The sequence below is a fragment of the Myxocyprinus asiaticus genome, chromosome 35, assembly GCF_019703515.2.
Source record: "Myxocyprinus asiaticus isolate MX2 ecotype Aquarium Trade chromosome 35, UBuf_Myxa_2, whole genome shotgun sequence".
NCBI classification, from domain to species: domain Eukaryota; kingdom Metazoa; phylum Chordata; class Actinopteri; order Cypriniformes; family Catostomidae; genus Myxocyprinus; species Myxocyprinus asiaticus.
Window position 1 is genome coordinate 29,620,867 of NC_059378.1, and position 72,089 is coordinate 29,692,955.

A 72,089-nucleotide genomic window follows, 5' to 3' on the forward strand; every position below is an offset into this window, starting at 1 on the left:
CTATGACTCAAGGCCTTATAACATTATTACCAAAATCTAACAAAGTTCTATTATTATTGGAGAATTGGTGACCAATAAGGTTGATCAACAATGATGCAAAATTATTAGCATTGATTTTTGCAGAAAGGTTAAAAAAATGCCTTGACCCAGTTATAGATTACTTTATTTTTTTTTAATACTTCATTTTGTTTATTACAGAGGTTTTATAAAAGAAAAAAGTTATTTTATTTGTTGATTTCTATAAAGCATTTGACACTGTCAATCATGACACATCACACATTTGTATTTAAAACACTTGATTTCTTTGGGTTTGGGAAATACTTTATACAAGTCATTCATAATTTATATAGTGGCTGTAACAGTTCAATTAAACTCACATTTGGCACTACTTCAAGGTTTTAAATAGATAAAGGAATTAAGCAATGTTGCCCAATTTCCCCTTTTTTGTTTTTATTGGTCACCTGGCTCTTCATATTAATAAGCATCCCTTCAGAATGATACAAATAGCAGATAAACAAATTAAATGTTTCCAACTAGCAGATGACACTACTCTTTTTATGCAAGACTGTTCATAGATTAAGAGTGTTTGAAAACATTCTCTTTGGTATCTCAGGGTTGAATGTGAATGTAAAAAAATGTGAGTTATTCCCTATAAAAGATACACACAGTATGTATTAGAAATCGCAGGTATCCCAGTAAAACATGTGGTAACATATTTAGGCATAGAGGTATGTAAGGACCAAACAGAGAGCTAGGTTGAACTCTGAACCAATACTGGAAAAAAAATTAAGAAGAGATTTGATAGTTGGCTGTTAAGAGATCTTTCTCTTAATGGGCGCATACTGCTTTCCAAAAGCGAAGGTGTTTCCAGTTTGGTATATGTTGCTATGGCACTTGATGCAGGTGATTAAAGAGGTGAACAAAATTATTTACAATTTTATTTGGTGGAACAAACCCCATTATTTAAAGAAGAATATATTATGTAATACACAAGAGAATACAAAAGAGAAGTTTGAGTTTGAAACTTAATTACATGGTTGTAGCATTAAAGACAAATGTTGTAATAACCGTTATATTAGGAGTTTGTGCACAGAAATTTAAATCCTTGCTGCTAAAATGTTTTGAAATTCTACATAGGACCATATTGATTGGAAAGCAGTATGGAATGTCACCCAAAAGTATTGTATTATAATAAACATTAAGGAAAAAAGGTGTAATTTAGTGTCAATTAAACAAGCTGCAACAGCAGTCTGTTTCTATAAGCAAAAACATGTGACATCCTTCATCTCCATAGTCTATAAAAGCTTTTAATTTTTATAATGAACTTTTGGAAATTATTTTAAACCCCTGGCTTTTTGTTTAAAACTGGTTAATGCTTGTGTTATTTTAATGTAAATTCGCTGGATCAGTCATTCTAAAGGCATTTAAATAAAATAATAATACAAAGTGGCATTTTATTTAAGTAATAAATGCACTGTAGCCTACATTTGTTTATTGGTTTCTTTTTGATTAAAATAAATAAAACACATTTAAACACACATTTTAAACATGAAGCTTAAATTTAGTCATAATATTTAAATAGATTTAAATCATTTCTTTTCAGTTTCTATTCTGAAAGCTGTGAAGCAAAATCATGTGTAAATATTTCTGATTAGGTGCAGGTAATGTTCATTATCGTCAGCCTTTGTGCGACAGCGTCTCTGGCTTGGATTGATGACGCTTAAGTGAGTTACCAATTACTGATATTTTTTAGCCCTACACCCTTTAACCTTCCAAAGCTCTCACTCTGGAGGGTAAACCCTTTGAAGGGATTAGGGCATAGGGATGAGCCCTTCGGAATGGAACGCACACTTGGTTTCTCTGGGCGGGGTTAATATGAATATTCATAAGTTTCCTTAACATGCGCCTGGAACTGAAAATGTCAGTCCACGCTCGACTAATCTCAACGTAAACACCTCTAATGGATTAGTTTGAAACGGTAAGCAAGTTTCAGCATCGAAGTTAAGCCTAAACTACTATTTTTCTCATTTTCACGACAGTTTGTAATATGTGTTTTTGATTAGTCAGTGTGTTTTGTGCAGTCTTGCGAGACGTTTTGCGTTCTCTTTCGTTAGGAGGCAGCAGAGCAAAGTTATCAATTAGTCTACACAAATATTGAAAGTATTTGTGCTCTTCTTACCTTGTGAGGGTTTCTTTATTGGTTGTTATCAGTGCCTTTACATAACTGCTGACTGAAATAAATCTGTAGGAATGTATTGTTGGCCTAATAATTTTTTTTTTTTTTTTTTAACATACCCATGTCTGATTCTGGCACCCTTAATTTCTTTTTTCTTTTTTCCCCCTCATTTTGTAAATACTTATTAACTTTAGGCCAAGTGTCAGACCCTGATATCAGTTCTTTCACCACATGTTGCTATATGAAAATCACTGATACTCCACTTCCATCTCATTTTATTGTCTAATGGTCTTCAAAGAGATAATTAGTGTGAAAACATCTTTAAATCTAATGATCCATGAGTTAACTATTTAACATTCGAAAGTCTCGTTCATAGGTAACCCCACTCCGATTCTGGTCTTCTTATTCTTATATTTGCCTGAGTCCCACACTGTCAGTGGTACCAGCCACTGCTGCTCTAATATATAAACTGAAAGACACACTGAAATAGACATCACATGAGTAGAAATCAGTGTCAGAAATTCACTTTTTATCAAGAGTCAATATTTTTCCCCCTGGAACTGGCTTCCAAATGCCTTTGTGAGAGCATTTTTTTTTCTATGCATATGACATATATATATATATATATATATATAAACAAAGCATTTGTCAAAAACGTATACTAACCACAGGCCTAGGATAGTGCATTTTTGTCACTTTCTGTGAAAAAAAAATTCATTAGAATATTTGTCTCCAAACATCCTTACACAAAAACAGGTATCACTTATGTCTTCTGTGGAAACAATGGCAAATCAATGTGTATTTAATATGTTATTGGTAATGATGACATTCTTTCAACCCCAATTAAAACAGTGATTTTTGTGGTAGCTGATGTTCTGTCTTCCTCTATCATTTCAAGATTTGCCTATTAGAACAACTTCTGCACACTACAAAATAATAATGTGTCATTAGAGCAATGGATATCAACATTTATGGTTACAGTTTTGATTATAACAACTACATATTTTGCACACAAATGCCTTACATGAATTGCTATCTGATTGTATATTATGTGAAAGTCATACACTGAAGAAGTGCATTGCCTCTCATTGCAGAAAACAATTGTCTTGTCTCCAGATTACAGAAAACATCATTACAACCAAGGATAGACTTACATTTACAGAGTAAAATTGCCATAAGGTGTTAAGACTTGTTTTCACAAGATTATATTGAAAGAATGTATTTCACTTTAGTTTAATTTATTCTTTTTCTAACAGGAATTTTTGCTGTGCATATTTTCTGTTAATAAACACATTTTTGAGGAAAACATTATACAACATATTAAATATTGCAATAATTACATAACAAGATACAACAGAAGAACACGAGGAACAAAATAGCTGTAGTTTAGTTTAGATGGCTAATCTGAGTTAACATGGCTGTAATCATTCAGGCAAAGCTGCTTAAAACGCAAAGACTAATCATAACCACACATTACAAACTATAAAACTGTTGCGAAAATGAAAATAGTTGTTTAGGCTTAACTTCGACCCTGAAACTTGCTTACCGTTTCAAAATAATCTAACAGAGGTATTTATGTTGAGATTTGAATAGCGTGGACTCACATTTTCAGTTCCACGCGCATGTTGAGGAAGCTCATGAATATTCATGTTAGCACCGCCCAGAGAAAACAAATATCTAGGAAACCGAAAATCTCGTAACACCTGCAAATCCAGAACCCATGGTGCAGGCGCATGGTCGAATGGGGTATGGATAGTTAATTATTTTCCAAGATGATACTTTCACAAGTCATTTATGAGGGATCTCTTTAGGTATTAATTTGAGTCGTATCACACAGTAAGTGTTTTATAAGACATCGGAGACATTGCGACTTTTGAAGACCTTAGGAATTGACGCGATTGTATTGTTAGATTTATAGGCCCAATGGGTGCTGTACTGGGGCCCCTGTCTAGTTGGGTAAGTTTGTGTGATTTTCATAAAATATTTTTTATGTATATTCCCCCCACAAATTTAAAGGGACAATGAACTGAAATGTAATGGTGCTGCGAGGACTTGCTCGTGTTTAACGGGATTAATCGTATTGTTTCCTTGTTTCCAGTCAGCACTGAGAGAGTTACGTGTACAAAAGGGCTTATGTAAAAGGTTTTGTTTTTATGTATATATAATTATTATAATTTTTTTTTTTTCTTATAGTGGGAATTTTTTGTTGGTTATTCTGTAGGGTCAAGTGTTTTTAATCCGCTGAGTGACGCGCATGACTCACGCTGTTACAGAACGCAAGACGTCATAATGCGCCTGCATTAACACAACAATAGACCATTTCAAGAATGCAAACAAAAACAAAGGAATTAGAACGCTCCAAACGTATGATCCTTTAAACAAAGTCTTTTGTTCAAGGTAAGTCAGTCCACTCAGCGGTCTTCTTTGAAACGCTCTTGGGCAGTTTGGTCTGATTTTTCTATGTAAACAAGCGTCATGAAAGTGCAGCTGCTATCTACTTCAATGGGGAAAGACCGAAATCTCCAAAACGGTTGGTCAAATAATTTCAAATAAGATGTAAAATCTTACAATACTGTGTGGCATGGTGAGCAAGAGTCGGACACAGTGGGTGTGACGTCAGGCCGCGGAGAGGTATCAATTTAAAATGTCCAAACAAAGGGGAATCTGGGGTAGTGATGGGCATTTCGGCTCTTTTCATTGAGCCGGCTCGTTCGGCTCAGCTCACCAAAAAGAGCCGGCTCTTTTGGCTCCCAAACGGCTCTTTAAAAACAAAAAACGTTTTGTATTTTTTCAAGTCAAACAGTTTGCAATAGTTTGACTATGATTGGTGTTAAAACAATTCTAATTAAATTATTAAATGAAATCATATTCTACCTTAACCACAATGTATTTAAAAAGGCATTGGTTTGCATTTGCATTTAAAGTATAACTTTTTAATATATATATACAAAGTGCATATAAATCTAACCATTCAAAACGAATACAATCTGAACAGCATAATAGAATATTGCACCATATCAAAGAAAAATAATTAATTTGCAAAACTGCAGCATCCCACAAATTGAAATAAATGTAAAAAAGGATGCTATTACATATGTGCATTGAATATATAACTTTTTTAATGTATATAAACAAAGTGCATATAAATGTAACAATTCAAAACGAATACAATCTGAACAACATAATAAGTTGGCTCCGCCCTCCCACACGCATCTTTGGTTCATTGGTCGACACTGCGTGTCTGACTGACAGGAACAACAGGTGAGGGTGTTAGTCTGAGCAGACAGTCAGAACGAATGTGTGCGCTTGAGCATTTAGGCCTATGTTATTTTATTTATTTTTGCGTTCTTTGAATTGGTTAATTCTATTCATTTAAATCTTTTGATTATTCATATCTTAATTTTTAAAATATTTTTATAAATAGATTCGGCTCTTCTGATATACGGGCCGGCTCCCAACGTTCCCCTACAAGAGCCGGCTCTTAGAGCCGACTCGTTCGCGAATGACCCATCACTAATCTGGGGCCTTCGTGGTGGAAAGCGCTATGTGAAGGAAGAGTAGTGAAGATGGGAAGGTCCAGGTGATAGTGGGCGGGATCCCGGCAGCCACGATGCGCTCCCCTTCTTGGTCCAAGGCGCATGGGGCGGCGGCTTCATTCGCGCATCCCGGCTTCCCTGGGTCTTGGCACTTGGGGGGAATAGCGGCCTGGCATCCTGGCCCATTGGCCGCAATGCGTGCTACAAACCCCGGCATCACATTTAACTCACACCAGGGTTCCGGGGTCCGGGTCCCGCGACCATCTAACTCTCACCGGACCCTGCCCGCTCCGTTCCTGGAGCCAGCAGGTAGAGACCGGTCTCCCGAGGAGAATCACGCTCAGTGTTTAAAGGGAAAGGTGATGAGGCTCTTCATTGGGTTCAGGTCAGCCCCGTCGCGTGCCGCCAAACGGTGGGCGACGATGATCCACGGGAGGGGCGTGTTGTTCCGTCACAATTGGAATAATAAATTCTGCATCTTTAACTTAGATTACGCTAAAAAACGCATTTTTAATGTCTTGTATAGCTAATGCCCATGCACGTTCTCGCGTTGATTGACAGGCGATTTCTGTATCTAAAAAGTGATTTGCTATCAAGGTTATTTTCGTAAACTAAAACTAACGATAATGAAAATTTATAAAAAAATGTTTTCGTAAACTGAAATAAAATAAATACTTCAAAAATAAATGAAAAACTAAAACGAAACAAAACTAACAGCAGTTATTTAAAAACTAACCTAAATAAAATAATAATTATTAAAAATAAATTATTGCTTTTGTGATCACTAATCAACGAGCTCTCATCATGGCAGAAAAATTTGACCTGTGTGTGTGTTTGTTTATAGGTTTAGATCAGAATGAGGAAGTCCGGTCATGTCTGATGTAGTACACTTTTTTTTATTCATGTTCACATTTGGATCATTTCTGCGCTGCAGAGGCCTCTGGCTTCGCGGTTGAATAAATAACATACTATATTTAACAGACGGCCACAGATTTCAAGATTATACGAGACACTGTATGCAGTGTATGTAAACATTATGTATATATATATATATATATATATATATATATATATATATATATATATATATATATAACAAAGTGACAGAGCGTCCGCCATCAGTACAGTGAGCCTCAACAATTTAAAAAGATTTCATGTTTAACATGAATTTAAGTTCATTTGAACTTTTCATACATTTAACTTTTATACTTTTGATTTGCTTTTGTTTGGTTCTTTGTGACTTGGTTGAATCTCAAACCATTATGTTATTGTTATTATGCACAAGTATGCTGAGTCTAAGTAAACTCAAGACACTATCTAGCAGAGATGTATCACTTCTATTTAAATGAACGGGAGAAATTGGAACACCCAATTGCCAACAGATGTTGAAAGGAAGTCCCACCTCACATGTAAAAGAGCCAATCAGCTTTTTTTTTTTTGCGTGATTGAGCAAAAGAAGCAAAATTAATGATACAATTGGTGACCGATTTTAATGCAGATTTAAAATATGTTCTTTAATAGCAAAGTTGACCAACCATCTTGGAGATTTCGGTGTTCCCCCATTCAAGTAGATAGAAGCTGCACTGTCTAAGACTGGAAATAGCCTCCCGAGAGCATTTCAAAAATGGTGGAGAGTGAACTGACTTGCTAGAAAGACTTTAGTAAACTCTGCAAATATTCAGCAGTTTCGGTTTGCTTTAAGTGAATTGTGTAATTTTGCCAAGCTTAAATTCAAATGTCTTGCTTTGGTCTACACTCTGGAAGTGTTCTGTTAACTCTGCAAAACAATAAATTACTAAAACTGATACTAAAATATTAAAACAAAATAGAAATGTGTTTACAAAATAAAAATGAAACTAAAACTAACAAAATCATTAATGAAACTAACTAAAACTAAACTGAAATTTATAGCAAATTGGAAAATGATATACAATAAAAACTAATTGAAAATGCAAAAATATAATAACCTTGTTGGCTATTTTATGTGTAAGGCGGGATTTCCTTTCTAAATCCGTTGACCCTTGGCTGCCGTTGGGTGTTCCAATTTCTCCCATTCATTTTAATAGAAGTGGCCTGTCTCTGCTAAATAGTCTCTGTTTTGACAAGCAGGAAATGTTCATGGAACAATGACGTCACTTGATGTCACCAACGATCAGTCCTTGAAATGGTCTATAGTTGAATTCCTGGGAATATTATTAAACACCAGTGTATTCTAGACAAAATTTTTAAAACAGATGTATTCTAGACAGTTATTAGTAAACACGTGTATTTTAGAAAATATAAAAAAGGTGAGTTGTATGAAATATTTTTTTATTTTATTGTTTTTAGAGAATATAATTAAACAGGTATAGAATATTATTAAACAAGTGTATTCTAGACAACACTACCAAACAAATTTGTATTTTAGAGAATATTTTTAAACAGGTGTAGAGAATATTTTAAACAGGTGTTTTCTAGAGAATATTTAAAACACATGTGTTTTCTAGAGAAATACAGTTGTCTTTTGGAGTAGAGTACAACGGGACAAAAGACCACTAGTAAAAGGCACTTTTGATTTTATTTTCTCCCAAAACACTAAACGGCAACAAAAAACACCACAGTACTTGCCTTAACACCTGTTTGTCTCTATACACTGCAAAATATTCCTGACCCATAAGATAATTGCATGCATTGTCTAAAGTTTGAATTTGAGGTAATTTGATCTAATATTTAATTATTTTTAAAAGACTGCAAATTTATGTAGCTAATGAGAATCCCTGAAATTATTACATTTATTTTAAGACAGAATACTTACATGTCATTTTCAGTTTTGTTCAAAGTGATTAAAAGTTTTTTTAAATAATTGTTCATTAAGTGAAAGGATAGTATTTGGGGTAAAAAGACCCTATGTTGCAGGGGCCCCCATAAAGCACACTGTGCGAATAGATTTGAAATTTGAACTTTGAAATTTGAATTTTCAAATTGGGCTCACATTGACGGATCCAATCACAACGGAGATTCATTTATTTATAGAATACCTGAGATGTTATGAAATTCCAAATGTGATTGAAATTAAAAGAATGTGGTTAACCGTTTTTCGAGGCCTGTTGCACAAAACAGGTGTTGTGTCGAAATCGGTGACCTATAGAAATTTGTGACTAGAGGCTGTTTTTCCTCAAGTTCCCTATCTGTCACTCAGTCGACGTTGTGTTGATGTAGTGACACTAGGGGTCACTCTTGGGAGCCGGAGACACCTCTGGTCTTTGATAAAAGGCCAAAGAAAATTGGCGAGTGTTTTTTGCATACCACTCCCCCGGACATACGGGTATAAAAGGAGCTGGTATGCAACATTCAGATTTTCTCTTCGGAGCCGAACGGTCGATGTTTACTGAGCTGACTGTTCATATACCTCTGCTGGATCTGACGGCGCATTTCAGTGGCTTCTCCCTCCTCTGCACTGGTGCACTGCAGAGAATGCCCCTGGGCACTTTGGCAGAAAAAAGAGTATATTTTTCTAAAAGAGCGGCACACACGGAATGTCTTTGTAAAGATGCCTTTCCGATTGTGTGTTATTCCTGGTTGCGGTCGTTACCTCTCAACTTCTGACGGTCACGATCGCTGTCTTTCGTGTCTGGGCATGACACACGCGGAGACAGCGTTTGTGGATGGATCATGTTCTCACTGCGAGAACATGACCATGGCAACGATGCGGTCGCGGCTTGCTTTCGTAAGGAAGCAAGCCACCCCAGCGGCTCCCCGCCTCGGTCCTTCTACCTATGGGTTTGAGGCCAGCACGGCTAGCACTAGGGGCGATTTGGGGACCCCAATGGGACCACCTCCGCCGGGTATCCCCCCACGGACCTCCCATTCCCCAGCACACTCGTCTGTCCCGATCGGGCTTCTGGATGAGTCCGCCAGCTCGTCTCTCACGGTGAGTTCGACCTCTTGTTCGGAGCCTGCGAAGCTGATGAGCTCTCGACCGCAGCATCGGAGAGCGGGCTCGTCCAGTCGGATGCAGAAGCCTCAGCTGGGCTCCTCCCCTCGGGTGCGGTTGCCCAGTCACAGGCTGATGCGGAAATGATGGACATGCTTTCTCGGGCAGCTGCGAGCATTTGTAGAGCAGCGGGCTGGGCAACACCCAACACCTTTGCGAGGTTCTACAACATCCGGGTGGAACCGGTTTCATCCCGTGTAGTGGCACACACAAGCAGGTAAGTCCGGGACAGCCGGCTATCGTTTGCACATAGCGCCTTTCACCTTCCCTGAGCTGAAGACGTGTGCCGTTAACTCCCAGTAGTGTTCACTAACTGTGTTCCCTGGTTGATTTCCTCTGAGCCCTGTGGCAGTCGAGTGTTCGGAGAGACTTGCTGCCGGCCCAGTACACGTGCTAACTAAAGCCCTGAACTGGGGTAGGTGTTCCACATGTGGCGGTTCCCCGTAGGTAACCCCATGCGACGTATATCTTCCGCTAATTCGTTTCCCTGTTGGCAAACGGTGTCTTCCTTGGGCAAAGGCCCCTCTGCCCCAGCCTCCATGCTTGTAGTAACTCCTCCCCTGTAGGGTAGGACCTACCATGGGACTTCTCCCGACATAGCTTATGTGATGTATTTCCACTTAAATATCCCCCCCTCTCTCTGGGCAAGGTGTGGTCTCTGCGGTGTCCACCCCTTGGGAGACACCCCCCCGACTAGACCTGGTTGGCCCAGTCGGATAATCCCCTCTTTTTTAGGGAGTGGGGAAAAAAAGGGGATAAGAGGCCACGACTGGGCTAGCCCGTCTCTATCTTTTGGGTAGTCGAATTGTCCCAAAGGGCTGTTCGACACTCATAACAGTGTTGGGGGAGGTTACATGTCGGCCTGGTGCGCTGGCTACGAGGCACACAGTGATCTGCCTGTCACACACCGCCAGTTCACGTAACACAGTTCAGCCAGTTGTGGCGTTTTTGTATGGGGACCCCTTGTGTCACTACATCGACACAATGTTGAGTGAGTGACAGACAGGAAACATCCTGGTTACTTGCGTAACCTCCGTTCCCTGATGGAGGGAACGAGATGTTGTGTCCATCCTGCCACAACGCTGAACTATCCGCTGAAATGGCCGGGACCTTGTCTCAGCTCCTCAGCATAAAACCTGAATGAGTGGTTGCATACCAGCTCCTTTTATACCTGTATGTCCGGGGGAGTGGTATGCAGATACCACTCGCCAATTTTCATTGACCATTTATCAAAGACCAGAGGTGCCTCGGGCTCCCAAGAGTGACCCTTAGTGTCACTACATCGACACAACGTCTTGTTCCCTCCATCAGGGAACGGAGGTTATGCAAGTAACCAGGACATTTTTGAGTGAAAGAATGCATCTTCTTTCACACAAGTGATGTGAGAAACAGTCATGTCGAGGGGGCAGGGCTATTTAATGTGAAGAGTTCTCTTAAAAACGTATGCTACGATGTGCCTTTTAATTTCGTTGTTAATTACTTGCATTATTCAGTTTTTTATCATTTATTTGTGCACGAAATACATATATTTGTATTATATGAATTATTGTCTTGTCTTTCAGGTTTATTCCTGTGGTATATGAAAAAGTATCGAGAAACAAGATCACGAAATCATACAGTACTTTAGATGTTACCAAAATCTGTTACCTCCATTATTCTTAACTAAATGTCTATAACCAAACTCATTCAGGTGATGACTAATTTCTTCAGTGTTATCCTCTAAAAGGTTTATTCCTGTGGTTTATGACAAAGTATAGAGAAAAAAACAGGGTCACCAAATCTGTATCTGTACAGTACATTAGAGGTTACCGAAATGTGTTACCTCCCTTTATTCTCAACTAAGTGTCTACCAAATCTGATATTTACATTGACAGCCCTCCTCAAGTTACAGCTGACATCGGCGGGAGATGCCCTGCTAAATTAGCTTGAGTAATATAAAACGGGTCCGAAATGTGCACAACTCTTGAGTAGTGTTGGGGGTAATGCAATTACTTTTTCGAGTAATGAGTAAAGTAACGCAATATTTTTTAAAAACATTTTAGACCCTAATATCAGAGTTGCTTTTGTACACCTCTACTTTCCCTGTATTGTGAGAAATCAGGAGTAAAAACTTTCGGGAGGAGATGTAGTGCATGATGGGCATTGTAGTTCTATAGAGTGTGAGGCCAGAGACTGCTTAGCAGAGATGAGTCACTTCTATTTAAATGAATGGGAGACATTGGAATGCTCAACCAAGAAGCTCTAGCACCCAACAGTCAATGGATGTAGAAAGGAAGTCCCACCTTGCAGGTAATAGAGCCAATCACCTTTTAGATACAGTCATTGTCTGTCAATCAACTCAAATCTTCTGGAAACAAAAGACAAGGAAATCACAAGGCCCAGACAGTGTTTCACCCACTTGTCTAAAATCCTGTGCTGACCAGCTGGCCCCCATCTTCACACAAATTTTCAACAGATCACTGGAGCAGTGTGAAGTTCCCTGCTGCTTCAAATGCTTTACCATAATCCCTATCCCAAAGAAACCCAAAATCACAGGACTTAATGACTACAGACCTGTCGCTCTGATGTCTGTGGTCATGAAGTCATTTGAGAGACTGGTGATGGCCCACCTGAAGGACGATCAGCACTGGTGCCCCCCAGGGATGTGTGCTCTCCCCACTACTCTTCTTACTGTACACAAATTACTGCACCGCCAAGTACCCCTCTGTCAAGCTCCTGAAGTTTGCAGACGAAACTACTGTCATTGGCCTCATCCAGGATGACGATGAGTCTGCATACAGAAGAGAGACTGTCTGGTGCAGTCAAAACAACCTGGAGCTGAACATGCTCAGAACAGTGGAGAAGACATTAGGAGGAACACCCCAACATTGACCCCGCTCACCATTCTGAACAGCACTGTGGCAGCAGTGGAGTCATTCAGGTTCGTAGGCTCTGCCATCTCACAGGACCTGAAGTGGGAGACCCACATTGACTCCATTGTGAAGACGCCCAGCAGAGGTTGTACTTCCCTCGCCAGTTGAGGAAGTTCAGCCTGCCACAGGCACTGATACAGTGATACAGTTCTATTCAGCAGTCATTGAGTCTGTCCTCTGCACTTCAATAACTGTCTGGTTTGATTCAGCTACAAAATCGGACATCAGAAGACACAAAGGACAGTTTGGAATGCTGAGCAGATTATTATGTAACACAGTTTATTATTTATTTCCTAAGTGCTTATGCCTCAAAAGTATAGAAAATGGCTATTATTCCCCATAAACTTTGCTTTTGTAATCAGGACAGACATTTACCTATTTCCAATGAGAAAATGGGCGAATTTGTGTCTTTTCGTTCACATAAAGTCAGAAAAAAACAACATATGAATCCAAAATCCTTCTTTATCTGTGGTCCGACAAAAACACCGGCTTTGAACTTTGCCTCAGACAGCTTAGGGAAGAAGTCTTGAAGGTACTTGAAGGCTGCTGACTCCTTATCTAGAGCTCTGACAAATTGTTTCATAAGGCCCAATTTGATGTGCAGTGGTGGCATCAACATCTTCCGGGGGTCCACCAGTGGCTCCCACTTGATGTTGTTCCTCCCCAAAGAGAAATCAGTCCGCTGTGGCCAGTCCTGCCTGTGATAAATACATGTTCGTTTGGATTCATAAGTTGTTTTTTTTTCTGACTTTATGTGAACGAAAAGACACATTCGCCCGTTTTCTCATTGGAAATAGGTACATTTCAAAATATCACTGTCCTGGTCACAGTAGCAAAGTTTGTGGGGAATAATAGCCATTTTCTATACTTTTGAGGCATAAGCAATTAGGAAATAACACTTACTACCCAGAAAAAAAAAAAAATAAAACAAAATTATTACACAGTGATATTGGTTACCCCTGCCCTCCCTTCAAGAACTGAACACTTCCAGAATGAGGAAAAGGGCTGGAAAAATCACTCTGGACCCCACTCAACCAGCCCACTACCTCTTTGGACTGTTGCTTTCTGGCCGGCACTACAAAGCACTGAGCACTAGAACCGTCAGGCACAAGAAAAATTTTTCCCTCAGGCTATCCATGTCATGAACAGTTAAAACTGCCCTACTGAGCAATAATGATGTGCAATACACAGCTTAGGCTATTTATATTTATCCAACATATCCTACCTCTTCTGCCATTACACTCCTTTGCACTATCTGTATATAACAGATTTGTATATATTATAATTTTTGTCTTATTGTGTATTTCTATATTATATATATAAGTATACTAATATTTTCTATTTGGTTTTTATTTTTATTCTATTTTTGTATTATCTCTGTCTTGTTATATTGTTTGTGCACTGGAAGCTTCTGTCAGCAAGAAAAATTCCTTGTATGTGTAAGCATACTTGTTTAGGCAGAGGGATTATAAGACTAGTCTTCCACTGGCCACGACATGATACACAGGGTGAAATACTCGCTCAATTCACTAACTAATGCAGCTGAACTGCTCTGTGTTACAGTTCAGTGGCTCCGAGCAAAATTCTACATTGAGTGTGTACGCAGAGAAAATTTCTTCATTTCTAAAAAGATTCTACATTTTTGTTTTATAATAAACAAGTAGTTTGATTCATGAAACAAACAGTTTTTATGACATTTTGGTAGCATTAAAAATTATTCCATTCAAGTTTTATCAACATGCGCCTTTGAAGTTGTATGCACTCAACGAGTGGCGTCTGTACGCACCAGGTGGATCTATTCAAAACAAGTGTGCACTGAGATGACTTAAGTGAAAAATATTCTTTTACTATCAGACACATTTCTTGAACATGTTAGGCTGGCATTCCCCATTTACATTTACATTTAGTCATTAACATACCCTTTTATCCATAGTGATTTAAAATGAGACACATAGCAAGCAATTTGTCATACAAAGTTTAACAACATCTGCAGTATAAGACTGCCAAGTTCTCACAGTGGCTGGAGTAGTTAAGATGCTAGCACAGAAGAAACAGACAGACAAGGATTTTTTTTCTTTCTTTTTTTCTATACAGTAAGTGCAGTGGTAAGTGCAATTAGTGTGGGTTGGTTAAGTGCTCATGGAAAAGATGAGTTTTCAGCTGGTTCTTGAATGTTGAGAAGGTAACAGGTTGGAGGTTGGAAATTCATTCCACCACAGAGGAGCAGAGAAAGTGAACGATCGTGAAATAGACTTTGAGCCTCTTTGTGATGGGACTATCTGGCGTCGCTCATTCACAGACTGCAGAGAGCGAGTTGTAGCATAGACCTAAAGAAGTGAATTGAAGAAAGAGGGTGTGGTTCCATTGGCAGTACTGAAAGCCAGAGTCAAAGCATTGAATTTGATGTGGGCAGCTACAGTTAGCCAGTGGAGTGAAATCAAGTGTAGTGTGACGAGCCATTTTTTTTGCTGATTGAAGACCAGACACGCTGCTGCATTCTGGATCATCTGCAGTGGCTTAATTGTGTTAGCTGGAAGGCCAGCCAAAAGAGCATTGCAGTACACCAATAGTCCAGTCTTGAAATTACCAGAGCTTGGACCAGGAGCTGTGTAGCGTATTCAGTCAGGAAATGTCTGATTTTCCTGATGTTGTAAAGCATGAATCTGCAAGACTGGCTGGTTGATGAGATGTGAGCAGTGAAATTAAGCTGGTCATCTACCACCACTCCCAGGTTCCTGGCTGTTCTGGTTGGTGTTAGTTTAGTTGAACCAAGATGAATAGTGAGGTTGTGGTCAACAGATGGGTTGGCTGGGATCACGAGGAGTTCTGTCATGGCAGGGTTGAGCTGAAGGTGTCGTTCCTTCATCCAGGCCGAAATGTACCTAGGCAGAGATATGAGCCTAGACAGTAGGGTCATCAGGCTGGAATGACAGGTAGAGCTGCGTATCATCTGAGTAGCAGTATTAGGAAAAGCCATGTGCCTTAATGACCGGTCCAAGTGATTCCCCACTGAATTTTATCCTTTTTTGAAAAACATCTTAAGTTGATTCTGACATTGTCGATGGGCACAGCACATGATGACATATTATAGTATGATGCAGGTTCAAGTGTTGGACTTTGCTGCTTTAGGTAAGATATTTGTTATACTTCAATATTCATATTGGCTGCCATGTTGATGGAAAAACAAATCATGCATATTCATGTTATTGATTCTTTATTATAAATATGATGTGAAGACCTACTTTCTAAATATAAATTTTTACTATGTTGTTTTGACATGAGTGTTTTACAGTAGCTAGCATGACCTGTCTCTTGTATGCAGTGCATGGCTTATTTGTATGGAATGCATAGCATAGCAGAAGAGAAAGTGGCTGTGAGAAAAAAGTAATGCAAAAGTAACATAACGCTTTACTTTCCATAAAAATTTACTTTTTTAATGAAGTTACTTTTTTAAGGAGTAAACCAATATTCTAATGTGTTACTTTTAGGGGGCTTTCACACTGGGCACGTTTGCTGTGGTCCGATTCCGAGTGCGATTGTTCCCGGTGCCCCCCACAGCTTTGGTCTGGTTTCACACTCACTTGATTCTATCGAACCCTGGTGCATTTGCATTCATCTTACGTCATCACAAACACGCATGGAGAACACAATGCAACTCATCATACTTTTTGTTTTTTTGTTATTTTGGTGCCATTATGCACAGCAGAGTGAACGACAACTGCATATATGTGCGCTTCATGGTGTAACTCATCAGATGTCCAGGGGAAGGCGGCTTGCTGCTGCTCGCAAACTGCGTTTTTTGAGGAGACAGCTGATTGCAAGGAATTCATTTGCATCTTTGTTTACACTGCACGCTTACGCTCGTGTCCAAGGTGAAGTTATCGCCACTGTCATCTCCTATTATACCCTATATTTATAACCTATAATAGTATTTATATATAGTATTTATAAGGTGTATAGACTAAAACACATGTGCAGGTTACTTTACTTCCTGAACAAGTGCACACCTGAGTCCAGGTTGCTTTCACATTCACACGAATCGCGCTACAGTTCCATTGCAACCAAACTCGGACCACCTCCTACAGGTAGTCTTGGGTTCAGTACCGCGGTGCGCTCCCCGGTCCGCATGACAGCTTTCACATTACCAATTTTTAATGCGAATCGTGCTGTGTTTTGAACTAAACTGCCAGTGTGAAAGCACCCTTAAAAGTAAAGTTACCCAACACTGCTCTTCAGATGCTGCCTCGTTGCCAGTGTCATTAAGCATACACGAAAACTTGGTACCCTAATAGGGTGCGCCTACGGCATCTCCAGCACTGCTGAAATTTCTCAGCAGGTTTTAATTTTACATTTATATTGTACCTTTGTATATACCTGCTAATAATTTTTAACCAATAAAATAAGCTTTTATTGTTGAGATTCCCTCAGGAGGCTTAATTTACTGACTTTGAGTTCTTGCGCAAGAACAGAGGAGTCTTCAGTTTAATTTCATAAGTAAAGTTGAGTTGCATCTGCTGCAATTGTCACATTGAATTTGTTCAAAAAAATCAGAAAGACTAAATGAAAGGTGCAAGACAGACATACAAATGCTACGTTTATTTTTTTATTTTCTTGATCCCTAATACCACGTAATACCTTCACTTAATATCAAATAATTTTATAAAGTTTTATAAAGTGCAGATTCTGCAATGGCTATTTCTATTAAACAGCTTGAGTGGCTCAATAGTCCAGCAAACAGCACCTAATAAACACACTATATGCTCAAAATTATTTTAAATTTTTACAGTACTGACCTTGAAGGTGAAACAAATACTTTAAAGTCTTCAAACAATTACTGTTTTGCATTTAAATAAACACTGGAAACAAACATAATATATAGTTAATATTACTTTTAGGTAATGAATAAACAAATTAATGTTAGGTATACATGCCAGGCATCTTTGTAAAATCTAACACGTGAAAGGGAAAAATAATTCCATACACTCTTCCATGTTATAAACCTCTTATGTACTGTCAGATTTGGTGACCCTGCTGTTTCTCTATATTTTGTCATATACCACAGGAATAAACATTTTAGAGGATAACACTGAAGAGATTAGCCATCACCTGAATGAGTTTGGTGAATATTAGACACACTTAGTTAAGAATAATGGGAGGTAACAGATTTTGGTAACATCTAATGTACTGTCAGATTTGGTGATGCTGTTTCTCTGTACTTTGTCGTATACCACAGGAATAAATCTTTTAGAGGATAACACTGAAGAGATTAGACATCACCTGAATGAGAGACAATTAGGGCGTACTCACACTAGGCCCGGTTGCATTGTATCGTGCCCAAGCACGATTGTTCCCCCTCCCCACTCCCCTTCTGCCCTGCACTCACATTGCACTTAACATTCCGGGCCTGAGCATGCATATGTCATTACGATGCGAATTTTTGTTTTGAAGAAAACATGAAGAAAAGTGCTCTCGCAGAGCATGAGTCCATCATTGTAACATTACTTACTTTGTGGCTTATTTTGAGTCGTTTAGGGTGTAGTGACACATGGCCCTCTCACATGCCTAATTGTTGACAGCATCGTACCACTGGAATTTATCCTTTTCGTCTGACGAGCTGCTAGATTTACGGAGTGCATTCCATACCTTCAGATACTGAACCCGCATTTTTTTCAGCTTGTCACGTCATTGCTTTGGTATCCACGAGCACGAAGATAGTCGCGAATTTTACCAAATATCTCGTAGTTCTTGTGTGTTCTTTTGTGTTGTATCCAGTTGTTCCTGTATACTCTCGTCTGCCCAAATTTCCAGTAAACACTGCACCTATGCTGTAGACCAAAGTGATCCCTTTGCCCAGTTGCATCATTGACGTCGTTCCAAGTTCCATGCTCTGTTAGCGACCACACTAGATGTGTACCGTGCCTGAGCCAACTGAACCATGCCTGAACCCACCTCTTCAGCATACCGTGCTCGGGCACGGTATGGACCGATCACACTAGTCAAACGAACTGGACTTTGGTGGTCAAATGTGCTCGGGCACGATACAGATTGCCTTGTGTGAGTACACCCTTAGTTAAGAATAAAGGAGGGGTAATGGATTTTAGCAGCCTTTAATATCAATATAATTTAATATTCCACTGTCAGCATTGGTGTACCTGCTTTTCATAGACCAATGAAGGGGACACTGAAGGGATATGTCACCAGAGTACGTGTGGTTAATAGATGTAAGACGAAGAACAAAGACAATAATACAAAGAATACAAATATATGTATTTTGTGCACAAATAAACTAAAAAAATGGAATAATACAAGTAATTAACAACAACAATATTAAATGTAAAACATACAAAGGTACCTGTATATGGATCGCTTGTCGTAGCATACGTTTTTAAGAGAACTCTTTGCTACCCATAAGTTTAAGTTAAGTTTGAGTAAACTCTGGTTTTTCGGGCTTAAGAAGGTGGGCCGGTTTTTACCGGTGTTCATCGCCATAGCAACTTACGCCACACCCTGCACTGGAGCAGGTTTCATTCTGGGATACAGATCACAAACCGATGCTGAACCAATCAGCTGTGAGTAAAGTGACATCTCTGACGCAATAAAGTCACTCCCCATCTCTCACTCCAAATTAAAGTGCCCTTCGCTGAGAAATGCATATATTTAATGTATTTAGATTAAAAAATTACGATTTTATATATTATACCTACATATTATGATATTATAAGATGGTTTATTTGAGAGATCGGGGAACCTTTTATCTTTTGAGCAGCACATTAAAATGTATTATTGAGTTTCTTTGCATTTCTTTACAGACTGTACCTGTACACAGTGTGTAATGCTGAGAACTTAGAAGAAAAAAAATGCTTGTAGAAGTGTTCGTAAGGTGATTCTCACACTTTAAAGACAAATTTATTGTGTGAATTTATTGTATTGTTTGTTCATGAGTCTTTGCACATGAACAAAATACTGGTAAATTTATATTTTAGACTATCACACAAAGCAAGGGCAAAGGTTTGGTTTGAAAGTTGGTAGGAACATATAGCAAGGATAATATTCAAAAAGTTAGTATTAAGAAAATGTCTTATAGGTAAAATAACATTATTACCTCATAAAACAAGTCTAATTTCTTATTTCTCTGCCCCACCATAATAATTATTAGCCTTTTTGAAAAAATAATTTCTGAAGATTAAATAAATTAAGAACTGACCACTAGGGCTGCACAGTTAGGAGGGAAAATGTGATGTGCTGTGCGATAAACCTATATTAATGGGTCAAAATAAAATGAATAAATAATAATAATAATAATAATAATAATAATAAAAGGATTTACCTTCAGAAAATAATATCCAAGGGACGTAAAATGTATTATCCAACATTAAACCAACTGAAATCTAAACAAAGGGTAGGGTAAATGAACAATTTACATGTGCAAAATTACATCATAAACAAATTATGAGGTGAATGGAACATTTACATTTTTCCACACTTTCTGCTTTCCACTCCCCTCACTCCCACATAATCTTCATAATCTTTTCTCATATTGCTTATTTATATGTACTTACATTTTTATCTGAAAAAGTAGGCCTCCTGAACAAAGTAGTTATTTTCTAATCCCGCTGCTCTTCTCCAATGTGTGAAATAAAACATTTTTTGGGATTTATACCAGCATCTTAAAATCCTGCACCTCTGACACAATCGTTCAAATGTTAAGGTGTCTTCCTAAAGAAGGCGCTTACCGGCTGAAAATGCTCCATAGTACTGCATTCAAAACTCAGAAGCTTTTTTGACTTTTTGACAGGAAACATTTTGTATACGAAAAGTATGCTTGTTTAAATCTAAATATCAATAAATATCAATGGATATCTACCAGCGTAATCTCCAGATATTTTTTTTTTTTTTTTAATATATAGCAAACGACTATGATTACTGCATCCTGAACAGCGCTGAGAAAAGCAACAGGTGCCATGTGACAACATCGTTTTTTTCTGGCTGCTTCAGAAGAGGTTGGACAATATTTTACACATTAATAATTATACTATGGACATTTAATAGCTGTTAAAATGAACATAAAAACATAGTATAAAGTATTTTTTTGTGTGGTAAATTGCCCAATTTTTGGTCGGGACATTTCTGATTTTCTGAAAGTTGATAGGGACATGTCTGTGGCTGTGTCTCGTTTAAAAGGCTGCATCCTGCGGAGGTCGCATTTGTCGGCCGCATACGTCATCGAGGCTGTCTTGTTTCAGAAAAGTGAGTTGGACACTTCGAATGCAGCCTTCGAATGCGACCTTCTTTCACGGGAATTCGGAGGATGCATGAGGTGTATCCTTCATGGGCACTCACAACCCACAATTCTTTGCTTCAACAGAAATGTCTAAAAAAAATAACGCCAATTTGCCCATAAATATGATGTTCAAACGCAAGGAATATTAATTCCCAAGTTGAAGTACCTTAGTAGATGGGTGCAGAGTATATAATATGTATAATTATATTAATATATAATTAAAATAAAGTATTAGACTAAAAGTCCACCTGTAAAATCTATTTGCTTTTCTCTTTACATCATTATAAATCTCCTAGAATGTACCTCATACATTCCCTTCCAGAGGGACTTTGTTAACGTCTCACTCAAAGTGCTCGCGCTTGTTATAGAGTGGCGTGCTGTCATAGCAACCATGATACGTTCTGTTTCCGTTTGTCCTACGAAGGCCATCTCGTTTAAACGAGGCTTGTTTGGAAGGCTGCATGCTAGGTAGGACGCATCCTTTGAAGGCTGCAGTAACCGAATGTCCTCCTTTAAACAAGCCTCGTTTAAACGAGACTTCGTTGGACAAATGGAAACAGAATGTAACATGGTTGCTCTGCAAGTGCTTTGAGTGAGAAGGGAGTGTATGAGGTACATTTTAGGAGAGTATTACGTAAAGAGAAAAGAAAATTTTACAGGTGTACTTTTAGTCTAATATTTTATTTTAATTATATATTAGTGTAATTATACATATTATATACTCTGCACCCATCTACTGAGGCAGTTCAATTTGGGAATTAATATTACTTGCGTTTGAACATCATATTTACGGGCGAATTGGTGTTTTGTTTTTTTTTTTGTGACATTTTAGTTGAAGCAAAGAATTGTGGGTTGTGAGTGCCCATGAAGGATACACCTCATTAAAGTCCGTGATGATATTAATTCCCTGCCACATGCTTCTAGATTTGGTGGTGTTAAACTGTCCTTCAGTCTTGTCCCTGTACTGGCGTTTGGCTGCTCTGATAGTTTTGCGGAGGGCATAACTGGCTTGTTTATGCTCCTCTGCGTTCCCGGAATTAAAAGCGGAGGTCCGTGCATCAAGTACAGCACGAACATTGCTATTTGTCCTTGGCTTCTGGTTGGGGTAGATCCGTATTGTTTTGGTCGGAACAACATCCTCTACGCACTTTCTGATGAAAAACGTTACGCTATCAGCATTAAGCTTGATGTCGCCATCAGAGGCGGACCGGAACATCTCCCAGTCTGCGTGATCAAAACTTGCTTGCTTATACTCCCATACAGTTCCTTGAGTGCCTGGTCTGTGTCGGCTTGTAGCAGGATGTACACAGCAGTGATAATGACCGCTGTGAATTCCCTCGGTAGCCAGAATGGTCAACACAGAAGCATAAGAAATTCCAGATCAGGAGAGCAGAAAGACTTGATAGAATGTACATTTCTCTGATCACACCAGGATTTGTTGACCATAAAACATACACCATCACCTCTGCTTTTACCTGAGAGGTCTTTCGCTCTGTCCGCTCGGTGCACGGAGAACCCTGAGAGTCTGAAATCTCAGCAGACATCCAAGTTTCTGTAAGGCAGATAATGCAGCAGTCCCTCATCTCTCGTTGGAAAGATATCCGTGCTCTTAGCTCGCAGAGCTTGTTGTCCAGAGACTGAACATTTGCCAGTAGAATACTGGGTAGCGGGGGTCGATTTGTGCTGTGTCTTACTCTGATGAGAACGGTGGCTCTATTTCCCCTTTTCCCTCTGCGTTTCCGTGGCCGGGCTGACAAAGAGCTCCATTAGCGTGTTTGTAAACAGCGGGTCGGCATTGAGGTATTTAAAGTCCAGTTTTCGGTGTGCTGAAAACCAATGTCCAAAAGTGTTTGTCTGTCGTAGACAATAAGGCAGACAACATCCAAGACAAAAAACATAGAATTGTAAACAAAACAAACAAAAAACTGCAGTGTTGTGTCGGAGCTCACAACGCAGCAGCCATACTCGGCACCATCTTGAGTCCAGAAGCCATGGATAAATAGCGATGTTCGCGCTGCACTTGATGCGCGGACCTCTGCTTTTAATTCCGGGAACGCAGAGGAGCATAAACAAGCCAGTTATGCCCTCCGCAAAACTATCAGAGCAGCCAAACACCAGTACAGGGACAAGATTGAAGGACAGTTTAACACCACCAACTCTAGAAGCATGTGGCAGGGAATTAATATCATCACGGACTTTAAAAGGAATAAAAACTCCGCTGTGAACACCGCTGCCTCTCTCCCAGATGAGCTAAATACTTTTTATGCTCATTTCGAGGGAAATAACACCGCCCTCGCGGAGAGAGCTCTCACGGCCGAAGCTACAGAGGTTAGTTCACTCTCCGTCTCTGTAACGGATGTAACCCGATCCTTCCGACAGGTGAATATCCGTAAAGCCGTGGGTTCAGACAGCATTCCGGGCAATGTCATCAGAGCGTGCGCGAACCAACTGGCTGGTGTTTTTACAGACATTTTCAACCTTTCCCTCTCCTTGTCTGTGGTCCCCACATGCTTTAAAACGTCCACCATTGTGCCTGTACCAAAGCAATCCAAAATCAGTTGCTTAAATGACTGGCGTCCTGTTGATCTGACCCCCATCATCAGTAAATGCTTTGAGAGACTAATCAGAGATTACATCTGCTCTGTGCTGCCTCCATCACTGGACCCATTGCAGTTTGCTTACCGCAACAACCGCTTCACTGATGATGCCATTGTATCTACACTACACACTGCTCTCTCCAACCTGGAAAAAAGGAACACTTATGTGAGAATGCTGTTTGTAGACTACAGCTCAGCATTCAACACCATAGTGCCCTCCAAGCTTTATGTGACACTCCGGGCTCTGGGCTTAAACAGCTCGCTGTGCAGCTGGATCCTGGACTTCCTGTCAAGCAGATGCCAGGTGGTTAGAATGGGCAGCAACATCTCCTCATCACTGACCCTCAACACTGGAGCCCCGCAGGGCTGTGTTCTCAGCCCACTCCTGTATTCCCTGTACACACATGACTGTGTGGAAACACATAGCTCCAATGCCATCATTAAGTTTGCTGTTGATACAACGGTGGTAGGTCTGATCACTGACAACTATGAAACGGCCTACAGAGAGGAGGTGCCCACTCTAACACGCTGGTGTCAGGAGCACAACCTCTCCCTCAACGTCAGAAAGACAAAGGAGCTTGTGGTGGACTTCAGGAGAAAAGACAGAGAACACAGTCCCATCACCATCAATGGAGCACCAGTGGAGAGAGTCAGCAGCTTCAAGTTCCTCTGTGTCCACATCACTGAGGTACTCACATGGTCCATCCACACTGAGGCCGTTGTGAAGAAGGCTCATCAGCGCCTCTTCTTCCTGAGATGGCTGAGGAAGTTTGGAATGAACCGCCACATCCTCACATGGTTCTACACCAGTACTGTAGAGAGCACCCTGACTGACTGCATCACTGCCTGGTACGGCAATAGCACCACCCACAACCGCAAAGCCCTGCAAAGTGTGGTGCGAACTGCCAGACACTTGATCGGAAGTGAGCTTCCCTCCCTCCAGGACATATATACCAGGCAGTGTGAAAAAAGCTCGGAGAATCATCAGAGACTCCAGCCACCCAAGCCATGGGCTGCTCTCACTGCTACCATCAGGCAGGCGGTATCGCAGCATCAGGACCCGCACCAGCCAACTTCATGTCAGCTTCTTCCACCAAGCAATCAGACTTCTGAACTCTTGATCTTTCACGATCAATATACATCAGCACTGCACTTTATTAATCTTATTATCTCACACTGGACTGTCATAAATTATATTCTCTTTTAACAACACACTGGCAACTGACTATCAACTGACAGCCTGAATGTCAATACAGTACAATACAACCTACTGTATATTTTATATATACTATATATACTATTTTTATTGTATAATGTGTATTCTATATTGTGTATTGTATACTGTACAATATTCTCTATTGTGTGTATTGTAAACTGTACATTGTATAGTATTATTTGTATATTGTGTTGTGTGTAATAATGTGTATATTAGATATGTAAATTGTGATGTGTAAATCTGTTTACTGTAAATTGGTATATGTCTCATCACTGTCATGACTGCTATGTTGCTCGGAACTGCACCCAAGACTTTCATCCACTATTGCACTTGTGTATGTTGTTGTGTGACAATAAAAGTGATTTGATTTGATTTGATTCATGCATCCTCCAAATTCCCGTGAAAGAAGGTCACATTCGAAGGCTGCATTTGAAGTGTCTTACTCGCTTTTATGGAATGAGACAGCCTTGATGACGTATGCGGCCGACAAATGCACCCTCCGGAGGACGCAGCCTTCCAAATGAGACACAGCCTATATATTAATATAATTATACATATTATATACTCTGCACCCATCTACTGAGGTACTTCAACTTGGGAATTAACATTACTTGTGTTTGAACATCATATTTACGAGCAAATTGGCGTAATTTTTTGTTGTTGTTTTTTTCTACATTTCCGTTGAAACAAAAAATTGTGGGTTGTGAGTGCCCACGAAGGATACACCTCATGCATCCTCCGAATTTACGGAGACATAAATCACGCTGAATGTCTCGCGAGAAGTAAATCGTGCCGACTCTCTCCAAACTTCACCCATTGGTTGTTCGTGGCAAACGTCACTCATTCATGTGCACGAGCTTCAGGGTTAACAACGAACTCGGGATCAAACTCTGAGTTGACAGAGAACGTTTGTACTGAGCTTCTTGAGATCGCTAAACCCTATCTAAACCGGTTTGGCTCTGTCTGGTTTTGTCAACCTGAAGCTTACTCTGAAACTCAGTTTGTTTAACTAGCTTCGTGCAACAGGCAAATTTTGACAAATTTAAATTTAACTAAAACTATTGTCCCTATATTTACATTATACCACTATAAGCCTTTTGGGGTAGAAGACTCCCTCACCAACTTGGAAAAAAAATTATAATAATTTTAATCAAAACAACCTTCAGTTATTATTTATTTTCACACAATTATATTGCTCCATCAATTTTTAATAAAAGGACATTTTTTTTTTCAATCTTGACTGACAAAAAAAGAAAAAAGTACATTTACCTTAAGGTGTGCCTTTAGCCCCGTTGTACTCTATATTATCAAATACAGGTGTATATTAGAGCAGTGTTTCCTAACCTTTTTTGCTATAAGTATCCCCACAGAACCATCAGTAAGGCTGAATTGCCCCTTCATTGATACAAAACTAAAGATGTGTACCAAAGACTAAATATAATTTAGCATTATCATTACTCTTGATTATTATTGATCAATCAGTATTGGTTTGATCTATTGACCCTTTATCAATTGTCCCTTTATCAGTACCATAGGGCTGGATATTGATAAAGATTTCCTGATTTTATTTGATTCCAATTAATTTGGGTATATTTCAGTTATATATCCATATGAAAGACATTCTCTCTAAGCTAATGCTTTTAATTATACAGGGGACCTTCTAAGCTGTTACATTACAAAATGTAAATATTATTTTACATTAGTTTTTTATAATTGTTCACATTTTAGCTTTTATTTATTTATTTTTTTTTTTTTATGTACAAATGCTATGTACTCCACCAATAAAAACTACATTTTGAAATTGGATATATTATATTGCATACCTATGTTTTATAACATGTTTATTATTTACATGCATTATTTGTACTAATTACAAGTATTTACATTGATATGTAGAACAAAAGCTAAAATGATACTGTCACCAGAATTTAATGCTTTGGTGCTGTTTTTGCAAAATATTTTATTATTATTGTATTTTTTTTTATCACTAAATGACTGTAAAGAACAGAGAGTAAAAATGAGACATTATTCAATGACAAATGGATTGTTTGGATCGATCTTTGGACACATGACACAAGATGAGTCAAACCAAACTTTTACCCTCAACACACAGTAAAAAGATCTCAGTGCCTAACTTTGCATTGAGTAAAAGATTGATATCGGAATTGTTTAAATGAAGATCGTGATTAATTGGAAAATCGCTATTTTTACCCATCCCTAATCATATTATTTAAATTTTAAGCCATACATTTTGTAAGGTTGAACATAGCAAAATCGAATTATTTTGCGTACCCCCTAAAACCTGCTTACATACCCCCATACAATATGGTCCTAATAAAGTGCCCAACGTGGTCTTTTGCTGTTGTAGACCATGCGCCTCAAGGTTCGATATTTTGTGCATTCTGAGATGCTATTCTGCTCACTACAATTGTACAGAGTGGTTATCTAAATTACCTTAGCCTTTCTGTCAGCTTGAACCAGTCTGGCCATTCTCCGTTTACCTGTCTTCATCAACAAGGCATTTTCGTCTGCAGAACTGCTGCTCACTGGATTTTTTTTGTTTTGTTTCTGGAACAATTCTGAGTAAACTCTAGAGACTGTTGTGCATGAAAGTCCCAGGAGATCAGCAGAAATACTCAAACCAGCCCGTCTGTTACCAGCAATCAGTCTAAATCACTGAGATCACATTTCTGATGGTTGATGTGAACATTAACTGAAGCTCCTGACGCATATCTGAATAATATATGCATTGCACTGCTGCCACACGATTGGCTGATAAAATTATCGCATGAATAAGTAGGTGTACAGGTGTTCCTAATAAAGTGCTCAGTGAGTGTAGTTGTATTTTAGAGAATATTTTTAAACAGGTATGTCCTATGGAATATTTTAAACAGGTGTTTTGTAGAGAAATCCGTGTTTTTTGGAATATATGTGTATTCTAGAATATTATTAAATATAGGTGTGTTTTGGAGTATTATCAAACAAAGATATTTTCAAGAGAAGATTATTAAACACACAACACAGGTGTGTTCTAGTGATGCTTAAAACATCAAGCTTATGGTTGAGACATTCCATTGTGCACATGATTCCTCTAGTAAACAGTAGCATTCATTTGTTTACAACAGATTGAGCTCATATCTCATGTCAGCTGCTTTAAGTCTTAGTGTCTAATTCTTAGACAACCGCTCTGCCCATTAGACCACCTGTTCCCTATCTGTCAGTCACTCGACATTGTGTCAATGTAGTGACACTAGGGGTCACTCTTGGGAGCCCCAAACACCTCTGCTTTTTGAAAAAAGGCCACTGGGAATTGGCGAGTGGAATTTGCATGCCACTCCCCCGGACATACGGGTATAAAATGCATATGGCATCCTCAGCGGTGGCCACACAGCTCGGGTTGATGCATATGAGATTGCTTCAGCACTGGCTTCAGACTCAAGTCCTGAGATGGGCATGGCACCGTGGGACACATCGCGTGGTCATCGCGCCGATCTGTCATCACCTCTTCAGCCCTTGGACCGACCTTGCATTTCTACGGGCAGGGGTTGCAATGGGCACACAGCGACCGGCTCCTGGACTGGCCCGTGGCTGCGTTGGCACATCAACTGCCTCGAGTTGTTGGCAGTACTGCTCGCCCTGCGGAGGTTCCGGCCGTTGATCCAGGGCAAGTACGTGTTGGTTCGGACGGACAACACAGTGATGGTAGCATACATCAACCGTCAAGGCGGTCTACGCTCCCGTTGCAAGTCATAACTCGCCCACGTCTCCTCTGGAGTCAGCAGCACCTCAAGTCGCTGTGAGCCACTCACATCCCCTCAACCTCAACACCGCGATGGACGCACTGTCATGACAGGCTATGCTCAGGGGAGAGTGAAGACTCCACCCCCGGGTGGTCCAGCTGATTTGGAGTCGATTCGGTCGAGCACAGGTAGACCTGTTTGCTTCCTGGGAATCCTCCCACTGCCCACTTTGGTACGCCCTGACCGAGGCACCCCTCGGTATAGATGCACTGGCACACAGCTGGCCCCCGGGATTACGCAAATATGCGTTTCCCCCAGTGAGCCTAATTGCACAGACCCTGTGCAAGGACAGGTAGGACGAGGAGCAGGTCGTCCTAGTAGCACCCTACTGGCCCACCCAGACCTCAGACCTCACGCTCCTCGTGACAGCCCCCCCCCCCCCGGCGAATTTCCCTGAGGAAGGACCTTCTTTCTCAGGGACGGGGCACCATCTGGCACCTGCGACCAGACCTCCACATCAGGCCCTTGGATGGGACGCGGAAGACCTAAGTGGCCTACCACCCGCGGTGGTAGACACGATCACTCAGGCTAGGGCTCCCTCTACAAGGCGCCTGTATGCCTTGAAGTGGCGTCTGTTCACTAAGTGGTGTTCTTCCCAACGCGAAGACCCCCAGAGATGCGCAGTTGGATCAGTGCTTTCCTTCCTGCAGGAGAGGCGGCTGTCCCCCTCCACCTTGAAGGTGTACATTTCGGCACATCACGATGCAGTGGGTGGTATTTGGGGAAGCACGACTTGATCATCAGGTTCCTGAGAGGCGCTAGGAGGTTGAATCACTCTAGACCGCGCCTCATCCCCTCATGGGACCTCTCTGTAGTCCTTCGGGGTCTACGGGGAACTCCCTTTGAGCCCCTGGAGTCAGTTGAACTTAAGGCGCTCTCTTTGAAGACTTCCCTCCTGACTGCGCTCACTTCCATCAAGAGGGTAGGGGACCTGCAGGCGTTCTCTGTCAGCAAATCGTGCCTGGAGTTCGGTCCGGGTTACTCTCACGTGATCCTGAGACCCCGACCAGGCTATGACCAGGTGAACCTGCAAGCGCTGCCCCAGGAGGAGGCAGATCCAGCCTTGGCATTGCTGTGTCCGGTGCATGCTTTACGCATCTATTTGGATCGCACGCAGAGCTTTAGAAGCTCCGAGCAGCTCTTTGTCTGCTTTGGTGCACAGTGGAAAGGAAGCGCTGTCTCCAAACAGAGGATCGCCCACTGGGTCTTTGACGCCATCGTGATGGCATATCACGCTCAGGACGTGCCGCCCCCTGTGGGGTTACGAACCCACTTTACTAGGAGTGTAGCGGCCTCCTGGGCCCTGACCAGTGGCACCTCTTTGGCAGACATCACTCAACAACTTTGCGAGGTTCTACAGTCTCCGGGTTGAGCCGGTTTCGTCCCATGTATTGTCAGGTATGAGCAGGTAAGTTCCGGGACAGCTGGCGGGGTGTACCACTTGCGCATAGCGCCTTTCCCCTCCCTTGAGGTGAAGACGTGTGCTTTTGACTCCCAGTCGTGTTCACAAGCTTTGATCCCTGGATGACTTTCCTCCTTAGCCCTGTGGCAGACGAGTTTGCGGAGAAACTCGCTGCCGGCCCAGTACGTGTGCTAATTAGGCCCTGTACTGAGGAAGGTGCTCCACATGTGCTGGTTCCCAGTAGGTGACCCCATGTGATATTTTCCGCTAAATCGTTTCCCTGTCGGTGAACTGCGTCTTCCTTGGGCAGAGGTCCCCCTGCCCCCAGTCACCATGTTTGTAGAAACTCCTCCCCCCTCGGGTAGGACCTACCATGTGATTTCTCCACATGACATACTTCTGACAAGACTCGGTAAGACCATATGACGTATTTCCACTCAAAATACCCCCCTCTCCCTTCTCTGGACGGGGTGTGGTCTACATGGTGTCTTCCCCTTGGGAGTGACACCCCCCCGACATACACATTTATGGCCCCCAGTCGGTTAACAAATTCCGCTCTTTTTGGGGAGAAAAAAGAGGAAAAGAGGCCACGGCTGGGCTAGCCTGTCCCTATTTGTTGGGCAGTCGACTTGTTACCCAAGGACCGTTCAACGCTTATAAGAGCATTGGGGGAGGTTACGTGATGGCCTGGTATGCTGGCTACGAGGCACACAGCGGTCTGCCCGTCTCGCACCACCAGTCCACGTAACACAGTTCAGCTAGTTGTGCCGTTTTGTATAGGGACCCCTGGTGTCACTACATTGACGCAACGTCGAGTGAGTTGACAGATAGGGAACGTCCTGGTTACTTTCGTAACCTCCGTTCCCTGATGGAGGGAACGAGACATTGTGTCCCTCTTGCCACAACACTGAACTACCCGCTGAAATGGCCAGGACCTTGTCTCGGCTCCTCAGCACAAAACCTGAATGAGTGGTTGCATACCAGCTCCTTTTATACCCGTATGTCCGGGGGAGTGGCATGCAAATTCCACTCGCCAATTCCCATTGGCCTTTTTTCAAAAAGCAGAGGTGTTTGGGGCTCCCAAGAGTGACCCCTAGTGTCACTACATCAACACAACTTCTCGTTCCCTCCATCAGGGAATGGCGGTTACGAAAGTAACCAGGACGTTGCTGCTGCTGTTGTTGTTGTAGACAGATTAACAGTCTTAATGGGACTAACAGTCATACCATTAACAGCCATCAAGTCCGTATTCTGTCCTTTTATTAACAAATGTATTGCTTGTGAGCACAAAATGAGTAAATCAAGATCATCATATCTCTTCAGATACACTCTGTGAGCTTTTACAGATTACACTGAAATCAGTTCTTAAATACTCTGCTATAGATAATAGGGTCACACAAATATTGATAAACAATATATAAAAAAAGAGTATTTGCATAGGATTTGCATATCTATATATTAGCATACAAAATAATTAAGGGGATATGTTCAGCATGTACCAAATTCTGATCATTCAACAGCCATTCAGTAGCATAACTAATTTACTAACTGAAAACATACTGATTTTCTGTGACATATTAATGTCTTGAAAAATAGACACAAAGATATCAATTTCAAAATAATATCCTCCAATCATATAAGAGGAAACCTGCAGCAGTGTTGGGTGTAATCTGATTACAAAATAATTTATTTATTTATTTATTTTTTTTTTACATATAATAAATAGTATTTCTTATGTAATATAAAATACATTTTATAAAATTATTCAAATTATTGCTGGAATAGAAAAATTATAAATGTTACATAAAATTAATTTTTGATGTCTTTTTAATCTTAATTTTGCAAAATGTTTAAATCACATAAGCATTTTATTATACACAATAAAACAAAAATATGAATGCATTAAGCAGAACATGTAAAACTCGTTAGTATCAATCTACAAGGAAAATGTTACAGTGATGCTACTTACTGCTTTGTAGGGATCAGACAACCATCAACATTTGTTGTGAACTGCTGAAATAATCGTATTGTTGATGCCATTCGTTAACTCGGGCAGCATGTTGGTATTACTGCACATAATTTTCATTGCTTCCCATTATAATTGTACACCACTTTTATAGTTTTTATCAACTTTTACGTAAAAACCAAGAACATGTACAGTTACTTTTAGCATTATCTTTGAACATATGTAGTATTTCTGACTTTATCTATTGTTTTTGAAGGTGTCTTGCTTTTGCAACAGTGCGACATGTCTTGGGTGCAGATGCTGTCCACAGATCAAGAACTCCATTGCAACCCGGATCATATATGCCTTCATCCTGCTGCTTGGCACGATCATTTCCTGTGTTATGTTGTCACCTGTAGTTGAGCAGCAACTTCAAAAAGTAAGGCTTTTTTCTCAATATTGAAAATATAATAAATATAATATTAAAGCAATATCACATGAGCGTGAGTGCCGTTAGGGACGTATATCAGCACAGCTGTGATTCGGTCATGGCACGAGGCCGCAGGCCGACTGTGCTGATATACAGGCAAAACAATTTCGAGTGTAATATTGCTGATACGCAGAAGCTTCAGCTGGCCAGGGGCTATACGGCAATTCCCCTGCTGGATAAGGCGCTCGCAGTGCACGTATGCCCGCAGAGCGCCGCCACCTGGCGCGGATGCCCTAAGCTCCCGTCCAAGCCCTGTAGGTTCACGTCGTCCCTGATGGCTAAAGCCTACAGCGCTGCTGGACAAGCCGCCTGTGCCCTGCACGCCATGGCTCTCCTGCAGGTCCACCAGGCCAAGGCGTTGAAAGAACTGCACAAGGGTAGTTCCGCCCCAGATTTGATGCAGGAACTGCACTCGGCAACCGACCTCGCTCTCTGAGCTACAAAGGTCACAGCGCTAGTGGTCCAGGAGTGCCACCTTTGGCTCAATGTGGTCGAGATGGGTGAGGCAGACAAGACACGGTTTCTTGCTGCCCCCATTTCCCAGGCTGGCCTATTCGGCGACACCGTCGAGGACTTTGCCCAGCAGTTCTCGGCGGTGAAGCAGCAGACGGAGGCTATCCGGCACATCCTACCCCGGCGCGGCTCAAGATCCCGCGCCCCGTCTGCCTGCGGTGACTGCACCAGCTCCGCCGCAGCCCGCCCCTTCGGCCCAGCCCCAGCGTGGAGCCCACCGCAGGAAGCAGAGGCCACCTGTCTCACAGTTGGCTGCTAAGAACCCACGAAGGTCGTCAAAGCGCCCCTGAGATGAGTGACCCAGGGACGAAGAAACCCACTTACCTGGAGCTGGTAAGAAGACCACTCCATCCCCCAGTGGAGGGTCGGGTGGAAAATCTTTTGTTGCCTTTTTGTTTGATTTTGCCTCATGCCCAAGTGGCTGCGGTACCCAACATTTCAGCAAAAGAGCAGTTTCCTTCCTCCCTGGGTCACATACCCAGTGTGCGTGGTCATCATCATGACTACCGTCCATGGGTTTTTCCTTGCAGGATTGGGGCTCCAGCAGTGGTCTTTCCGCCCCTGAGTGCCCAGCTGTGGCACACAGCTGCCCCCGATGTGGCAGTCTCCATGGGTTAAGAGGACAGGCCTCTTCCTCCCCCATCCCAGGCTGTTCCGGGGGTGGTCACAAGGAGCCAGGTAAGTGCATCAACCTCCCTAGACTCAGCACGGCCACGACGTGGTGTGACACCTCGAGCTCCGCCCCGCCGCGAGGCCTCACCTGCCGGTACGTCTGATGACGTTGTCCCCTTGGTCCCCCTTGCATGGAACTTGGAATGCGTGGCTTGTGCTTTCCAATCTGTCGCGATGGCTGATCCGGAATGTCCAACTCGGCTACGCGAATCAGTTCGCCAGGCGCCCGCCCAGGTTCAGCGGTATCCACTTCACCTTGGTCAAGGACGAAAACGCTGCTACCTTGCACGCGGAGATCGCTACCCTCCTACGGAAGGGCGCGATAAAACCTGTCCCTCCGGCCAAGATGAAGAAGGGGTTTTACAGCCCCTACTTCATCATACCGAAAAAAGGCAGTGGGTTGCGGCCAATCTTGGACCTGCGAGTTCTGAACCGGGCCTTACACAGACTCCCGTTCAAGATGCTGACGCAAAAACGCATTCTGGCGAGCATCCGTCATCAAGATTTGTTCACGGCAGTAGACCTGAAGGACACGTACTTCCACGTCTCGATCCTTCCTCGACACAGACCCTTCCTGCGGTTTGCATTCGAGTGTCAGGCGTATCAGTACAAAGTCCTCCATTTCAGCCTGTCCTTGTCTCCTCGCGTCTTCACAAAGGTCGCAGAGGCAGCCCTTGCCCCTTTAAGGGAGGTGGGCATTCGCATTCTCAACTATCTCGATGACTGGCTAATCCTAGCTCACTCTCGGGACATGTTGTGTGCACACAGGGACTTGGTGCTCTCACACCTCAGCCAACTAGGTCTTCGGGTCAACTGGGAAAAGAGCAAGCTCCTCCCAGTTCAGAGCATCTCTTTTCTCGGTTTGGAGCTGGACTCAGTCTCTCGGGTTGATGCATATGAGACCGCTTCAGCACTGGCTTCAGACTCGAGTCCCGAGATGGGCATGGCGCCACGGGACACATCGCGTGGTCATCACGCTGGTCTGTCACCGTCTTTTCAGCCCTTGGACCAACCTCTCATTTCTACGGGCAGGTGTTCCCCTAGAACTGGTCTCCAGGCGCGTCGTGGTCATGACAGATGCCTCCAAAACGGGCTGGGGTGCTGTATGCAATGGGCACGCAGCCACCGGCCTGTGGATGGGCCGTTGATCCAGGGCAAGAACGTGTTAGTTCAGACAGAATGTGTTAGTTACCTGTGGTGGTAGACACAATCACTCAGGCTAGGGCCCCCTCTACGAGGCGCCTGTATGCAATTAAGTGGCATCTGTTCTCTAAGTGGTGTTCTTCCCGATGGGAAGACCCCCAGAGATGCGCAGTCGGATCAGTGCTTTCCTTCCTGCAGGAGAGGTTGGAAGGGAGGCTGTCCCCTTCCACCTTGAAGGTGTACGTTGCCACCATAGCAGCACACCATGACGCAGTCGACGGTAAGTCCTTAGGGAAGCACGACCTGATCATCAGGTTCCTAAGAGGCACCAGGAGGCTGAATCCCTCCAGACCACGCCTCGTTCCCTCATGGGACCTCTCTGTAGTTCTTCAGGGTCTACAAGGTGCCCCCTTTGAGCCTTTGCAGTCAGCCGAGCTTAAGGCACTCTCCTTGAAGACTGCCCTCCTGACCGCACTCACTTCCATCAAGAGGGTAGGAGACCTGCAAGCGTTCTCTGTCAGCGAAACGTACCTGGAGTTCGGTCCGGGCTACTCTCACATGATACTGAGACCCCGACCTCATGACCCTTTTTAGGGACCAGGTGGTGAACCTGCAAGTGCTGCCCCAGGAGGAGGCAGACCTAGCCCTGTCGTTGCTGTGTCCGGTGCGTGCTTTACGCATCTATTTGGATCGCACGCAGAGCTTTAGGATCTCTGAGCAGCTCTTTGTCTGCTTTGGTGCACAGCGGAAAGGAAGCGCTGTCTTCAAGCAGAGGATTGCCTACTGGCTCATTGACGCCATAACTATGGCATATCATACGCAGGACATGCCGCCCCCAGTAGGGCTACGAGCCCATTCTACCAGGGGTGTAGCGGCTTCCTGGGCCCTGGCCAGGGGTGCCTCTCTAACAGACATTTGCAGAGCAGCAGGCTGGGCAACACCCAACACCTTTGCAAGGTTCTATAACCTCCGGGTGGAACCGGTTTCATCCCAGGTAGTGGCACGCAATACAAGCGGATAAGCCCGGGATAGCTGGCCTGGTGTATCATTTGCACATAGCGCCTTCCACCTCCTTTTGAGCTGAAGACATGTAGCATTAATTCCCAGTAGTGTTCACAAGCTTTGTTCCCTGGTTGACTTTCTCCGAACCCTGTGGCAGTCGAGTTTTTGGAGAGACTCGCTGCCGGCCCAGTACATGTGCTAACTAAGAGTCCTGTTCTGGGGTAGGTGCTCCGCATGTGGTGGTTCCCTGTAAGGCTAACCCCATGGAATATATATCTTCCGCTTATTCGTTTCCCTGTTGGCAAACTGCATCTTCCTTGGGCAGAGCCCCTCTGCCCCAGTCTCCATGTTTGTAGTAACTCCTCCCCCGTTGGGTAGGATCTACCTTGAGGACTCTCCACATGGTCGGAAAGACCATGTGATGTATTCTTCCACTTAAAAATCCCCCCCTCTCTTTGGGCGAGGTGTGGTCTCTGCGGTGTCTTACCCTTGGGAAGACCTGGCTGCCCAGTCGGATAATCCCCCTTCTTTTTTAAGGAGTAGAAAAAGAGCAGGGTAAAAGAAGCCACGACTGGGTTAGCCTGTCTCTATCTTTTGGGTAGTCGACTTGTCCCCAAAGGGCCGTTCGACACTCATAACTATGTTGGGGGAGGTTACGTGTCGACCTGGTGTGCTGGCTGTGAGGCACACAGTAGTCTGCCCACCACACACCGCCAGTTCACGTAACACAGTTCAGCCAGTTGTGGCATTTCGTATAGGGACCACTAGTGTCACTACATCGACACAACGTTGAGTGAGTGACAGATAGGGAACGTCATGGTTACTTGTGTAACCTCTGTTCCCTGATGGAGAGAACGAGACGTTGTGTCCCTCCTGCCACAACGCTGAACTACCCGCTGAAATGGCCGGACCTTGTCTCGGCTCCTCAGCATAAAACCTGAATGAGCGGTTGCATACCAGCTCCTTTTATACCCGTATGTCCAGGGGAGTGGTATGCAAATACCACTCACCAATTTTCATTGGCCTTTTATCAAAGACCAGAGGTGTCTCGGGCTCCCAAGAGTGACCCCTAGTGTCACTACATCGACACAACGTCTCGTTCCCTCCATCAGGGAACAGAGGTTACACAAGTAACCATGATGTTTGGTAGTAATCCGCTCCGAGCGATTGTGGAGTAACGCTGTCATCAGTATTATCCTACCTCCCACTTCTGAAGCCGCAATTACGAGTACGTCGTTAAGTGTTTTGTTGTCGGAGAAAAAAACATGGAGGACGTTAGGTTCATTCTTGCATATTTCTTGAGGAACTCTTATTTTGACACTGACAGAAACAGTACTGTCCTCTGCCATGTTGCAAGTTTGTCTCCTTCCAACTCACAAACTCAGGTATCAAAATTATCTCTGCATTTCCCTGACATAATTATGACTTGGGGGGGCGGGGGCGCGCATGTCATATGTCCAAGTAAACTTGTATGATATGGTGCGTTCAAGTCCTCCTGGGAAGTTGGTACTTACGAGGTCTGAAATCGTAAATTTGATATGATGTTATGTGATCAGTCGGATAGAACGGACCCGTTTTGCAGTTTTTATATTTCTTTCTCTTTTTTCCCACTACTATCAAAGACAGGAAGCTTTTTTAGCATCAATGCAACAAAACAAAAAGCAAAGCCACGCATTAGGTCTGTAATTAATGCTTTATCTATCTATTTTATCATTCTTGTGTGGCCACAGATAATGTTGGGAAAGGTAGGTTTGTTGCAAATACTTGTCGCTGCATAAACCAGCTAAAAATGAGTATTATTTCCTGGCCAGTTTTATCGTTTTTCTTCATTAATGGTACTAAAATGCATACAAACTAAACTGTACAGGCAAAATCCACAAGTAAACTGAATTATTACCAATAACACTTTACTTCCACCATGATTCTTAAATCGAATCGCCCCCCCACACATAATCACAACTTTGTGGTGTCGTTCATATGTGCTTAACTCGTAAATATGATCATTCTGTCATGACTTGAACGCATCAATAATTCCGGTAACACGTGAATATTATAATATAATATAATATAATACAACCCCAATTCCATAAAAGTTTGGACAGTATGCAAAATGCCAATAAAAGTGATTTGTAAATATACTTTGACTTGTATTCAAACAAAAATAGTATAAAGACAAGATACTTCATGTTTTAGTTAATGAACAGCATTTCTTTTTGAAGATATACTTTTTTTATTTGATGCATGCAACACATTCCAAAAAAGTTGAGATGGGCAATTTAGGACTATTAACAATCTGACAAGTTGAAATAACAAGGTTGATGTTAAACAGGTTATGTTAAACAGGTGAGGCAATTGTTTTATAGTATATAAGGAGAAGCCTAGTCCTCCAAAAATGCCTAGTCCTTCAAGAGCAAGGAATGTATCAAGGCTCGCCAATTTGCAGACAGATGGGTCAGCAAATAATCGAGAGTTTTGGAAACAATGTTCTTCAAAGACAAATTGGAAGGATTTTGGGCATTTCAGCCTCTACAGTGCACAATATAGTTAAAAGATTCAAGGAATCCAGTCAAAACTTGGTTCATAAAGGGCAAGGCCAAAAACCACTTCTAAATGCGCATGATCTCAGATCCCTCAGACATCACCGTCTTGAACCGTCATAGGTCAAGTCGAGTCATTTTTATTTGTGTAGAGCTTTTCACAACACGCATCGTTTCAAAGCAGCTTTACAGAAAATCATGCATTAACAGAAAATGAAAACTTTAATATCTATAAAGTCTTAGAGTCATCATTGTGTAGTTTGATTAAATATGATTGTAAATTGTGTATAAAAATAAATAATTGTATTTAGAACCCCAGTGAGCAAGCCGAAGGCGACTGTGGCAAGGAATGCAGAACTCCATAAGATATTGGTTAATGGAGAAAAATAACCTTGGGAGAAACCAGGCTCACAGTGGGGGCCAGTTCCCCTCTGGCTAACCAGCATTAATATAACGCATTCAATGTTAGTTATTTATGTGCAGTGCAGGTCATGGTTTAAAATGTGTAAACTAAGTGTTAAGGGCCAGTGTTTATACCATGATTTTGTATGAACTGTAAGATTAATAACTAAAGTCTTTGAAGTTCAGCCTGGATTAACTGCAGAAGTTCATTGATTGTCCTTTGTTAATTGGCCGATGAAGGCTTTTGTTGGCAAATAACTGAAAGTCTATGTATTCGATTTTAAGAGTGTAGTCCATCATTAGACCAAGGTGATGTAGGCAGAGATCAGTGAGGTGCATTGCAGTTCAACCAGCAGGTCATTTCGGTTTGGTCTATCCTAAATCCAAGGTTCAGGCAGTGGCGTATGAAGTATCCCATGTCTTATGGTTGGAGTTGGCATAATTTCATCCCCTGAAGTCCTTCGTAATAGACTGAAGTGACGTCTGGCTGGCACAGGCTGTGTTTAGTCGTCATCACTCAGAGACACATAGCAGTGGAGTCCAACACCAAGCAAGAACGGAGGTGGATCTGGCCGGCTCTGGTAACCTCGGGATATGAATCCCGAGATTGAAACAGGGAAACAAATAAAATAATATTAGCGTAGATGCCATTCAGTTTTTTGCAGAGTTATAGAGCATGATAAATGTTTCTGGTTCTGGCAGACATAACTAAAGCAGCCTAATTGTGAGTTGATGGATAAATTAGGCATATGCCTTGCTAAATAGATGAGTCTTTAGTCTAGACTCACTGAGTGAGTGTGTCTGCATCGTGAACAGTGTTAGGGAGATTATTCCATAGTTTAGGAGCCAAATAGGAAAATGATCTACCTCCTTTTGTGGATTTTGATATTCTAGGAATTATTAACAGGGCAGAATTCTAAGATCGTAATGAACTTGATGGAATATAGTGTGGTAGAAGGTCACTTAAGTACTGTGGAGCTAGACCATTCAAAGCTTTGTATATAGTTAACAAAAATTTTAAATGAATACGAAATTAACAGGTAGCCAGTGTAACGATGATAAAATGGGGCTAATATGATCATGTTTCTTGGTTCTAGTCAGCACTCTGGCTGCTGCATTTTGAACCAATTGAAGTTTGTTTATTGAACTTGCAGGACATCCTCCCAGTAATGCATTACAATAATCTAGTTTTGAGGTCATGAATGTATGAACTAGTTTTTTTTATGGCATCAGCAACAGAGAGCATGTGTCGTAACTTAGCAATATTTCTGAGGTGGAAGAATGCTGTTCTACAAACATTGGAAATTTGATTTTCAAAGAACAGATTTGTATCAAATATAACACCCAAGTTCTTCACTGTAGAAGACAATGTAACAGTACATCCATCGATAGTCAAATTATATTTTAGGGGCTTATTTTGAGAGGTTTTTGGTCCAATAATTAGTACTTCTGTTTTGTCGGAATTGAGTAGAAGAAAATTTCTGGCCATCCAATCTTTGATTTCATTGATACACTCTGCTAATTTGGAGAATTGTGAAATTTAATTGGGTTTCGAAGAAATATAAAGTTGGGTATCATTGGCATAACAGTGGATACTTATTCCACGATTCCTGATAATATCTCCCAGGGGAAGCATATATAAGGAGAAAAGCAGAGGCCCTAAAACTGATCCCTGTGGCACTCCATACTTAACTTTGTTTGATTTGACAATTCCTCGTTTACACAGACAAAGTGGTAGCGGTCTGCTAAACAAGACCTAAAACATGCAAGTCCACAAATGCCAACATAATTCTCAAGCCTATTCAAAAGAATGTCATGATCTATAGTGTCGAAGGCAGCACTAAGATCTAAAAGCACTAGAAGAAAAGTGCAGCCACGATCAGATGATAAGACCAAGTCATTTGTAACTCTGATAAGTGCAGTCTCTGTACTGTGATGAGGCCTAAATCCTGACTGAAATTGTTCATATAATTTCTCTGTAGAGATGAACATATTTGGGAGGACAATACCTTTTCTAGTATTTTCGACATAAATGGGAGATATGAAATCTGTCTGTAATTAGCTAATTTTCCAGGATCAAGCTGTGGCTTCTTAATAAGCAGTTTGATAACTGCCATTTTAAGTTTCTTGGGATATGTCCTAAGGATAGCGAGGAGTTAATTATATTAAGAAGAGGTTATAAGATTACAGGGAATATCTCTTTTAAGAGCTTAGTTGGTCTATCAAGAGTGCTAGAGAAGACTGATTTTAAATTTTCTGTTATTACATCAAGTTATTCTAGACTTTTTGGCTTACTGAGTATATGAATCTGGGAGATTATTAGTGAAGCTATTGGTCAAAAGAATAGTTCAACCTGAACGATAACATGGTGTAGATTGAGTAACGTTAGCTGATCGCAGCATACAAGAGATGAGGTAATGATCTGAGATGTCATCGCTCTGCGGCATAATTTCTATAGTATCAATATCAACTCCATATGACAGAATTAAATCTAGCATATGATTACAGCATATGTGTCATTTAATCTATGTGAATGTTGAAGTCACCAACATTTAAAGCTCTATCCACAGTAACTACTAGATCTGATAGAAAATTAGCAAATTCACCAAGGAAATCAGAATACGGCCCGGGTGATCTATATAATGTAGCAAGCGCAAAAGACGACAGAGATTTTTTAATTGTATCTGACGGTGTCACATTAAGCATTATTAGTTCAAAAGAAGCGCCGCCGACATATCTGGACTCAGCCTCATCTGAAGTGGAAAGCAGAACAGTGGAATCGTGTTTTGTGGTCCGACACATTTACATTTTTTTTGTGTGTGGAAAAAACAGCTATCATTTTCTCAGGTCCAAAGAGGAAAAGGACCGTCCAAGCTGCTATCATTGTCAGGTCCAAAAGCCACTGTCTGTCAGTTTTTTTTTTTTTTTTTAGTGCCCATGACATGGGTAATTTGCACATCTGTGAGGGCACCATTAATGTAGAAAGATAAGTAAAAATTTTGGAGCAACATACAATATGCTGCCATCTAGAAGCCATCTTTTTCAGGGACATCCTGGCATTTTCCAGCAGGACAACACCAAACCACATGCTGCCCGGATTACAAATGGCTTCGAAAGTAATAATAATAATTATAATAACTTTAATACAATTTTATTAATAAAATAAATTTGTATAACACCTTTTAGCAACTTTTAACAAAGTAATTTACATTATAAAATCAAATCAAAAACGCATAATAAAACATAATCAAACATGACACATTCACACAGTAGAATTGTACGAATGTATTTTTAAACAAGACTTAAAAACAGACACCGATTCAGCAGATTTAAAATCCCAGGTCAGGCTGTTCCATAACTGTGTGGCCATCGCAACAAAAGCTCTATCACCTTTAGTTTTACATCTGGATTTTGGAACAGCCAACAGTTCAAAACTAGAAGATCTAAGAGGTCTAGCTGTTTTGTAAGGTCTTAATAGTTATGCTAAATATTCAGGTGCCAAGCCATGTAATGCTTTTATATTTTAATTAATAAAATCTTAAAATCAACCTTAAGTAGAGAGCACAAGTGCTATATTGGTTTGCCTGAAGTGTTGGCCTATCTCCAATTGAGAATTTGTGGCAAAGAAGGCCCTGTACAATTGCACAGCTGAAGACCTACATAATGTATGAATGGGGGAAAATGCTGCTTGCTAAACTTAAACTTGTATCTTCAGTGCCCAAATAATAATAATAATTGTTATTCGAAGAAATGGTGATGTTACAAAGTGGTAAACACTCGACTGTCCCAACTTTTTTGGAGCATGTTGCAATCATGATTTGAAATGAGTGTATATTTTCCAGAATATCAAAAAAACTTTTGTTGTAGTGCTTTCAATATAGCATAGAGTGAATAGAATTTACAAATCACTCCTTTTTGTCTGTATTGGCATTTTGCATACTGTCCCATCTTTTTTGGAATTGGGGTTGTGTAAATATGACAATACAAGAATCTGAGTAAGTTTTAAATGGGTTTTATTCGATGTTTCTTTTCTTTTTTTTTCTTTTTTTTCCCCCTCAGATATGATATCAAGCATTTATAAAAATAACTGGGTCATTCCTGGGATTCTGTAATATTTCAGTCCCCCAGACTTTTTAAAGTGTTGGATCACTAAAATGAAATGTTAAAAGCTTTGTACAAGATGTTGAAATGTCCATTATAATGATTACAAAGAATTATTGCATTACAATAATCTTTATCATGATATAATGTCTTTCTATATTATACCAAGCATTTGTCATGTCCCTAAGGCACTTAACTGAAATTTTTCCTAGAAAATAATTAATAAAATGTGCACAATGTCTAGAATGTTTGTTATTAATGTAAACATTTATGTGTTCCTTTGCTTAGAAAGATATTTATACCAAAAATGCATGATTTAAAAAAATAAATAAAAACAATGCTATAAAGTTGTGGCCCTCAGTCTGAACTCAGTCCCATCACACCAACTATTTTTAGCCCATAAACAGGGCCGGAGTGGCAATCGGGAAGATCGGGAGAATTCCCATTGGGCCGGTCAAAAATTGGGCCGGTTAGGTCCGCATGTTGATTGACAAACTTTCATCATATGTCGCATAACAATTGCCAACAGTCCATAACATCCGATATTTAAAGGATCAGAATTGCATTCCGTATTATAGCGGACACAGTCTGTATTTTATCATCTCACACCCAAACAAATGAGAGAGTAGCCTGTGAGAGACGAAACTGATGTTGCGCCGCTTCACTTGACAGCGCGGGAAGGATCACGGAAGATCCATTGAGAACAGATAGGCTACTAATAGCTGAATGGATGAACGTGCTTCAGGTAGTCTACAAGATCATCACAAGTTTAATACTGACTGCAGTCTCACAATCTCAATCAATTAATCTCTGAAATCCTCTTCCCTAGCAGTGCAGAATGATAATAGCAAAATTATTTTTTGTCACAAAATAACAGAATACTTAAAGTAAATGAATACAGATGCAACAGCATGACATGGTACGAAAATAATGGGGACTTTACAGCTCGCAAAGCTTCAAAGTTGTATCATGCGATAAAACCCTCTTAAAGAGACAGTAACCATTTTGAACATTTACAATCCAAGTAAAAAAAAAAGTACAAATGTGTTATTTTTAGTATTTTATTTCACTCTTATCATTGTAAAATGGCACGTTTTTGAATGGCATGTAAAAATTTAAAAACAATCACTCAACCTTAATTGTTTCACTGGATCTGTTGCTATTTTAATTTTCTAAAATACAAAGCACTGACCATTTAAAGTGTGAGGCTGTACATCTTGAAAGAGTTATAAACATTTACAGTTCTATAGTGTTATTATATGCCTAGATAGTCTTTAAAATAAACTTAGTTTACCCAAAAATGAAATTTCATCATTTACTCACCCTCATGCCATCCCAGATGTGTATGACTTTCTGTCTTCTGCTGAACACAAATTAAGCTTTTTAGAAGAATTTCTCAGTTCTGTTGGTCCTTTCAATGCAAGTGAATGGTGATCAGAACTCAGAAAGTACAAAAATCACATAAATGCAGCATAAAAGTAATCCATACAACTCCAGTGGTTTAATCTATGTCTTCAGAAGCGATATGATAGGTGTGGGTGAGAAACAGATCAATATTTAAGTTTTGTTTTTTTACTATAGATTCTCCTCCCTGCCCAGTAGGGGGTGATATGCTTATGTAAATCACCAAAAACAGAAGAAGAACTCTTAAGAGAGAAGAGTGCTTATGAAAGTGAAAGTGGAGATTTATAGTAAAAAATGATTTAATTATTGATCTGTTTCTCACCGCTTCTCATTTACTTGCATTGAATGGACCAACAGTTTTTCCAAACATCTTCATTCATGTTCTGCAGAAGAATGTCATACACATCTGGGATGGCATGAGGGTGAGGAAATGATCAAGTATCCCTTTAACATTCACTTATTTTTTTACAAAACATACAAAGATGTCTTATGACAAAGTGAAAATCGTAGTGAATGCTGTATGTGGTATAATGACATGGAGAGCTTAAATAATTTTCGAGTAATTACATATATTGCATATTTTGGTGTGATCTTGTTTTATTGTTATCATCTTCACCTCCAACCCCCCTTTTGGGTGTGGGCTGACTTGGATATGACATCCCGGGCTGAATATGAATCCCACTCCGGCCCTGCCCATAAACATTTTGGTTCCACCCATGGTGACAATATAAACCAGAAGTGACATCATTCAGCTTTCTTCATAACGGGCTGGTGTAGAAACAGCTAAGAAATATCATCATTTGTGTTTATATTTTGTGTTTATTTATATTATTTAAGTGTATTACAGTAAGATGGGTATGGTCAAGCTTAACAACCCCATCACATGAAATTAAGATATTAAATCAGTACTTTTCTATGATATTTTAATAAATAAATAAACTCAGCAAAAAAGAAACGTGTAAATATTTGTATGAACATTAAAAGATTCCACAACTAAGACATAAACTGAACAAGTTTTACAGACATATGACTAACAGAAATGGAATAATGTGTCCCTGAACAAAGGGGGGAGGGGGAGGGGGGTGGTCAAATTCAAAAGTAAAAGTCAGTATCTGGTATGGCCACCATCTGCATTAATTACTGCAGTGCATCTCCTCCTCGTGGACTGCACCAAATTTGCCAGTTCTTGCTGTGAGATGTTACCCCACTCTTCCACTAAGGCACTTGTAAGTTCCCGGACATTTCTGGGGGGAATGGCCCTAGCCCTCACCCTCCGATCCAACAAGTCCCAGACGTGGTCATTGGGATTGAGATCTGGGCTCTTCGCTGGCCATGGCAGAACACTTGCAGGAAATCATGCACAGAATGAGCAGTATAGCTAGTGGCATTGTCATGCTGGAGGGTCATGTCAGGATGAGCCTGCAGGTAGGGTACCACATGAGGGAGGAGGATGTCTTCCCTGTAACACACAGCACTGAGATTGTCTGCAATGACAACAAGCTCAGTCCAGTGGTGCTGTGACACACTGCCCCAGACCATGAGGGACCCTCCACCTCCAAATTGATCCCTCTCCAGAGTACAGGCTCATTCCGTCGATGATAAACGCGAGTCCGACCATCACCCCTGGTGAGACAAAACTGCGGCTCGTCAGTGAAGAGCACTTTTTGCCAGTCCTGTCTGGTCCAGCGAAGGTGGGTTTGTGCCCATAGGTGACGCTGTTGCCGGTGTTGTCTGGTAAGGACCTGCCTTACAACAGGCCTACTACAGTCCGGCCTCTCTTAGCCTATTGTGGACAGTCTGAGCACTGATGGAGGGATTGTGCTTTCCTGGTGTAACTCGGGCAGTTGTTGTTGCCATCCTGTACCTGTCCCGCAGGTGTGATATTCGGATGTACCGATCCTGTGCAGGTGATGTTACACGTTGTCTGCCACTGCAAGGACGATCAGCTGTCCTTCCTGTCTCCCTGTAGCACTGTCATAGGCGTCTCACAGTATGGACATTGCAATTTATTGCCCTGGCCACATCTGCAGTCCTCATGCCTCCATGCAGCATGCATAAGGCATGTTCACGCAGATGAGCAGGGACCCTGGGCATCTTTCTTTTGGTGTTTTTCAGAGTCAGTAGAAAGGTCTCTTTAGTGTCCTAAGTTTTTATAACTGTGACCTTAACTGCCTACTGTAAGCTGTTACAATGACCGTTCCACAGGTGCATGTTCATTAATTGTTTATGGTTCATTGAACAATCATGGAAAACATTGTTTAAACACATTACAAAAAAGATCTGTGAAGTTATTTGGATTTTTACAAAATTATCTTTAAAATACTGTGTCCTGAAAAAGGGACGTTTTTTTTTTTTTTTTTTGCTGAGTTTATATAGAATTTATTAATTTCATGTATGCTATGTGGTCTTCTGTCATAAATTTCATATTTGTAGTCACTGAATTGGTATGAGGGACACATGACCAGTAAGTAGAGGTTTATTTTATAACCAGTGTAAAATAATTTTCAAACCACTTCCATTATGTCTGTGATGGGGTTGAGAACAAAAGGTGTCTAAATCAGAAAAAAAAAATAGAAAATAATAAAAGGGCTTTGATGCCAGAGGATTTGTTGAAGGTATAATGTGTTCCTAATGTTGTGGAGTATTTAGAAAATTAATCGAATGTAGTTTAAAAAAATATTCCAGGTTGATGTATTACCAAATCCCTAACATTTATTTATTTATTTCTTAGATCCCTGGCTTTTGTACTGGAGGAGTGGGGTCCAGTATGCCAGGAATAGAGGCTAAGGTTCAGTGTGAGATGCTTGTTGGTTATAAGGCTGTGTACCGGGTTTGCTGTGGCATGAGTTTGACCTTCCTCACATTCTCTCTGCTCATGATCAACGTGAAAAACAGCAGAGATCCCAGAGCTGCAATCCATAACGGGTTGGCCCAATATTACTGCACTGATTTATATTTTCAGAAATTTGAATGCATTTTCCAAGTAACAACTTACTTTACAACTAGATGTTCTCTGTGAAGGTTTGATCACCAATACTTGAATCTGTTTATTGCTAAATAACTTTTGAGAACATTTTAGTAGGCAGTTTTGATATTTTGTTGTGCCTAAATATTCAAATAGTAAGAAAGCAGTGCCCAAGGATTTAACAGCACTTTTGCTCATGCAGACAGATTCTCTATTATATCCAGTGACTGTCTTGCTGCCTGTTCCTTCAGTGTATTGCTGCTGTCTTGCTGCCTGTTCTGTCTTTATATTATGAATTATAACATTTTTGGTATGTGTCTCCATTAAGAAAAAGTTTATCTTCTCCATCTCCATGTCTCCATCTCTTCATTCAGATTCTGGTTTTTCAAGATTGTAGCCATGGCTGCTGTCACTGTTGGTGTCTTCTATATTCCAGAGGGGCCTTTTACACAAAGTATGAATTTAATTCATTTTATGAAATGGATAGTCCCAGCTTTAAAATCACCATGTTTGAGGCCATTGTACAATAGGGTTGGGTAAAAATATAAATTTGTTTAGATTAATCATGATCTACATTTATACGATCTTCATTTGAATTTGATCCCAAAATGGATCTTTTACTCTATGCGCCACCCTCAACAATGCCAATAAATCACATATGCGACCAAATTTCATGCTATGCAACAAAAAATATCTGTGATTAGCCATTGACTGGCAAATTTTCAGGTTTCACTCCAGGTGTACTTTTCAACCAAAACACTTCTGTGAGACTTCTCGCTAAACTACCGCTATTCTTAAAGAGACAGTCAAGTTTTAGCACTTGTTTTACAAATAAATGTAAATTGTACCAGAAATACTCTGAGAATATAATAACTAACGTGAATAATGGGGGTAGTTTTTCATCTTTTATACATTTTTGGAACTGCTGCTGCTGCAAAAAACAAAAAAACAAAAGCTAAGATGTGACCAGAATAATAAAAAACGAAAAGAGGTAAATTATAAAATTTGTAAAATTCATATTTTCCTAATTTACTAAGATAGAAGGTCCTCTGTGTAAGAAATAATTTATTTCATATGTAAGCAAAATGGACATTATAACTGTTTTACCCAAATCAATCTGAATCGAAATCAAAAATGAATTTAATCGATAGCTTGTGAATTGTAATCAAATCAAATCAGGAAATCCTTATAAAAACCCAGCCCTATTGTACAACAGCTATTACCAGTCAGTTGAATTCTGTATTAAAACAGTAAATTGCTTAAAACTATTAAAACTACTTGCCTAATTTCTTGGCAGGAGATTTCTATTTTTATTTTTTACTATTATTAAGAAATACAATTACAGTTGCAGTTAGGCAGTATTGTCTTTTGTCATATTGCATTTGCATCCCTTTTAATAAAAGATCCATTACCTGTAATGCACACATTATGGCTTAATGTTTTGTAGCATTCTATTCAGTTGGATAGCCAAAGGAAAAATATGAAGTGTTGAGCACGAAAAGCTGTTTGCCAAGAATAAATTATGTTGGAGTTCTCCATCCATCATATGATGTTTCTCCCTGATTTTTTTTATTTTTTCAGTCTCAGATTGAGTTTGTGATGGATTTATTGCACAGATAAGCATATGAATCCTAATGTGTTTTATCTGTGTCCCTTTATTCAGCGTCCTTTATTGTTGGAACTTGCGGGGCGTTTTGCTTTATTCTAATCCAGCTAGTTCTTCTAATCGACTTCGCCCACTCATGGAATGAGTCCTGGGTCGATAAAATGGAGAACGAAAACACAAAGAGGTGGTATATAGGTATGCAAACATGTTACACGTGTAAACTTTGAAATAATTTTTATTTTTAATTCATCTGGATTACTGAATAAATATTTGGTGGTCGATATTTTGATAATGTTATAGTAATATTTTATGACCCTTCCTTCTAGCCTTGCTGTCAGTAACAGGACTGAACTATGCGCTGTCCTTCACGGCTGTTGTTCTCTTCTATAACATCTACACTCAGCCAGAGGGATGTGTGCTCAATAAATTCTTCATCAGCTTCAACATGTTGTTATGTGTCATAGCTTCTGCTCTGTCTGTGCTTCCCAAAGTGCAGGTATTTACTGTTATAAGGTCAGAGGTGTATAGTAACAAAGTAAAAAATAATTGATTACTGTACTTAAGGACAGTTTTTTTTTAAATATTTCTACTTTCTTGAGTATAAATATTTCTGTTTATGATTTACCACATTTTGAAGAGTAAATTAATACTTTTACTCCAATAAATTTCTCCAGACCTTTTCGTTACTTTTGTGACTGAACAACACAAAAAATAATACAGCTGCAAATAACACAGCTGCAAAAGTAAACTTGTGATAGTGAGTTTCGTGCTTCACAAAAGCATTGAGTTGTTTGTTCAATTTGATTCTTATGAATCAGTCAAATCAATTTAAAAAGCGGACTGAATTTCTCGTTTAGCGAAACGATTTGCAAATCTGCATTAAAATCATGACCAGATCCTGGACAACACATGTCTCCACTTTAGAATCAAAAGAGAAGACAGTTCATTTAAGTTTTGAGTTTTTTTTTATGTGTTTTTTCCTCTAACTGTTCATATGTGTAATATTAACCAGTTCGTAGTCAATAAAATGCGGTTTCAATGTACGTTTAGCCATGCACATTTTAAGGTATCACGTATTTAAATCAATATGACCAAATTAATATGAAAATGTCTAACAATAACATTTGCAAAGCTCATTTAACCTGAAACAATTAGCAATTAACTTAAAGTTAACTTAAAGCCATTTACTTGTACTTTTAATTCTTAAGCACATTTGATTTCAGTTACTTTAGTATTTTTATCATGAGCTTTTTAAAGGTGCTGTAAGCGATTTTTTTTTTTTCATGGAAATTTTTACTACTCCCTGAAAGATTAAATAAGTGTCCTGAGATATCTCATCAGCCTCTGTGACAGCTCTAGGTAACACTTTATTTGGATGGTCCCAAGTAGATATTTAACTGACTATTATGGCATTTTTCCACTGCACGTTACGGTTCGACTCGACTCTGCTCGCTTTACTTTTCTGAGCTTGCTTTTCCACTGCAGTTTAGTGCCGCCTCAATGTGGGTGGGATTATAGGCTGATCGTCATAGTTGCGCCGCCTCTACAGCTGTGACATCATCTTATACGCAACACAAACATTACTGACCATAAACAATAACACGACCGCTAGCTGTTAGATACTAGCTCATTGTGCTGCATAAAGCAGTTGTTGCATGGTGATTTTACACAAGTGTAACAGTTAAATTGGCCTGGTTGTTTTAGAAGCAAACTTTCCAGTAGCTGGTCAACTAAATAAAGTGAAGTTTTCAAGCAGAATATAGAGTTAACATAACAAAACTTACCATCCTCCATCGTGGACTCTAACAACGCCGAGTCCAGGGCTCTCTCCCTCCCATTGCTCGCCAGTCTGTTGCCATAGATAGCATCCATTTGGTCGAACCACTTCCACTTTCTTCTGTTTGAACCACTCTGGCTGTTGTGGTCCTTGATGGTTCTGTAGTCACTTAAGTTTTTTTAACTTTTCCCTACACTGTTGGTAGGTCCGGTGGTAGCCGTGTGCAGCCGACAGCTAAGACACTTCCTGAAAGACTTTATCGTTTTGCGTCATTTCGTTCGTCGCTAACGAGAGGAACGTCTGCACCTCATTTATTGACCATGGCGTGGTTTTGCGCACAGCCATTTCTTTTTACAATTCGAAAGTCGCGTGAACAAATGATACTGCTATCGCTGTTGCTAAATTTAAAACTAGCGGGTTGATATCCCGTGTTGCAAATGGTAGTGACGATTCTCTCTGACCAATCAGTGATCTGCAGGGTTTTGACGTCAGATTTAGTATCGGCTCGGCTCGCTTGGAACCTCGACCGAGGTGGTACTAAAAAAAGTACCAGGTACCAGGTACCAGGTACGATCCACAGTGGAAAACCCCCAAAAAGCAAGCAGACTCGAGTCGAGTCGAGCTGTACCATGCAGTGGAAAAGCTCCATAAGTGACTTATCAACTGGCTTGCTATAGCTAGTAAACAGTGTTTCAACAAACATTCAGTAGACTATCAATAGCCTATATAACGGCAGCAAAATAACAGCCTATTGACTGACTTGCTATAGCTAGTAAACAGTGTTTCAACAAGCATTCAGTAGACTTTCAGTAGCCTGTATATAGATCTCTATTAATGACCTACTTATATTATTGTTGAGAACATCAGTTCATTAAAAGGTCATTAATAAAGATCTATATACAGGCTAGTGAAAGTCGACTGAATGTTTGGTGAAACATTGTTGAAACACTGTTTACTAGCTATAGCAAGCCAGTTGATAAGTCACTTATAGTCAGTTAAATATCTACTTGGGACCATCCAAATAAAGTGTTACCCAGCTCTAGATTAGATAGATGGCTTACTGCCATTTTTATGCCATGTTGCTTATAACAATTGTCAGTTGAGGGTGCTTTTTTGCTGCTGTTGTTTTTGACAAACATTTCTGCTCGTGTCATTGTCAGTAAGCTCATGGTATCTTTGGAGTGCAGGGTTTTGGAAATAAGGGGGTGTGACTAATCCAGCGGCTCAGCTTGGGGAATTTCTAGAACGGCTAAAATCGCTTACCTTTTACTTAAGTCAATTTCCATAAAAGTATCTTTACTTTTTCTTAAGTTTGAAAATTGTGTAATTTATACAACTCTGTATGCTGTTTTACAGTATACTGTTAAGATTCTTTGCAGAATAGGCATACATTATGTAGATCAAGTTGCAATCTAATGGATATCGAAGCCATGGCAGTATTTGTTTTAGATTTTTTTTTATATAATAAGCATTTGCTATTTTTTTTGTACCTACCATATGAGCTTAATGTCATGCGACTGCAATAACATTTTTTCAATATTTAAATTCACAGCTCCTAATCAGTGTTTTGTCTATAATCTAGAAAAATGAGTGGTGGCTTTTTTATTTTTTTTATTTTTTTATTTTTTATTTTTCAGGAACACCAGCCCAGGTCTGGTCTTCTCCAGTCATCCATCATGACTTTGTACACGATGTATCTTACCTGGTCAGCTATGACCAATGAGCCAGGTTAGCAGCTTCACCAGGGTTTCTAACATCATAGAAAACATGAACATCTTGTTAAAATCTTGCTATTCAATATTGGGATGTTTTTACATATGGTTTAACTGTGGTATTAAGGTGTGGCCTCCAATAACCTGTAAAACCTGTCCCAAACTTATTTAAGATATTCTGGTTGGCATACATTTTCAAAATGATGATTCAAATGATGATTCTTAAATTCAAAGCTATGTCAAGTTCTGTCTGTGTTCACTCATGTTCATCTATTTTCTGCCAGACCGCACATGTAATCCAAATCTGCTCAGCATCTTCCAGCAGATTACATACTCAACAGATGCACCAGTGGAGATTGAGAACCAGACTGCATTGATCATCATAGATGTAGAGGAAACTATTTCTTCAGCCCCATACCTGCAGTGGTGGGATGCTCAAAGCATCGTCGGATTGGCCATTTTTGTTCTCTGCATTTTGTATTCAAGGTATGATATACAAGAAATACAATTAACTTTATTGAGTTTCTCAGTATCCTAATTAGGTAAACAAATTAAAATATAGTGGTGTCCAAAGGTCTGAGACTAAAGAGAAAATCTTGGATTTTTCTTTCTTTCTTTCTTTCTTTCACTTAAACCTGGCAATAAACAAAGTTTTGGCATTTTGAAAAATGCAAAACATATACAAACATAAAAAAGTAAAAGTTTTGATGTAAAATGAAAAAGAAATATTTCAGATTCTGCACTATTTCTCACTCATCAAAAGAAGTTTCTTGGGGGCACAAGGAAAATCTAGGGGCCAGTGCCCCCTAGCCTTCTTAAACCTCACAGTAGTATAGTATAATTTGAAATGCAAATGTTGTATTAAATTCTATTACAATGCAAAATAGAAGCATTTTCACTAGTGGTCTCAGAGTTTTGGACCCCAATGTATGTTATGAAATACTGTAAAATGAAAAAAACACTTCTTAATCAGTAATCCTTTTCAAAACACAAGTATCCATATGAGCCACATTAGTTTTTAATCACTCCATGATATGGAGGCTAATTTTTTTTTTCTTGACAGCATACGCTCCTCAAACACCAGTCAATTTAATAAACTAACATTAGCAGCTAAAGACGCCACCATCTTGGATGACAGCTCCACAGGATGTGCTGAACTGGTAGAAGTCAGAACACCCAAACATATGGAGGACAATGAAAGAGAGACAGTTCAATACAGCTACGCTTTCTTTCACTTTATGCTGTTCCTGGCGTCTCTCTATATCATGATGACTCTGACCAACTGGTACAGGTCAGTGACTGCAAAGCTCAAATTATATATCAAAATTATCAAATAATACTCTGGACTGGATATTTAAAGACGTATTTAATTAATATGGTGTTAAATGACATTATACTTTATATTTATTCTCTAGTTAAATTTTTTAGCATTAATGATAATTCTGGAAAAATATATTCACCCTCATGTTGTTCCAAATAAATTTCTTATGCTGAACACAAATAGAATGTTTTAAATGACTCCCGCTCCATCTTTTCAATACAATGGCAGTTGATAGTGACCCACTTTAAAGCTTAAAAAATGGGCCAAAAGTACTGTAAAAGTAGTCCATGTGGCTTGTTCATCATGTTCCAAGTCTTCTGAGGCATTATGAGGCAAAATATAAGTTATTTTTCAATCAAATTCTTGACATTTGTCATGTATTCATGAGTGCTATGAGAGAAGCTCGTTCACAGTGGCTCACGTGTAAAGTGAGAACTTGCGTTGCTGAAAATGACAAAGGGATAGTTCACCTAAAATTATAATTCTGTCATGATTTACTCACACTTATGTTGTCTCAAACTCATATTACTTTTTTTCTTCTGCAGAATACAGAAAATATATTTTCAAAGATGTATGAGGTGTTTTTTTCCATAGATTGAAAGTCAATGGGGTCCAAAACTTTCAAGCTCCAAAAGCACATAAAGGCAGCATTTGCCCTGTTGGGCAAATTGAAAATGCTGATGAGAGTTAAATGATTCTCAGGTTTAATTTTTGGGATACTATTAAAATTAAAAATTTCAAGTAAATATTAGAAATTTAAATGCAACATTTTATTTATGTATAATGATACCGGGATTGAAGACCTAATAACTGCGTGCTGTTCCAATCGGCTGAATGTAAAGATGTATAGTGAATAAGGACTTACATTTTGGTCTGTGTCTCACCCAATCATATCACTTCAGAAGACATGAATTAAACCATTTGAGTCGTATTGGACTCTTTATGTCCTTTTTGGAGTTTGAAAGTGTTGGACCACATTGACTTACATTGTATGGACAAAAACACCTCATACATCCTTCAAAATAACTTTGTGTTCCACAGAAGAAAGTCAAATTAGTTTGGACGGCATGAGATTGAGTAAATGATAAGAGAATTGTAATTTGTCCATGTTTCCATGTTTCATTTAAGAGTTTTCTCATAAAACAGTAGTTCTCTTTTGTGACTTTAGGAGGAAGTCTGCTATTGATAACATGATTCTGTGTAATGATTTGCCTTCACTTTTATACAAGAAGCATCCTTTTATTTCCGAATGAGTAGAACTTTTATAAAACACATGCAGCAAATATTTCCTTTTAATTTGAGAAGTTTTTTAAATCTTTGTTTTGATTCTCTGATTTCATTGTCCACCCAGTCCTAAGGCCGACTACAATGTCATCACAAGCAAGTGGCCAGCAGTGTGGGTAAAAATCTTGTCTAGTTGGGTCTGTCTCACATTATATACCTGGACTCTGGTTGCTCCTATGATACTCACCAACAGAGACTTCACCTAGACGGTTTCTCTACAGTATAGTTCTCCAGTATGTCATGCAACCAGAATATATGCTTTAGTGAAAGTTTTGATTTTGTATTATGAATGTTCATGCTTGGTCAGAAAATCTTGTGTAATTTTATTAGGGTTTTACATTTTCAAGGATACTTCTTTTCTTAATCTCAGCATCTGGTTAGGATTTTCTCTGTGCCATTGGTAGGAGTGATATATTATTTTTGCTTTGTATAAACTGATGTCAGCTCATTTCTTCAGCTACAAAATGTCCAAAAATGTTAACTCTGTTTTTATTAATGACTTTGGACATTGTTTTATTCTGCACTTTATCCTGACATTGTTTAAAATATCCATGTACCAAGAAGAGCTGTGAAATATTATTAGGGTGTATTTGTGTTCTTGATTTACTAAGATTAATGAATATTTTATTTCTGTTGGTAAGGCATGTAGTAAATCTTTATATTTTTGTATTTTTACTGTATGGAAATCTGTTTTGTATTAGAAATGGCTATATTTTATGTCAAAAATCAATTCATTATCAGTACATTTAATACAGATGCATTAATTTTAATGCAAATAAGAGGTAGAAACATTTTGGAAGAGAATATCTTTTAGATAATCTGTCAATAACAATTTTTGTAAATCCAGAGAAAAGCCTTATGTAATAAAGTATAACTATTTCACTGTGTATACAATTTGGACATGCATTATAAATTATTTTAAAATTGCATATTTCTGTCATAGCTAAAGGGTATTATAAGTTTGATTTGCCAAAGAGTATTAGAAGTTTGATTTTCAAAATGTTAACATCAGTGGTATTGTTAATGTGGCCCTGTTAGCTGACAGTTCTTGCCGTTATTACCACCATATTTTAATTGCTTGTCATAACTTTAAGCTGGGCACTCTAGTTCACCCTGACAATTATACAGTTTTGTTTGTGCACCATTACTGAAAATTTTAATGGATACTTTAGTCTATTGTAAATATTAAAAACAAGCAAACTGATTATAACTATCTTAAATTCTGCTCCATCAAACTCCAATGAAGTTTTTTTCTCTTTTGTCTACCTTGTAACAAGAAAATAAATTCCAGGCCTGCAGCCTGAACAAAAAATATTCAAGAGAACAACTTATTTTGCTCTCTTCTAGCATTTTTATAGAAACTTATAAGATTTCATATATTGTTTATATTTCACAATATTAGAAGCTTTTGTGTGTGTGTGTGTGTGCCAGCGCAAGCCCTGTGAGCCCCTCGATCTTCCGATGTAGCGTCCTTGCCAATACAGCATATGCGTGATGAGCTCCGGCCCTCTTTTGGAGTGCACGGCCTTATCACATTTGGTGGTTCTGACAATGTTGATAACGTCATGTCCCTCGCAGCATCCAAAAAGTCTGGTGACTCAGTCTGATGACTCACCACTTTATTTTGAGTAAGAACCGCTGCTTGGTGAAGCGTCCATGGCCCAAAAAGTTCACACACTTTCAAAAGCTACTCATCCTCACTGGGTACCCCGGGATGGTAGACAAATGTGTTACTGTGTGTTTTGTTCTCACAAGAAACAGAAATTCACTTGCTTCTCGAGACGCTTGAATCGTGTGCTCGCAAAGCACCCATTCAAACAGTGTCTCAGAAACAGATCTTATTGCAAATCCATCTTTGGGCTGGTTTGCATCAGTAGATCTATGGGACATGCACGCACTTTCATGTACAAAGTTGCACCTCGTCTCAGGCTGTTTTGAGATAAGCATTCAAGGAGCACCTTGGACAGCTACAACCTTTCAACAGCATCATGCTGGGTCAGGTCTTCTGGTTAAAGGTGGTAATCACAGATGCGTCCAGCACAGGCTGAGGAGCATTGTATGGTGGGCGCACAGCCTTTGGCACCTGGCACTACAGTCATCTGGAAATACTAGCTGTCTCTTAGCCTTAAAGGCTTTGCATTCCGATGTAGCGAATCACCACGTTCTGATTCGATTGGACAACATGACCGTGGTAGCTTAAATAAATCGCATGCCCTGCCGGGGTGAATGCCGTTTGGCGGTCCACGAGACACCTCAATGCGCTAAGGACGCGTGTTTACAAATTAGTGCTCTTCAGGTGGCAAACTCATTGAATTGCTCAATAGTGAGATCCTCATATTCCTCCAAGAGAGACCGGATGCGGATCTCACACAATTGGCACTTATGTACAGACTGTGATGGCATACCACGTCCAGAAGCTGGCTCCTCCATGGGCAGACATGTTCTACCTTTCAGTTCCTCAAGGGAGCAAGGTGCCTAAAATCCTCTCGCCCTGCTACAGTCCCAGATTGGGATTTTAACTGGTGCTGAAGGTGCTCACAAAAATACAGTTCGAAACATTGTAATCTGTTGAGTTGTGTGTGCTTTCTCTAAGGCTGCACTCCTGTTGGCTCTGGCCTCAGTTAAATGGTGGATGATATGCAGGCACTGTCGGTTGACAGCTCATACATGGTATTCAGGCTGGGTCTTTCAATAGCCACCATCAACCCTAGAAAGGCTCTGTTCCCCACAGTGCATAGCAATGTTGAGTGAAATGAATCAAAAGGGAAAGTCTCCGGTTACACATGTAACCTCGGTTCCCTGAGATGAAGGGAACAAGACATTGTGAAAGCTGGCCACACTACTACTTCATAGTTTCAAGGCACGAGTGATTCACTCTTGTCCCTCAGTCAGAAAATTTTGAAGAAATGGTGATTTCGTGCCCACTTATATAGGCCACCTGCGCGCCTAAAGTGGTGGGGCTCAGACACCATTGCCAATCACAGGATTGGCATTATTGTGCAAGGGCTTCAACTAGTTGTCAGAGAAGGAATCCCCCATTGTGCATAGCATTGTCTCGCTCCCTTCATCTCAGGAAACCGAGGTTACATGTGTAACTGGAAACATTTCTTTGCATTTCTTTACATACTGTACCTGTATGCAGTGTGTAATGCTGAGAACCTCAAGAAGTGTTTGTGAGGTGATTTTCTCACTTTAAAGATACACTATATTGCCAAAAGTATTCGCTCACCCATCCAAATAATTGAATTCATGTGTTCCAATCACTTCCATGGCCACAGGTGTATAAAATGAAGCACCTAGGCATGCAGACTGCTTCTACAAACATTTGTGAAAGAATGGGCCGCTCTCAGGAGCTCAGTGAATTCCAGTGTGGTACTGTGATAGGATGCCTCCTGTGCAACAAGTCCAGTCATGAAATTTCCTCGCTACTAAATATTCCACAGTCAACTGTCAGTGGTATTATAACAAAGTGGAAGCGATTGGGAATGACAGCAACTCAACCACAAAGTGGTAGGCCACGTAAAATGACAGAGCGGTGTCAGCGGATGCTGAGGCGCAGAGTGCACAGAGGTCGCCAACTTTCTGCAGAGTCAATCGCTACAGACCTCCAAAGTTCATGTGGCCTTCAGATTAGCTCAAGAACAGTGCGTAGAGAGCTTCATGGAATGGGTTTCCATAGCCGAGCAGCTGCATCCAAGCCATACATCACCAAGTGCAATGCAAAGCGTTGGATTCAGTGGTGTAAAGCACGCCGCCACTGGACTCTAGAGCAGTGGAGTCGCGTTCTCTGGAGTGACGAATCACGCTTCTCCATCTGGAAATCTGATGGACGAGTCTGGGTTTGGCGGTTGCCAGGAGAACGGTACTTGTCTGACTGCATTGTGCCAACTGTGAAATTTGGTGGAGGGGGGATTATGGTGTGGGGTTGTTTTTCAGGAGCTGGGCTTGGCCCCTTAGTTCCAGTGAAAGGAACTCTGAATGCTTCAGCATACCAAGAGATTTTGGACAATTCCATGCTCCCAACTTTGTGGGAACAGTTTGGGGATGGCACCTTCTTGTTCCAACATGACTGCGCACCAGTGCACAAAGCAAGGTCCATAAAGACATGGATGAGCGAGTTTGGTGTGGAAGAACTTGACTGGCCTGCACAGAGTCCTGACCTCAACCCGATAGAGCACCTTTGGGATGAATTAGAGCGAAGACTGCGAGCCAGGCCTTCTCGTCCAACATCAGTGTCTGACCTCACAAATGCGCTTCTGGAAGAATGGTCAAAAATTCCCATAAACACACTCCTAAACCTTGTGGAAAGCCTTCCCAGAAGAGTTGAAGCTGTTATAGCTGCAAAGGGTGGGCCAACATCATATTAAACCCTATGGATTAAGAATGGGATGTCACTTAAGTTCATATGCGTCTAAAGGCAGATGAGCGAATACTTTTGTCAATATAGTGTAAATTTATTGTGTGACGAGTCTTTGCACTTGAACAAATATACTGTTAAAATTATATTGTAGACTATCACACAAAGTGACATTGCTTGCACTAAATTAAATTATATTATGCTTTAAATTAATATAAAAGCTTTTATATTCTAGATAAATATATGTTTTATGCTTTTAAAATTAATAAGAATGTGCCTTATTGTGAACCTTTTATCAGTTAAATTAAACATTACATTCAGTTTTTCTTTCGCAGCAGCAGCATTTTCTTCATATTATGTAAATGTTTAAATTCTTTATATTTTCATAATGATCTTTAGCAGAGACATAAATCATGCTGAATGTCTCATAAGGTGTAAATTGTGCCGACATTCTCCAAGCTTCACCCATTGGCTGTTTGTGGCAAACGTCACTCATTCATGTGCTCAAACTTCACGGTTAACGGTTAACTCTGAGTGGACAGAGAACGTTTGTACCGAGCATCTTGAGATCGTTGAACCCGATCTAAACCGGTTTGGCTCTATCTGGTTTTCACAACCTGAATCTTACTCTGAATCTCTGAGTTTGATCAGCTAGCTTCGTGCAACATTCAACATTCTTACATTAAAAGCATTCAAAATCAAGAGCCAACGTGAGAATACAACCTTTATTTAGAAAGGAATTTAATAATTCATTTCATTATATTCTGTGCATTACAACAAAGTGTCTGTATGTGTCAAACAAAAATGGCACATATACCTTTACAATGATGTCCATATTTTTCCACATCAAACTGCATCTCTACACTCATATGAAACATTGAATGTGTCACCGTTTCATGGCAGAAAATAACTACGCTACATGTTACCCAACCATAGACCTCTTCCGACTTCTTAACCAAACCTCATCTAATTTCTTGATGACCGCAGGGGCCTTTTTGGATGAAGCCTTGTAACTTTTCAGAATTCTCTCAAACAGAGCCTCTGTATTGGGGTGAGTGCTGAGAAATGCTTTCTTTAACACATACAAGTCAACTCCTTTATCCTCAGGCAGGGTAGAGATGTAACTCAGCCCAAAGTCAATTAGAACCAGATTAATGTTTTTGCATGGACAACATCTTCATCATGAATCTGAGCCAGGATTTCACCCATCTTGTCTGCAAGAGTTTGGAGATGTCCTGTGTTTTGTCCTGATGCTTGAGCTGATACAATGTAGTCTCATAGATACTGAGCGAACAGTGTCCTCCAGGAAGATGCAGTGGGTGGTATAGTCAACAAAATAAACAACTGGTGCATTAATACCTGGGACAGAGGAAACAAAACAAAGTGGCACAAAATACATATGAATGTGATTAACAGTTCTTCAGGTTTTTTATCTGATATACAGGTGCATCTCAATAAATTAGAATGTCGTGGAAAAGTTCATTTATTTCAGTAATTCAACTCAAATTGTGAAACTCGTGTATTAAATAAATTTAATGCACACAGACTGAAGTAGTTTAAGTCTTTGGTTCTTTTAATTGTGATGATTTTGGCTCACATTTAACAAAAACCCACCAATTCACTATCTCAACAAATTAGAATATGGTGACATGCCAATCAGCTAATCAACTCAAAACACCTGCAAAGTTTTCCTGAGCCTTCAAAATGGTCTCTCAGTTTGGTTCACTAGGCTACACAATCATGGGGAAGACTGCTGATCTGACAGTTGTCCAGAAGACAATCATTGACACCCTTCACAAGGAGGGTAAGCCACAAACATTCATTGCCAAAGAAGCTGGCTGTTCACAGAGTGCTGTATCCAAGCATGTTAACAGAAAGTTGAGTGGAAGGAAAAAGTGTGGAAGAAAAAGATGCACAACCAACCGAGAGAACCGCAGCCTTATGAGGATTAAGCAAAATCGATTCAAGAATTTGGGTGAACTTCACAAGGAATGGACTGAGGCTGGGGTCAAGGCATCAAGAGCCACCACACACAGACGTGTCAAGGAATTTGGCTACAGTTGTCGTATTCCTCTTGTTAAGCCACTCCTGAACCACAGACAACGTCAGAGGCGTCTTACCTGGGCTAAGGAGAAGAAGAACTAGACTGTTGCCCAGTGGTCCAAAGTCCTCTTTTCAGGCGAGAGCAAGTTTTGTATTTCATTTGGAAACCAAGGTCCTAGAGTCTGGAGGAAGGGTGGAGAAGCTCATAGCCCAAGTTGCTTGAAGTCCAGTGTTAAGTTTCCACAGTCTGTGATGATTTGGGGTGCAATGTCATCTGCTGGTGTTGGTCCATTGTGTTTTTTGAAAACCAAAGTCACTGCACCCGTTTACCAAGAAATTTTGGAGCACTTCATGCTTCCTTCTGCTGACCAGCTTTTTAAAGATGCTGATTTCATTTTCCAGCAGGATTTGGCACCTGCCCACACTGCCAAAAGCACCAAAAGTTGGTTAAATGACCATGGTGTTGGTGTGCTTGACTGGCCAGCAAACTCACCAGACCTGAACCCCATAGAGAATCTATGGGGTATTGTCAAGAGGAAAATGAGAAACAAGAGACCAAAAAATGCTGATGAGCTGAAGGCCACTGTCAAAGAAACCTGGGCTTCCATACCACCTCAGCAGTGCCACAAACTGATCACCTCCATGCCACGCCGAATTGAGGCAGTAATTAAAGCAAAAGGAGCCCCTACCAAGTATTGAGTACATATACAGTAAATGAACATACTTTCCAGAAGGCCAACAATTCACTAAAAATGTTTTTTTTATTGGTCTTATGATGTATTCTAATTTTTTGAGATAGTGAATTGGTGGGTTTTTGTTAAATGTGAGCCAAAATCATCACAATTAAAAGAACCAAAGACTTAAACTACTTCAGTCTGTGTGCATTGAATTTATTTAATACACGAGTTTCACAATTTGAGTTGAATTACTGAAATAAATGAACTTTTCCACAACATTCTAATTTATTGAGATGCACCTGTACATCACACAGACCCATCTCAAATCTCCCATTCATGTCTAAAATAATAGAAAAGGTATTGTCCTCACAACTATGTTCATTTTTGCAGACAAATGGTATCTGTGAAGAATTTTTGTCAGGATTTAGGCCCAATCATAGTTCAGAGACTGCACTTATCAGAGTTACAAATTACTTGCCTTTATTATCTGACCGCTGACGCATTTCTCTTCTAGTAGGGTAGACCGAGTACTGTTGTAAGGAGTACAGCTGAAACACTGTGAATATTTCCCTTCTAATGCAAGTTTGAACATTAATTTTCAGTATGCATATTCATATTAGCATACTCTGTGTGGGAAATTTGAAGAGCATAGTCCACATTGATGAGATCCTCTTTTATTGTGAATAAATCATTATTTCTGAATGACCATGAACGGATACCTTGCTTTTTGTAATTACTGATTTGACTACCTTCAGTTAATGTATTTGGAGAAATGTAAGGTCACAAACAAAATCAGGCAAACATGCAAGGTGGTCAGCGAGGGACAAATGAAACCCTGTGTAACAAATGTGTAACAATCAGAAAGCTTAGATAAGCAAAACAAATTAAGACAGACTATTTTGGTTGGTTTGCAAGTGTGTGCATGTCACAGGATGCCTCGTATCAGGGTAAGGAAAACTAAGAGAGTATTTCCAGCTGATGTGTTAGAAATACATGTGCAAGCATTAGAAATATTTGAAAATAATCACAGAGTATAAAATGTGTCAGTATATTTAACTTAAGGCATAATGCCTTAAGCACATTACAACTGTACCGGGGTAGTGTTACAACTGAACCTGGATTGGGGATACAAGTGCGGACTGGGACTAAAAAGTGGCCCTGGACTTTCAGGCCCAGAGCGGCACACAAAACTCGGCCCGCTACACACCACACCATAACACACCGCCCCATTGATTTCATTTTCCAGCTCAATTTCATAATTTTGTGTTGAAAAAAATATTATAATACATTTCTATTGACTGCTATGACTAGCAGGGGCTAGGGACTGCTATTACAACGGGCCTCACCAGTGCAAAAATGGTCATACCTTTAAAACATATAAAACCACTGTAAATGTGTGTGGCAGCGGGTGCGTGGTCAAGCACCCGTCCGGAGAGAGAGAAAGCGGTAAGGGCGCTTACACCTGAGCTAAATTATGCCTAACACCTGTTTCTAATTCCAGTGAGCATGGGGAGAGCGGCATAAAAGCAGCCACACAACCAGCAGATGAAAGAGAGCCTGGGTCCAGAAAGTTATTGTTGTGAAGCTGAAGAGATTATTATTGTGAAACTAAGAATTAATTATTGTGTAGCTAAGAATGTATTATTGTGAAGCTGAAGAGATTAGTGTGTGAAGCTGTGAGCGCCGAAGTGTGGTCATTAATATCCTTACCCGAGAGTGGAGCAACCTGCCTCCCGTGTCCTCCTTATCGACCACCTTCACAATGTGATAAAAGGATTTTTTAGAGAAAGCACTAAAAATAAACACTTTATAGCTCAGAATAATAACATGTCCGAAAACTTTTTTCCCAACATACAGATGTTAGGTTAAAATGTAAATGAAAATACAAGGGAAAGTGTGTATATTAGGTGCTGTGACAAGTCAGCATTTTTAAAGCTTTAAGTTTTTAAAGATCTTAATCACCTTTCAGCTTTTTTCTAGAAGTGCAAATAAACTTTTGTCTTAGTTAATATGAAGTTTTGGAAACAACAAGTATAATTATAATATATTATACATTTATATATAGGTATACAAAATCATAAAATGTTGTTTAAAATAGTTAGATGAAGAAGTGTGACACAGCAGGACACTGATGACAATGCTTAAAATTTGCTTTAAAATGTCAATTACTCACATATCTATATGTAAATGTTTATTTTAAAAAATGAAAACAAATTTGGCCAGAATATGTGCATATATAAATACACTGCTTGGTCAAAAATTGTTGCAATTTGGATTTAAATAAGCAGATACTTAAAAGCCTATGATTGGATCATTATTGCAGTGACAATAATTCTTTTAACCCTAACTGATGCAGTGTGTAGCTTCTCATTTCTTAAACAACCATGTCGGAAGACGTATCCCGTGGTCATGGAAAAGATGCTACTGTGTTTCAAAAAGGGGCAAATTATTGGCCTGCATTAAGCAATGAAAACAACTGAGGAGATTGCTGAAATCACTGGAATTGGGTTAAGATCTGTCCAACGCATTATTAAAACCTAGAAAGATAGTGGTGAACTGTCAGCTTCGTGGAAGAAATGTGGTCGGAAAAAAATCTTGAATGATTGTGATCAGAGATCACTAAAATGCTTGAAGACACATTGTAAAAAATCGATAGTAGAAATCACGGCTATGTTTAATAGTGAAAGTAAAAGCATTTCCACACGTAAAATATGACGAGAACTTACAGGATTGGGACTAAACAGCTGTGTGACCACAGGAAAGCCACTTGTTAGCGAGGCTAATTGGAAAACAATTACTTCAATTTGTTAGGGAACATAAAGATTGGACTGCGGAGCAATGAAAAATTGGATCAAAGGTCATTTGGTCTGATGAGTCCAGATTTACCCTATTCCAAAGCGATGGGCGCATCAGGGTAAGAAAGGAACACATGAAGCGATGCACCCGTCATGCATAGTGCCAATGTACAAGTCTCTGGAGGCAGTGTTATGATCTGGGGTTGCTTGGTCAGGTCTAGGCTCAGCAGCATTATGCGGCAAGAAAATGAATGTACTGAACGACCAGGTTATCCCATCAATGGTTTTTTTCTCCCCTGATGGCACAGGCATATTCCAGGATGACAATGCCAAGATTTATCGGGCTCAAATTGTGAAAGAGTGGTTCAGAGAGCATGAGGAATAATTTTCACACATGAATTAGCCACCACAGAGTCGAGTCATTTTTATTTGTATAGTGCCTTTCACAACACACATCATTTCAAAGCAGCTTTACAGAAAATCGTGCATTAACAGAAAATGAAACCATAATATCTATAAAGTCTTAGAGTCATCATTGTGTAGTTTGATTAAATATGATGATGAAGTGTGTATAAAAATAAGTAATTAAATAATAATTGTATTTAGAAACCCAGTGAGCAAGCCGAAGGCGACTGTTGAAAGGAACACAAAACTCTATAAGATGTTGGTTAATGGAGAAAAATATCCTTGGGAGAAACCAGGCTCAATGTGGGGGGCCAGTTCCCCTCTGGCTAACAGCATGAATATGTAGGTTCTACTGGTTGTTTAGATCAGTGTTACTATCAGAAATAATTAACAATTATTTCTTTAATTTAAATATTAATTAATAACTAAATTATAGAATCTAACTCATTAAAACCTCACACGGCGCACCATTAAATGTAGTGTGTCACGTTCAGGAGCGGGTTTGGTTATTAGCAATAATTAATAATTATCAAAGATAATTATTAATTATTAAAATCAATAGAACATTGATGAGAATCAATGTTAGCTTTTTTAATCCTTTAAATCAACAATTATCAAAGATAATCACCAATTATTAACATCGATGAAACATTGATTAAAATTAACACTAGCTTATTGATCCTTCAAATTCAACAATCATCAAAGATAATTATCAGAAATCTATAGAATATTAATAAGGATTAATATTGCTGGGGCACCACCCTGGAATCAGGGACTAATAACCAGATAGTATAACAGTCTCAATATTAGATTGTTCTCTTAGGAAAATCGACATCTGAAGAATATTGAACTTCGAAAAGAAACAATGAAGGCTTGAATCCGAGCACTGACGTCCCCTGCCAGCATTTGACACAGGTGTATGCAAAACAAACCAAAACACTTCTCTTTGAAATATAACAAAGTTTATTTATGCAGTAATATCAATTAACAATCAATACAATGCAGTCAATAAACTTCTGACTTACAACTACAAACTAAACAGTGACATGATTAGATATGGTAACCAAAATAAGCCTATAACACATGAGAGGAAGGTAGGTGTGTGTATGTGTGTGTGTGTGAGGTGTAACGCGCACAAAATGGCGGACGTGACTCTCGTGGAGAGTACGTCAAGTGAGATTTCTGGTCAGAGAATATGGCCGCGAATGTGGGCGGAGAGAAGCCGGTCAATGGCGTCTGCCAGTTTACCGTGTGTTTGTGAGGGTGTGCGTGTGTGTGTGTGTGGTTAGTACGAGAGAGAGAGAGAGTAAAGTGGCGGCACCAAAGCCGGTTTCGCGATCGTGGGAGAGAAAGCAGCTGTTAGTTTATCACTCAGAGACGTGGTGGACGGCTCGTAAACCGTCCCGCGGTCTTTGGTTCTTTAATGGATAGTTTGCCGGTCTCACCCGCGATGGCGGAAATACACAACAGTCCAATGTGGTTGGACTACAACACAGCAGATCTCATTTGTGATAACAGTACATTACAGTAATACCTTGAGTATTATTAGCAGCAATGAGCGGACTCGGCGGTACAAGCAATAACCTCGATACACAAGAATAACACACTATAATATTCTATCTCTGCCCAGACGTAAACCTCTTACTTGAATCGTATGAGGACGTAGAATGTGTATTCATCTGTCCTTTAACTCTGACTCGGTTCCTCGAGGCTCGGGTGATGACGGGAGGCCGTTTCCTCGCTCTGTCGGCGGGCGGTACGGCTGCTGATTCTCGGCGGGCTGGTGGAGAAATCAGCGACGTCGACTTGATTTTCAGAGTTATAGATCATGATCAATGTTTCAGGTTCTGGCAGACCTAACTAAAGCAGCCTAATTGTGTGGTGAAGAATAAATTAGGTGTATGCCTGGCTAAATAGATGAGTCTTTAGTCTAGACTTAAACTCAGTGAGTGTGTCTGCATCCCGAACAGTGTTAGGGAGACTATTCCATAGTTTAGGAGCCAAATAGGAAAAGGATCTACCTCCTTTTGTGTAACACATGAGAGGAAGGTAGGTGTGTGTATGTGTGAATGTGTGTGTGTGTGTGTGTAAGGTGTAACGCACACAAAATGGTGGATGTGACTCTCGTGGAGAGTACGTCAAGCGAGATTCCTGGTCAGAGAATATGGCCGCGAATGTGGGTGGAGAGAAGCCGGTCAGTGGCATCTGCCCGTTTACCACGTGTCTCCGCTTGTACGATAACTTAGGGACAAAGCTGAGCTTTATCACGAAGTTATCTACTAGCCAAAAGTGTGTGCGAGAATGTTTGTGAGGGGTCGCGTGTGTGTGTGTGTGTGGTTAGTACGAGAGAGAGAGACCAAAGCCGGTTTCGCGATCATGGGAGAGAAAGCAGCTGTTAGTTTATCACTCAGAGACGCGGTGGATGGCTCGTAAACCTTTGGTCTTTGGTTCTTTAATGGATAAACTCAGTTTGCCGGTCTCACCCGCGATGGCGGAAATACACAACAGTCCAATGTGGTTGGACTACAACACAGCAGATCTCATTCATGATAACACTTTTGTGGAATTTGATATCCTAAGAACTATTAACAGGCCAGAGTTTTGCAATCGTAATGAATGTGATGGGTATAGTGTGGTAGAAGTTCACTTAAATACTGTGGAGCTAGACCATTCAAAGCTTTGTATGTAGTTAACAGAATTTTATTGAATTTTTTTATTAAATTAATACGAAATTTAAAAGGTAGCCAATGTAACGACGATAAAATGGGGCTAATATGATAATATTTCTTGGTTCTAGTCAGCACTCTGGCTTCTGCATTTTTAACCAATTTAAGTTTATTTACTGAACTTGCTGGACATCCTCCCAGTAATGCATTACAATAATCTAGTCTTGAGGTCATGAACGCATTAAATAGTTTTTTTGGCATCAGCAACAGAGAGCATGTGTTGTAACTTAGCAATATTTCTTAGGTGGAAGAATGCTGTTCTACAAACATTGGAAATTTGATTTTCAAATGACATATTGGTATCAAATATAACACCTAAGTTCTTTGCTGTTGAAGATGATGTAACAGTACATCCATTGAGAGTCAAATTATATTTTAAAGGCTTATTTTTAGAGGTTTTTGGTCCAATAACTAGTACCTCTGTTTTGTCGGAATTGAGTAGAAGGAAATTTCTGGCCATCCAATCTTGATTTCATCGATAAACTCTGCTAATTAGGAGAATTGTGAAATTTCGTCCGGTTTCGAAGAAATATATAGTGGGGTATTATCGGCATAACAGTGGAAGCTTATTCCATGATTCCTGATAATATCTTCCAGGGGAAGCAGATATAAGGTGAAAAGCAGAGGCCCTAAAACTGATCCCTGTGGCACTCCATGCTTACCTTTTGTTTGATTTGACAATTCCTCGTTTACACAGACAAAGTGGTAGCAGTCTGCTAAATAGGACCTAAACCATGCTAATGCAAATCCACAAATGCCAACATAATTCTCTAGCCTATTCAAGAGAATATCGTGATCTATCATGTCGGCAGCACTAAGATCTAAAAGCACTAGAAGAGAAATGCAGTCGCGATCCGATGATAACAGCAAGTCAATATTAACTCTGATAAGTGAAGTCTCTGTACTGTGGTGTGGCCTAAATCCTAACTGAAATTGTTAATATGTACTATTTCTCTGTAGAAATGAACATAATTGGGAGGACACAACATTTTCTAGTATTTTGGACATAAACGGGAGACTTGAAATCAGTCTATAATTAGCCAATTCTCCAGGATCAAGTTGTGGCTTCTTAATAAGTGGTTTGATAACTGCCATTTTAATGTTTCTTGGGACATGTCCTAAGGATAGCGAAGAGTTAATAATATTAAGAAGAGATTCTGAGATTACAGGGAATACCTCTTTTAAGAGCTTAGTTGGTATTGGATCTAACATACATGTTGTGGCTTTTGATGTTTTGATAAGTTTTGTTAGCTCTTCATGACCTATGACAGCAAAGGATTGAAGTTGCACATGAGGAAAATTATGAGACACTGTTTTCTGAGGTACTGTGACATATGATTGCATAATTCCATTTTATTTCTGATTATTTCAATTTAATCAGTAAAGAAATTCATGAAGTCATATCTGGTTCAGTTGAGGTTTTATTCCAACCAATTTTACCACAGTACTGAATAAACACCTAGGATTGTTGTTGTTATTTTCTATGAGTTTGCTAAAATATGCTGACCTGGCAGCTTTTAGTGCCTGTCTGTAGCTACATACACTATCCTTCCATGCACTGCGAAATACCTCTAATTTTGTATTCATTCACTTGCGCTCCATTTTACAAGCTGCTCTCTTGAGAGCATGAGTGTGATCATTGTACCATGGTGCAGGGCTTTTTTCTTTAATTTTCTTTAATCAAAGGGGGGCGACACTATCAAGAGTGCTGGAGAAGATTGTATTTATATTTTCTGTTATTTCATCAAATTCTTCTAGACTCTGGGGCTTACTGAGTGTATGAGATAGATCTGGAAGATTATTAGTGAAGCTATCTTTAGTGGTCGAAGTAATTGTTCTACCTGAATGATAGCATGGTGTAGATTGAGTAACATTAGCTGGTCACAGTATACAAGAGATGAGGTGATGATCTGAGATGTCATTGCTCTGCGGTAGAATTTCTTTAGTATCAACATCAACTCAATATGACAGAATTATATCTAGCATATGATTATGGTGATGAGTTGGTCCTGTCACATTTTGTCTGACTCCAAGCAAGTTGAGAATATCGATAAATGCTAATCCCAATGTGCCATTTTCATTATCTATGTGAATGTTGAAGTCACCAGCAGTTAAAGCTCTATCTACAGTAACTACTAGATCTGATCGAAAATTTGCAAATTCACCAAGGAAATCAGAATACAGCCCAGGTGATCTATATACTGTAGCAAGGACAAAAGATGACAGAGATTTTGTATTTATATCTGATGGTGTTACATTAAGCATTATTAGTTCAAAAGACTTAAACTTATATCCTGTCCGCTGAGTAACACCAAAAATGTCACTGTAAATTTTAGCAACACCTCCTTGACCCTTCAGATGATGCTCATGTTTATAAATGAAGTTCCTAAACATACGTTCGGGAGGAGTGAGTCCATATAATCTTTCAGTTAATAGCCAGAGTATATAAGCAGCTGTTTGTCAAATCCCTTTTTGCCACTCAACCATATACACAAGTGCAACAGTATACACCTAATAATATACAATATACAGTATACACAAAATAAGAAGACTGTATACAATAAAAATACACTGTAACCAGTGTGTTATTAAGAGAAGTATAAAATGTGAGTCCAGTCTGAGGCTAATAAAGTGCAGTGCTGATATACAGGTGCATCTCAATAAATTAGAATGTCGTGGAAAAGTTAATTTATTTCAGTAATTCAACTCAAATTGTGAAACTCGTGTATTAAATAAATTCAATGCACACAGACTGAAGTAGTTTAAGTCTTTGGTTCTTTTAATTGTGATGATTTTGGCTCACATTTAACAAAAACCCACCAATTCACTATCTCAACAAATTAGAATATGGTGACATGCCAATCAGCTAATCAACTCAAAACACCTGCAAAGGTTTCCTGAGCCTTCAAAATGGTCTCTCAGTTTGGTTCACTAGGCTACACAATCATGGGGAAGACTGCTGATCTGACAGTTGTCCAGAAGACAATCATTGACACCCTTCACAAGGAGGGTAAGCCACAAACATTCATTGCCAAAGAAGCTGGCTGTTCACAGAGTGCTGTATCCAAGCATGTTAACAGAAAGTTGAGTGGAAGGAAAAAGTGTGGAAGAAAAAGATGCACAACCAGCCGAGAGAACCGCAGCCTTATGAGGATTGTCAAGCAAAATCGATTCAAGAATTTGGGTGAACTTCACAAGGAATGGACTGAGGCTGGGGTCAAGGCATCAAGAGCCACCACACACAGACGTGTCAAGGAATTTGGCTACAGTTGTCGTATTCCTCTTGTTAAGCCACTCCTGAACCACAGACAACGTCAGATGCGTCTTACCTGGGCTAAGGAGAAGAAGAACTGGACTGTTGCCCAGTGGTCCAAAGTCCTCTTTTCAGATGAGAGCAAGTTTTGTATTTCATTTGGAAACCAAGGTCCTAGAGTCTGGAGGAAGGGTGGAGAAGCTCATAGCCCAAGTTGCTTGAAGTCCAGTGTTAAGTTTCCACAGTCTGTGATGATTTGAGGTACAATGTCATCTGCTGGTGTTGGTCCATTGTGTTTTTTGAAAACCAAAGTCACTGCACCCATTTACCAAGAAATTTTGGAGCACTTCATGCTTCCTTCTGCTGACCAGCTTTTTAAAGATGCTGATTTCATTTTCCAGCAGGATTTGGCACCTGCCCACACTGCCAAAAGCACCAAAAGTTGGTTAAATGACCATGGTGTTGGTGTGCTTGACTGGCCAGCAAACTCACCAGACCTGAATCCCATAGAGAATCTATGGGGTATTGTCAAGAGGAAAATGAGAAACAAGAGACCAAAAAATGCAGATGAGCTGAAGGCCACTGTCAAAGAAACCTGGGCTTCCATACCACCTCAGCATTGCCACAAACTGATCACCTCCATGCCACGCCGAATTGAGGCAGTAATTAAAGCAAAAGGAGCCCCTACCAAGTATTGAGTACATATACAGTAAATGAACATACTTTCCAGAAGGCCAACAATTCACTAAAAATGTTTTTTTATTGGTCTTATGATGTATTCTAATTTTTTGAGATAGTGAATTGGTGGGTTTTTGTTAAATGTGAGCCAAAATCATCACAATTAAAAGAACCAAAGACTTAAACTACTTCAGTCTGTGTGCATTGAATTTATTTAATACACGAGTTTCACAATTTGAGTTGAAATACTGGAATAAATGAACTTTTCCACGACATTCTAATTTATTGAGATGCACCTGTATGTATCGTGATCGATCAAGAGTTCTAAAGTCTGATTGCATGGGGGAAGAAGCTGTCATGAAGTCAGCTGGTGCGGGTCCTGATGCTG

General features: G+C 40.1%; 1 protein-coding gene across 3 annotated transcripts; it reads left to right on the forward strand.

Moving 5' to 3' along the window:
* Positions 1 to 3,893: 3,893 nt before the first annotated feature.
* On the forward strand, positions 3,894 to 56,081 carry si:ch73-267c23.10 (serine incorporator 1). 3 transcript variants are annotated; one of them, XM_051672315.1, is made up of 11 exons: positions 3,894 to 4,132; positions 20,505 to 20,597; positions 32,116 to 32,277; positions 46,834 to 47,027; positions 47,442 to 47,521; positions 48,731 to 48,868; positions 49,000 to 49,169; positions 52,088 to 52,178; positions 52,447 to 52,648; positions 53,226 to 53,453; positions 54,835 to 56,081. In XM_051672315.1, the coding sequence occupies exons 3-11, from the start codon at positions 32,242 to 32,244 to the stop codon at positions 54,971 to 54,973; spliced, it is 1,278 nt and encodes a 425-aa protein (XP_051528275.1). In that variant the 5' UTR covers positions 3,894 to 4,132; positions 20,505 to 20,597; positions 32,116 to 32,241; the 3' UTR covers positions 54,974 to 56,081. The 3 variants fall into 3 exon arrangements, with proteins under 3 accessions (XP_051528275.1, XP_051528274.1, XP_051528276.1); XM_051672316.1 differs by having other exon boundaries at positions 3,903 to 3,922; XM_051672314.1 differs by lacking the exon at positions 20,505 to 20,597.
* Positions 56,082 to 72,089: the final 16,008 nt, after the last annotated feature.

Coding starts and splice junctions, on each gene's coding strand:
- si:ch73-267c23.10 (XM_051672314.1), top strand. CDS start 4,100: ATGGGTGCTGTACTGGGGCCCCTGTCTAGTTGG. Junction 47,522..48,730: donor AGAGGGGCCTTTTACACAAA/GTATGAATTTAA, acceptor CCCTTTATTCAG/CGTCCTTTATTGTTGGAACT. Junction 53,454..54,834: donor ACTCTGACCAACTGGTACAG/GTCAGTGACTGC, acceptor TTGTCCACCCAG/TCCTAAGGCCGACTACAATG.